Source organism: Hyalella azteca, unplaced genomic scaffold (assembly GCF_000764305.2).
Source record: "Hyalella azteca isolate HAZT.00-mixed unplaced genomic scaffold, Hazt_2.0.2 contig13203, whole genome shotgun sequence".
Classification (NCBI taxonomy): Eukaryota; Metazoa; Arthropoda; class Malacostraca; order Amphipoda; family Hyalellidae; genus Hyalella; species Hyalella azteca.
Window position 1 is genome coordinate 18,145 of NW_025943132.1, and position 63,140 is coordinate 81,284.

Here is a 63,140-nt window from a genome sequence, read left to right on the forward strand (position 1 = left end):
ATCTAAAGTCAATGATAATGGTTTAACTTACCAAATAACTGACCAAGGTAATGGTCAGGTACTAAGGGCCCATCACTCACAATTGCGACCATATAGGTTGCCCCCTAGGTACATTGCAGGTCACCCTGCATATGTTGAACTGCTTGGAAGTGATAGGATGATGCGTAGTGAGAATGAGCCAACTGCTGATAGTGGTGTGCTGAATGCATATAGCTCTTGCTTGAGCTCAACAGAGTCAGCCTCAGCTGATACCAGCACTTCCAATTTGGGATCCACTGATAAATTATCTCATAATGTTCCATTATCTGATGAAGTTGTTGAGCCACCCATGAATTTGCCTGCTGATTTTTGTGGGTCTTGGCAATCTGCGGTTGCATCGTCTTCATTTTCTGGGTTCAGTAATTTGTTGTCTGGGGCGAGTATTGGTTCTGTTAAGGATACTGATGATTGTTGCTCATTGAATCCATCTCATTTGTCAGCAGGATCAGTTCATTTGTCAGTTCAGCCAATGAGTTGTGGTTTATGTAGAGGGTGTCATTTTGAAGCAACACTAGAAGCACGCAGTGCTTATGACCAATTGTCAGGAATGCAGTTGGTAGGTGAAAGAGCAGATGCCGTGTCTGAGGGAACAAGTCAGCTGTCAAGAGGGACAATTGTGCCAGAATTGTATAGATCTGTGTTGGATTGGAGCAATGACGAGGATGATGATGATGAGGGTGGGAGTTGTGTTCTTTGCCGGCTGGAATCTGGTCAATCAATGGATAATGTTGGTGAGAATGCTGATAATCGAATTGAAGCTCTGTGCACCCCTCTGGTCAAAGCTGGTCATGTTGAGCCTTCTCAGCTTGTTCCTGTTGGTTCGGGTCGAAACGATGTGCAATTTGAAGATAGCCAATCACTATTTGAAGGTTTTACTCCTGAGCCAGTGCGGGCTAGGAGGATAGACCAACTGCATGAAATTAGGAATATGTGTATGTCCGAATTGTCACCTAACATTGTATAAACTCGATCGAGAGGGCATGTAGTTGATTTACCAAATGTACAGACATATACGCTAGAGAGAGCTACTAGCAGAAGGAGAAGGAAAAGCTCCTAAAATATTTGTTGTGTTGAGAAATTGTTAGTCATTTGTTACACTTATAAATGTGAAATTGAATTGACAGTAGGTTGTGGTAAAGTATCAAGCATTGCAGTGGAAAAGTTTGTGTATTCATGCACATATTTGCATTGATTGATAGTATATTCTTTTAAATAATTGTGAATGTAATGTTGAATTTGAAAAAGAATGCTTGTCACCTTCTGGCACTTCTCCATCCCCAAAGTAAAAGTATATTCAACAGTTAATTCTTCAACGGCATGGAGGCTTGAGCTGGTGGGGGGGCATGTTGCCGTGAGGCTTCTGATCCCTTGTCACTCAACCCTCATGCCTTTTATTGCATAGTAATTTTTGTCACCTATTTATTTTTACATGCATTCACCTTTGTCTTTAGATGTGTATAAGAGACAGGTATACGGATCATCAGCCACTTGTTCATTTGCATAACATGAAGATAATATGTTCTAGGTTGGCCAGGACAGTTGAGGAGCTGTCTGATTTTGTTTTTGACATTGTGTATGTGCCAGGCCACCTTAACTCTGCTGCTGATGCTTTGTCACGAATTGGTTCACCGTCTCCTCCTGTTGATACCCATGATTTGTGTGTGGTGCCTCAGGGACTGATGCTAGACAGTCAACCTGTGGCTGGNAAGGATTTTTAAATGTTAACAAATTGAGTCCTTGCTTTAGAGGGCCCTTCAAGATATCTAAAGTCAATGATAATGGTTTAACTTACCAAATAACTGACCAAGGTAATGGTCAGGTACTAAGGGCCCATCATTCACAATTGCGACCATATAGGTTGCCCCCTAGGTACATTGCAGGTCACCCTGCATATGTTGAACTGCTTGGAAGTGATAGGATGATGCGTGGTGAGAATGAGCCAACTGCTGATAGTGGTGTGCTGAACGCATACAGCTCTTGCTTGAGCTCAACAGAGTCAGACTCAGCTGATACCAGCACTTCCAATGTGGAATCCACTGGTAAATTGGCTCGTAATGTTTCATTGTCTGCTGAAGTTGTTGAGCCACCTGTGAATTTGCCTGCTGATTTTTGTGGGTCTTGGCAATCTGCGATTGCATCGTCTTCATTTTCTGGGTTTAGTAACTCATTGTCTGGGGTGAGTATCGGGTCTGTTAAGGATACTGATGATTGTTGCTCATTGAATCCATCTCATTTGTCAGCAGGATCAGTTCATTTGTCAGTGCAGCCAATAAGTTGTGGTTTGTGTAGAGGGTGTCATTTTGAAGCAACACTAGAAGCACGCAGTGCTTATGGCCAATTATCAGGAATGCAGTTGGTAGGTGAAGGGGCAGATGCTGTGTCTGAGGGAGCAAGTCAGCTGTCAAGAGGGACAATTGTGCCAGAATTGTATAGATCTGTGTTGGATTGGAGCAATGATGAGGATGATGATGATGATGAGGGTAGGAGCTGTGTTCTTTGCCGGCTTGAATCTGGTCAATCAGTGGATAATGTTGATGAGAATGCTGATAATCAAATTGAAGCTCCATGTGCCCCTCTGGCCAGAGCTGATCATGTCGAACCTTCTCAGCTTGTTCCTGCTGGTGCAGGCCCAAATGATGTACAATTTGAAGATAGCCAATCACTATTTGAAGGTTACTCCTGAGCCAGTGCGGGCTAGGAGGATAGACCAACTGCATGAAATTAGGAATATGTGTATGTCCGAATTGTCACCTAATATTGTACAAACTCGATCGAGAGGTCATGTAGTTGATTTACCAAATGTACAGACATATACACTAGAAAGAGCTCCTAGCAGAAGGAGAAGGAAAAGCTCTTGAAATATTTGTTGTGTTGAGAAATTATTAGTTGTTTGTTAAACTTATAAATGCAAATTCGAATTAACGGTAGGGTGTGGTAAAGTATCAAGTGTTACAATGAAGAAGTTTGTGTATTCATGTGCATATTTGCATTGATTGATAGTATATTATTTTTAAGTAATTGTGAATGTAATGTTAAATTTGAAAAAGAATGCTTGTCACCTTCTGGCACTACTCCATCCCCAAAGTAAAAGTATATGCAACAGTTAATTCTTCAACGGCATGGAGGCTTGAGCTGGTGGGGGGGCATGTTGCCGTGAGGCTTCTGATCCCTTGTCACTCAACCCTCATGCCTTTTATTGCATAGTAATTTTTGTCACCTATTTATTTTTACATGCATTCACCTTTGTCTTTCTGTTCCATTTGTTTCAGCTGCACTAAGTGGTAACAATATGCTAAAGTAAATTCCATTAAAGTAAATTCCATTATTATAAGTATCAATTCTCCAAGATTTAACTTCAACAAGGAGTATGCTGCCAGAACTGACAAGCTTTCCTGCGTCACTCTGAAGAGTGAGTATTAGTAGGGATGTATGCAATATTCTTTGGTTAATGCATTTTAAACCTGTCCCAGTAACTATTTAATTGCTAAATATGTCTTAAGCTGAATTACATATTATTCTCAACTAATTTTACTATGGATTCTCTAAAAATTAACTTAATGCTGCGGTTCCATAGTCACCTCAGTTTTGTTTTCAATTATTGATTTTTATTCTGCATTCATTTAGCATTTAATTGTTTACCATTTAATTGACCTTATGATTTTGAAGTTATGTTCATGAGTGTTATAATTCTTATTTAGTCTATTCTTTTGCTTCCCACACCTCCTAAGAGATTGAGGGAAGTATTGGTTTATGTTTGGCCTGGTTGGTGGTTAGCAGTGCACTTTTAGCTTGAGCTGCATCTGTCCACTTGCTTGGCAACTGTTTTATCTTAACAACTTTCTTACAGTAATAGGTGTGAGTAGGCTGATTGCTGACAAATGTTTTCATTTTTCCTTTCAGTTATTGTTCAGCAACTCCTTGCCTGCCCATGCTCCGTAACCTATATTTTAACTGAATTCTTCTGAGTTCATCTTTACTTCACATACCCTGCTCACCTCTTGCTCAGGGTACCTATCTCATTTCACACTGTCTTTACACCGGTTCTTGCAAGTAATGGGCGCTCATGCCCTTGCTTTAGTCTTTATTGTTAGCCTGAACTATTTTACCTCAGGGTCTTCTGCCCTTATTTTGTAATAAAAGCTTTGTAATGTAAAATCCCGTTTTAAATAATTACTTCAATTAGAGTTACTCTTTCATTCTCCAATTCATACTGGGTTGTTGCCAAAGAAACTCCAAAAGTAGGTGACGAGTTTGCCTCACCCGTGGCGGGAGACAGTACCCCGGCAACAGTAGAGCCACACACTTCAGCCCAGCAAAACTGTCGACTCTTGGTAGAGAACACGGACCAATATCTGCCATACTTAGCAGGAAACCCGCTATGGGCCCGTGACCCGCAATGGTCCATTTGCCCCATGTTACCCTAAGTGCTGAGACCCGAATGGAGAAACTAAACTTAGGGTGTTAGTGAAACTTTCTAGTTAGAGGATTAATATTCCTGTTCGCTTCCATCCATCAATATATCATTAATCAAGGTAAAATATAACGTTAACCACGGTTAACTATAATGTTAACCAAGGTAAAATATAACGTTAACCAAGGTAAAATATAACGATAACCAAGGTAAAATATAATGTTTACCAAGATAAAATATAATGTTAACCAAGATAAAATATAACGTTAACCAAGGTAAAATATAACATTAACCAAGGTAAAATATAACGTTAACCAAGGTAAAATATAATGTTAACTGAGGTAAAAAATAACTTTAGCCAAGATAAAATATAACGTTAACCAAGGTAAAATATAACGTTAACCAAGGTAAAATATAACTTTAAAAATGTAAAATATATCGCTAACCAAGGTAAAATATGACGTTAAACCCAACCAGGGTGAAATATTGCGTATAATAATATCAAATACGTTATATAATATCAAATATTATTTTGCTAATGTAGCTGAGAGAAATGAGCATCTTATAGCAAGCAAGAAAATCCAGATTCTCCAGCAATAATTGAAGTGGGAAGATTACTAATTTTCAATGTTTGGTGGAGACATGCTTCACAAGATGGGATTTCTGAGCGACGATGTACTCACAAACTCTGCACTTGTGTTTCTTTATTTTCAGATGCACCTCATCAACATGTCTCTCAAGATGAGAGCGATAACTTGCAGCGTAATCACACTGCGAACATTTGTGTTCCCTCAAATTCATGTGCAGTTCTAGTAGAGTTTTCTTGTTAAACCCGCGCTTGCACGTCTGGCACTTGTGAAATCGTAATTTTAAATGAATAGCATTAACGTGAGACTTAAGATCCCCTTTAGTGCTGCAAGTGTAGTCACATTGAGGACACTTGTGAGGCTTCAGCTTCAAGTGAACGCCGGCGATATGCGTAGCTAGTCCTGCTTTTGACCACACGGAACAGGAACAGTGCGGGCACGAGTGCGGTCTGTCTTTGAGGTGCACCCTGGAAATGTGAACTTTTAGATTGCCTTTCTGAGAAAAGTAGCCATCACACTCATCGCACTTGAATGGCTTTAGTTTCAAGTGAACGGCTTTCATATGGAGCGTAAGGCTACACTTCATGGCGGCAGCATAGGCACATTGATATTTGTAGCGCTTGAGTTTCTGATGGACAGCTGCAATGTGATCACAAAGATGTGTTTTATTTGTAGCAGCATAAGCACAGAGAGCGCATTTATGTCATTTGACATTGACTGACGACATTGAAATAACGTTGATTATTAGTTTAGAATGAAATTTGAAGCAACATCATTTTTTCAACATCGTTCATTTCGATGTTGTTTCATCGTTGAAATCGTGTTAAATTCTGATTTTAAAATCACATAAATATGTTTGCAATCTCATTATTGGATGTCAAAACGATTTAAACATCGAAACATCGAAATGTATGATGTTGAAAAAATGATGTTGCTTCAATTTTCATTCTAAACTAATATTCAATGTTATTTTAATGTCGCGAGTTTTGTTAAATCAACGTTGATTCAACCTGACATTGCCTGCTGGGATCCTTTATGCTCCGCCAGCCTAGTATAAAAGTTGGGAGATGTCATACCAGCATATGCAGATAAGCATAGTGCACAACTTTATTGATAAACTAGGGACGATTGCATAGGAACAAGGAGTGTATCTTTATACTTGAAAAAGAACTGATTTTAAAATTATTCACCAGCAATACATGAAGATTTACATTTGGGAGGTATTTAGAGAACCAACCTTTCACCTCCTTAGCCATAGGCTCAGAAGCGGGACCAAAGTAAGGAAATGAACAATAAACAGCATTCCTATGGTCAAGTTCGGGAACAACCTATGAATATTGCTTAGACAGAAATTCCTTAATTTGAATATCTACCAATTGCGTTGGACACTCATCAAGTAAAAACGTACTGCATAAAAATTGAAATTCAGAGTACATAGTGTGGAAAGTTGAGCAAATACAAAAGCCTTGGTTTATTAACGTTTGATTACCATTTAATTTGAAACAAAATGAACATAATTAAGCTAAAGAAGCTGGTGTTTAAACTGGTAAATGACAATTTTTGGTAAACAGAGGTCTGAAAATGGCCATTGGATTTGGTGACATTGCATTCAAGAAAAGATAAACAATTGTTTGATTAAAGCTCCGTGGTAAATTTGATGGATTTGTGCTGGAGAGTGGAGATCAAGATAATCAAATAAAAGGCCTACATGAGATGGATGCTTGAAAATTAAAAAATATAACTCAGTACTCACCGCCATGAGTGACAGAGAGCACATTTTCTCGTTGACGAAAATGCGAAGTCATGGACGGATAAACAGATGGACGGACGGATGGACATGGTGAGCACAATAGTGAATTTTTTCAATAAATGAGAAAATGCGCTAAAAAGTGTCATCAATATACCCTTTATAGAATATTGGCTTAAAATCAAGAGGACAATTATCCAGCCATGTAGCCTTGTGAAAACACGTTAAAATGTTTGCAAAAGTAGGGCCGAGAGGAAGACCCATGCCCAATTTTGACCCAACAGACCCAATCTGAACAGACTCAATCTGTTCTCAATTTCGAATGAGTACTATCATAGATTTGGTACTGCAGTTTTGCAAAGTAAATAGAAAAAAACACTCATTAGTCCTAAAAATTTTTTTTTCAATATTTCCATACATTATGCTTTTTGAGACTATAACATCATGTTTGATCTTATTTTATGCATAAATCAACTCATAAGTCCATAAAAAGTTTAAAAACTATTAGTCATTACTAAAAGCTTAAAGTCAAAGTCAACTAGTCAAGTGTGTGAAATGAGGGGAGAAAAGTGACTAGACTTTTGTTACCAGTTGATATTTTGGCTCCTTAGTAGACAAAAATATTAATATACTAACAAAAAAGGCTGGTAATGAAGAAAGAAGATCAAACCCTCTAGCCTCTAGGTAGGTATATTATCCGTGTAACCTACATTATTTTTAACAACAAAATGCACTCGGAGAAGTTTTTACTAGGGCTTTTTTAGGACAACACACGGGGTTTTCTTTGAGCATACCGTCAAATGGGGTAAAAAGGGACGGGCGGGGTAAATCGGGAAGCGAGTCCCACATTTCATAGAAATGTTGTAGCAGCTAAACTAATCAAAATATTGCAAAACTAAAAATAGTGGTGTAAACTTCAACATTTTTACTATCTATTATGTATAAAGCTAGTCAAAAAATCAAACATTTACTATCTCTAAGAAATCACTGAAAAAAAGTGTGTAAAGTGTGATTTTGGAAAAAAAACCTCTGCTAAGGTCTGGAGCAAAAAAAATATTTGCCATATTAAAAAATTTTACTTGCATAAAAGTTGCACCCAGGTGTCGGCTTGAAAAAGTAATTGACGGAATTTGCCTATCTCAATCCAAAAAAAAAAAAATGGCAGCCATTTCCGGCAATGGGGTAAAAGGGACATCCCCTGCGGTAATTAGGGACACCCTTAAAAACGCATTTACAGTAGAACCTCAGTTAGCAAAGGCTCCAGTTAACAAAAAAATTGATTAACAACAAAGGATTTTGACTACATTTACCTTGCTCAGCGAAAAAAATTTGCTTATCAAAAAATTAGTGCATCATCGGTCCTCACAAAATTGTACATAAAATGCTATATATAGAATTGTGCACTGGGCATCATAGAATGAAAAGTAATTGACCTAAACTATGATTTATTTCTCCAAAACATTTGATGGTTGTCACTAAAACATTATTTTCTGTTTCAGGTATGTTTTTTCACTATCTTTTTTATTGTAAATTCACTTAACCCAATTAAAATGGTGTGAAATTACAAGCTGTCCTGTAAGCTAACAGATACAGAAGAAATGATATAAGGCTGCTGATATGAAGCTTGCAGTGGACAAGGTCGTTGTAAATGCTCAATGGCATGTTCATGGATATGGTAATATCACATCAATAATACAGTAATTAATGAATATGGTAATATCACATCAATAATAAAGTAATTAATGAATATGGTAATATCATATCAATAAAGGAAAACCAAGTAAAAATCACAGAAAATGTCATTTATTTTAAATCTACATCATCTAGAATGAAAGAGGAGGACTTCAGAGTACTGTTAGTAATGGATGAGTACACTCTGCATGCTTCAAATGTCTTAAAATTAACTTTTATTGCAAGTGTCCCGTATTACTCCTTTCCCAGGGGTAAATCGGGACGGTTTTACTTTGCGTCTGGCACCTTACGAATGGGGGAATAGCATATGGAATTTTTTTGAAGATGCCATTTGATAGCCCTCGCAAAGAGCTATAAAATGAGCCTAAACTTGTTTTTAAAATGTTTCATGGTAAGAAGTTATTAACAAAAAATGATCAAAACCATCCTCTTTTATCCTGTTTGTGTTTGACTGTATGTGTTTTTTCCAATTTTGCATTATTTAGGTTCCTTGTCATTTGTCAAAAACTACTCAAAATACAAGCTGGTAAAATTTTCAGCAGAAATACTGGAAGATACCTTGAAGGCTTTAGCCTTTAGGTTTGAAACAAATTTCTAATTGCTATGTGCAAATCTTCAAAAAATATAAGGAAAATACTGATGAATATTTTTTTTCAATCTTGCACTAGATATGATTTTGAATTTTACGCGGCATGCAACTGATGCAAGTTGAAAGCGACGCTACATCAGTGATGATCAGTCATCATACATGTAAGTGATGTAGGTAACTGATATAAGTATTGAATACTGTTGGACATGACACAAGTAATTGCTAACATTTCATCACTATGAAGCCATATATGTCATCTTTAGAGTAGAATTACGATCGCGGACACCTCTTTATTTAAATGCTTTCAATACAATGGACGATACTTTCAATTGGTCCCAACATGTTCTGTGCTCAAAATATAGCAAGTGACTAATGATATTATGGATGTAATGAAAACATGTTCTTATCTCTCTCCTTCAGCATTATAGGAATGAACTGTGGATAAAATTGATCAAAGGGACTGCATGCTTCAGAAGAGGTTCTCAAGAAGAAGAGGTTCTCAAGCGCCTTATCGCTGTAAATCCAAACAAGTCATGTGGACCAGACGGTTTCCACCCCAGATTACTCAAAGAGTTAGCAACTGTCCTAGCCGGCCCTCTGACGTCACTTTTTCGAAAAACTTTGAACGAAGGAATGTTGCCGGCTGACTGGAAAGAAGCTCAAGTAAGCAGCTATCTCAATCAATCGTCAGTTATGGAAAGATCGGGTTCCAAAGGCCGGATCCCTTGTGAATCAAGTCACAAAAAGTTCAAGAATCGGCAACAGGCCATGGGCCTATGTCTTCAACGCCGACACTTCTATTCTATTTTATTCTATATGAGGGACAGAGAGGGACTCAGGACTGGGACTGCATGCGTCAGCTCTCTGGCAAACAAGGCAGTAATCATACAGCATGGCTTAGATTGGCTCGAAATACTATAGTTCCATAAAATTCCTACCTTAATCGATATGCTAGAGATCATTAACGTAGAAAGATCAAGTGTAATAATTAGTTGCAACTTGCAATAGCTTTTCTTCTTCTTTCTTTGCAGGGTGTCCACTTGGAGTGGACTTAAAGCCGCAGGTCTGCCAGATGGATGACCGTTGGGCCTGAGAGCTTATAGCTTGGGGTTTTCAGCTTCTTTGTATATAAAGTTAATTGCTGCCATTAAGTGACGTTGGCTGATGTAAGCTCAGTGCAGGATTGGGTAGAAGTTTACAGGGAACATATATTAGTAAATGAAATGAGTTACTGCTTATGTAATTTAGATAAGTAAGGGCTGCTAATATAACAGCCTTCATTAAACAAAAAAAAATAATAATAATAATAATAATAACAATAATAATAGAAATATATACATAATTATAATAATATTGAAAAAATACCTAGATGATCTACTTGCTAAATTAAAACATATATCAGCAGTGGCCATGCATTAACAATTCTATCATGCTTCCATATGTACAGCTCTGCAAGGCGCTCATCTAAAGCTTGCAATAGCACTCAGTAAATTCAGAGACCAAGAGGCAGCATCGAAAATGAGACTGACTAAAACCCGGACCCGGACCGGTCCGCCGGACCAGGTTCACATCGAGCGTGACGTCTCGGACAAATTCACGGCCGGGCTCCAGATTCAGTGTACATCGAATATCTCCCAAAGTGCTGAACGTAGCTCGATGAAACTTGGTACACGTATTCATTATGGCCTGACGGTGATGTCACGCTCGTGACAATTTTTTTAAATTTCGCCTTCATTCGTGAGTTATATGAGGAAACGTGCCGAAATTTGCAGTGTACAGAAAATTTCTCCTAAAGTACAGAACAGATTTGAATGAAATTTCGAATATAAATTTCTGAATACTGAACGGTGATGTTTAGCTCGTGAGAATTTTGTACAATTTGCTTTCGTTCGCGAGTATTTTTCTCTTTTCCCTCATTCGTGATTTAAACACGTCTCGGACGAATTTACGGCCGGACCCAGCAAAATTGTGCTTAAATTCGCAGTGTACACGAGATTTCTTCTAAAATACTGAACAGATTTGAACGAAACTTTGCATATAGAAACCTAACCTCCCAACGGTGATGTTCAGCTCGTGACAATTTTTTCGATTTTGCCTTCGTTTGCGAGTTTACGGCTTTACGTATGGCTCTTGGTCAATGCAAGTTCAAAAATCGGCCCAGAAATGCCGGTCGTTTCCCCGTATATCCGTACAACTCGCAAGCGAAGGCAAAATCGAAAAAATTGTCCCGAGCTAAACATCACCGTCAGGCCATAATGAATACGTGTACCTACCAAGTTTCATCGAGCTACGTTCAGCACTTTGGGAGATATTCGATGAACACTGAATCTGGACACTGGCCACAAGTCCGGCCGTAAATTTGTCCGAGACGTTCGAGCGTGGCGTTTATTTCTGGTTGCGCATGAACTAAAAACAGTAAATGACCGGACCGTTAAGGTTTAAGGAAGCATGCTCTTGGCTTTTGTGAAAAAAGTTTGAAGGCCCCTGGCCTAGACCCAGACTTACCATAGCGAGGGATGGGCGAACTAAATACGGCAAAGCAGCCTGCCAATATCCCGGCCATAATGAAAATTTCAGAAACCCTACACCAAAACAAAATTGAGAAACACGACACGTTAACAAGCGTCAACGTGCAGAAGTTGCAACACGCTTGAATGAATACTTGCTAAATAAAATTTTCTCTGAGTACTCAATATTCATTCGAAAGCATAATATTAACTTTAAAACTAAGAGGATTGACTTCTTCAAAACTGCTTGCACTATCTTTAAAAAAGTAAATTTTGAGTTCGAAGGCAATTAGAGACATAAACTATCATTTTTCTGGCAATATTGATCGAAAGAAAATATTTTAATAAATCTTAGTAATGCGGTGATCCAAGCCCCATCATTTTAAAGAGACCAGTTTGTACCGCAAGGAATCGTAAGACTAAACGGCGGAAGGCAGAATGAAGTCTGTTGTACAAAATGCAGCCTGCACATGTATATCATTTGTAGCAGGTGTTTTGGACAAAAAATCGAGTTGCCTGGCTAATGTTCATGTGCAACAAAGCTTCATCAGACTATTAAATTATCTTTAACTGGACTTACATGTGCGCTGCTATATTTTTTAGCGAATTTTCTCATTTATGGAAATGCACTATTGTGCTCGCCATGTCCGTCCGTCTGTCTGTCCGTCCGTCCGTGACTTCACGTTTTGGGAGCGCAGTCGTGCACCACCAATTTCGTGCACCAATAAGCCCTAAATCGAACGCCTTGGATCTCTCCGGACCTACACCAATCAGCCGTGCACCACTCGGATTTGTTCTCTTCCGGCCTTGACCACCACCTGCCGTGCACCACCAGGCCGCGTATCGAATATGACTTTCAGGCATCGTTATATTACGTAATTTTACGTTCACCGCATCTGAGGTTAGGTTTCAGATAGCATAGTTCTGTTCCAAAATTTATCGTCCTTCGACAAGTGGCCGTTCGATCGAGGGCTGTTTCGACCCACGGCCTAGATACGGACGGCTTGAAGTGTTGAAGGCTACGTTCCGGAAGGCAGGAATCATGATGGTCCATTACATCCAGGGCAGTGGTGGTCTTCGGCAGGCGACCCCACGTTTTCGTCGACGAGAAAATGCGCTCCCTGTCACTCACTGCAGTGAGTACCGAGTTATATTTTTTCCACGATTGGTCTACCGAGTTCAGCCAGTGTTAGATCGTTGGAGTAGTCAGAAGTGGTGCAGGATCAGAAAGCCACTATGAAATTATATAATTTGATACAAATTCATTAAGATGAATCAGAATCGTGAATCACTTTCATAACATTAGAACAAGGTCAAAAGTAAATACTTAAAATGAGGGAATAAACAGATGAGAAACGAGAAAATTACTACTAAGTAAAACAGAAGAGCAGACATGAAACAGAACATAACTACCCAAGAGAGAAAGTTAACCTAATGTGATAACTAGACGCGAGAAAAAAGTCTGATTAATTTTGTATCAACAGAAAAGGTACGAGAAGAGCACAACAAATAACAATTGAAGAAGAAGCGAGAGTGCTTAAAAAACTGTAGACTGATCACAAAATGGTGCTGCGGCTTCTAATCTTGTTCGAATGCATTCTGAATTCGATGGTAGTGCTCGATGGGATGCCCATGCATCGCTTCATCACTTTCCTGCAAAACGTGTAAAAAATATTCAGCGTTATTAAAGTGATCTGTTCGCAGCTGAAGCATAAACTTCTTCGCAGCAACGTCAATTTCCACATTAAATCTTGCCCATTTTGGAATAGGGTTTCTGAATAGCTAATGAAGTTTTCTACGACGTTAGTTTTGAAAAAAATACATATGTTTCATCTAATTAAAGCTATATAGAAATGGTAGCACCAACGCAAAATGAAGTATTTTTGAAAGGCTATTTCACAGGGAAGTAAGTATAGCGAAAATTCAGAATAATAATAGATGGTCAGTATAAAATATCGTTAGTATTTATAACACACCCAACTTTCAAAGTGACCTCAAACTTCTTGGTTGGTGCACACCACAGAGAAACTAGATCCTGCTTCATTCTGCGAGTGATGATGGCACCTGTAATGTTGTTGTTGACGCACTCTTCCTCATCCTCACCAACCATCATCATGATCTGTGATGAAAATCACCACTAAACAATTTTAATGTTCCTATATCCCCTTTTACAAAGAGGTATTAAAAACCGACTTCACGGTTCTATAGTGAGATGCGATACATAATTCGCACAATAAAACAAGGTTCAATATGATTAAAAGTTTTTCTGTTTATAGGAGCCTAATCATGAAAAGCTTGCTGGAATCGATAACGCTTAAAATCGGCATTCTCTTGGTCGTGGACCAAGTGGGACCAAGTGGAACTAAACGCACTTTACTATAGCATTACAATGAGCATGCGACAATAGCTGCATATGCTCACCAGTTCCAGCCAGTAATTATCAAGATGAGTGAATCGTTGGTGCCAAGAAGTTTTGAGCGTCCACCTGCCACCACCGGCATTGCCAGAGCCGTCCCAGTACGGCAAGATGCCATTCTTGAACAGCAAATAGGCAAAGCCAATCTTGAGCTTGCTGGCATTCTTTATATGGTTGAACAAACTGAAATGTAACAGTCATCAGATCAATATCATAAATATTGAATACAAATATAATGGGGAAGGTGCGAAAATTTGGCAACCATACCATCCTATCAAAGGTATTGTAAGTTCGTACTAGAACAACTAGAATAGTGCAGAGGAGATGGATATTACAGATGACAACTGAATCAAAATATAGTATGTATAGGCCATTTATAATTAAATCTTGTAAAAAAATATTAATTGTAACTGAAATCATTTCAATCAGTTTTCAATCAACAAACTTATAATTGCTCGTTTTAGTAAAAAGTTCCCAGCTATATACACTTAAAAAAATTTAGGAAAGGATCCACCAGTTATATTAGAAGGCAATTTTCATTCCACGCAAGTTCTTGGCTCAAGTCCAATCTACAGCAGCAAAAACTTAATGCAAGTGTTCATTCTTTTTTTTTAGTTATTAGCAGGAGCAACTACACAAAAGCCTAAAAAATTATATCACTACCGGTACTCATTGCAGTGATAGACATAGAGAGCATTTTCTTATGTCCGTTCGTCCATCACGGACGGACGGACGGACATGACAAGCACAATAGCGCCTTTTTTCCATAAATGAGAAAATGCGCTAAACATACTGTCTATATCCGGAGATGAATCTAAATATGATTACCAATTAGCACCAAACCCGGGACTCTTATTAAGTCAGGAAGGGAAACAAAAATACAAGTGCCACTAATATTTGATCAAATTGAACATTATACTTACGCCCAAAAGTCTTCAACTGTATTGAACGATGCAACCACAGCTAGGCACTCCTCGTAGTTCAACTTTCCACTCTTGTCATTGATGAAATAAAACAAGGTCCAGGTGCTGTTCAGAGGATGCTTCAGGACAGGCTCAGGATCCTGTGCAGAGAAAACATTCTTAAATAATTAATTTTTTTATGCCATTCCCTTTTCATAGGTTTTATTTGTTGTTGAAAGTTATTGGTGGTGCTTGGTAACCTGTTATATACATGAACTGTAACTGCTCAGCACTCAAGATGAGGACTTCAGTCCCAATCAGAATTAGATCCGCATCAGCTTCTGAATTTTTTAAGGGGTGACGTCATTAGTCATGCTAACGTTCACTCTGCCCTGTCATTGGTATCTTTCATAGCCCAAAGTTCAAAGCAGTATTGATTTTCACTGTATTTATTCTACCCATTTATTGCATCAACCAAGAACTCAAGTGAAGACTAGTATGTGACTACAACAGATTGAGAAAATGCTGTGCAACAAAATGAACATTGGAAAGGTTCTGGAACCATCTTGAATTTAGATAATGTATGTACATTGATAATTGATCTAATGTCAAACATGGGCATCTTCTGAATTCTGTGATTATTGTCCATGAATTTAAATGTGACCAGCACAGCTGATAGCTTCACCCCCGATCTCTGCCGCGTCTGCGTCGTGGGGGTACCCTGGCCTGCGCGTCGCCCGGATGCCCGGCACACTCGCGAGTCAGGCCAAACGGCAGAGGCCCCCCCCGCCCGGATCGCTACCGGACGGAGGCTCCTTCATTTTTCGACCAAGGGTTGGGAAACCTCGGCCTCTCCTTCCCCCACCCACATCTTTGGCCGCCTATCTTTCCTGAGGCACCCTATGCCCTTCTCTCCTCTCACCTTTTCTTCCTACTCGTCCTTCTCCTCCTGACCCAGGGTATCCATCCCAACCCTGGCCCGTACCCCTGCTCAGTCTGCTCCCGCCCAGTTAAGCGGCGTGGATATTCGTTCAAGTGCTCCAGGTGCAATGCCTGGACCCACAAACGGTGCTCCGGCCTTCGCTCCTATCACCTCTACTCCGCAGACTGGATCTGCCCTACGTGCAGACGGTCTGACCCCATCCCAGCCAGACCCCCCTCCCCCTTGCCCCCCCACCCTCCCTCCTTGCTGGCCCCCTCCCACCTTTGCGTCCTCCAGTTTAACTGCAACAGGATCCAATCCAGTGCAGTTGAACTGGCTGCTTACCTCGCCAAGAGCGACGTGGCGATTGCTTGTCTCCAAGAGACCAAGCTATCTGCTGCATTCCGCCTCCCCTCCTTCCCCGGATACGCGCTGGAGCGCAGGGACCGCCCCGAAGGTCACGGTGGCGGTCTCCTCATCCTGATAGCCCCCTCCCACCTTTGCGTTCTCCAGTTTAACTGCCGCGGGATCCAATCCAGTGCAGTCGAACTGGCTACTTACCACGCCAAGAACGACGTGGCGGTTGCTTGTCTCCAAGAGACCAAGCTATCTACTGCATCCCGCCCCCCCTCCTTCCCCGGATACGCGCTGGAGCGCAGGGACCGCCCCAGAGGTCACGGCAGCGGTCTCCTCATCTTGATCCGCCATGATGTCCCCTACACCGGACAAGACATCTCCCCCCTCCTACGCGGCGACACCCCCATGGAGGCTATGACAATCTCCACTCCTCTTAATAGCTCACCTCTCAGTATCATCAACGTATACATCCCACCGGCCTCCTCCTGACCCCCGGGATACCTCCCGGAGCTCGCAGACATTATCTCCATCCCGGGAGACTGCCTGGTAATGGGCGATTTTAACGCCCACCATCCCTCTTGGTTCTCCCACACGGAAGAACAGAGAGCCGCAGAGCGAGGAAACGCAGTCGACGACCTCGTCGCTGGTTCCCCCCTCGCCTACCTCAATGAGGACTCCCATACGCGCCTCCCCTCCCATGGCCCGCCCTCCTCTCCGGACCTCGCCATCATCAGCGGTCACCTACTCCTCAGCACCTCCTAGACTCCTCAAGTCGCCCTCAACTCGGACCACCTGCCCATCCTGATCCATCTCCCTTCCTCTGCTGATTCCTCGACCCCGGGCCGCCCGCTCCTATGTCAACTTTAAAAAAGCCGACTGGCCCGCCTACACGGCAGCCATCGAAGCGGCGCTCGAGACGGTCCCTCCCCCACCTCGTGTGACGGAGAGTCGACCTTAAGGGAAGTCCTGACGACCGCTGCCAGACATCATATACCTGCTGGATTCAGGAAGGACTTCTTCCCATCGGTCAACCCTAGCACCCGGTTGCTCATAGAGCAACGAGATGACATTTAGGCGAGCAACCCAACCGACCCCCGGTTCCCAGATCTTAACCTGGAAATCGGCATCTCCATACAAGCCCACGTCAGGAACACCTGGCAAACACATCTTGCCTCTTGCAGTAGGCGTACCAACCAATCCAAACATTGGAATCTTCTCCGCTCCCTAGCCGGAAAGCGGAACCGCCCTCCCCCAAGCAGCCAATCCAATTTGGTCGGTTTTCCCTCTCCTCCCAACGCAAGATCTCCTCCGCCCTCTGCGAGCTTTTCACTTCGGTCGCTCCTCACTCTCAGAGCCCCTCCACCCGCCGCCTCATACGTCGTATCCGAGCCCAACATCCCCTCAACAGGGACTTCTCCCCTTTCACCCCGACATGGTGAAGCTTGCCATCGCAGCCGCCAATAACTCTTTCGCACCCATATCTTCAACATCTCCGTCTCCACAGCCTCTATCCCATCCATTTGGAAAAATTCTATAATTATTCCAATTCTCAAACCGGGCAAACCCGGAAACCAGGGCTCCTTATACCGCCCTATCTCCCTCTGCCCTGCACCCAAGATCCTTGAGCGCCTGGTGCTCCCATACATCTTGGGATCTCTCACCACCGTCCCCTCGCAACATGGTTTCAAGCCGGGATATTCCACTGTCACCGCTCGCGCACCAGATCGCGACGGGTTTGAACTCCCGGCGCCCTCCAGCCCGCACAATCGCCGCTGCAGTCGACCTCTCGAAGGCCTTCCACAGCGTCGACCACCCTCTCCTTCTGAGCATGATCGCGGCCTAGGACCTACATCATAACCTGGTCCGTTGGCTATGCTGCTACCTTAGAGGCAGGCTGGCATCCTGCCTCTACCTCAAAACACAGTCGCCTTTTAGAGCTGTTCACTTCGGAGTGCCCCAGGGCTCGGTCATCTCGCCGGCCCTCTTTAGCCACTTCATCTCCGACATCCCAGTTCCGACCCCCAACATTGCCTCATATGCGGACGATCTTACCATCTTCGTGTCGTCCCCGAGGCTCGACGCTGCTGAGGCTGAGCTCGCTGTGCTCCTTCGGAACGTCTCGCATTGGTCGGCGGCCAAGAAACTGGGCGTTGCCCCTGGCAAATCCTCGGTCACGCTCTTCACCCCAGACACCCACCAATCTCGATTCCACCCTGCTGCCACTATCTGCAACGGCGTCATCCCCCCGGACAAAACCCCTAAAATCCTGGGCGTCACCTGGGATACGCACTTCACATTCTCCCCTAATGCAAGAGCCATCGCCACGAAAGCGACGGGTTCTCTCCGCATATTAAAAGCCCTTGCTGGCACCAACTGGGGCTTCTCCAAGGAGGACATAGTTGCCACCTACCGTGCCATCACGCGCCCAATCCTCAACTACGCGGCCCCCACTGGTACCCTGTTGCTTCACGTACAGCAGTTGCCAGCCTGCAGATAATACAAAACACTGAATTGAGACTAGCCACCGGCTGTCTCAAAATGGCCCCGATCTACCATCTTCACCAGGAGACCGTCGTCCTCCCATTAGCCGCGCGTCTGGATCTGGCTTGTGCCCAGTCCCTCGCCAGCGCCCTCCAGTCCTCCCATACCTCATTCCGCATCGTTTCTGCCCCCCCCCGGGGGACCACCCCATGAAAACCTCCATCCAGTCGTGGTTCGGTCACCTGGTCACACCACTCTTGGATAATGGCATTATGCCTGCAGGTGCCTACGGAAAGGCCAAGCGGTCCCTTCGCAGGGAGATCGCCTCCCGCGTTGCGGCGACTGACGCCATAAATGCCATACTCGCCGCCCCGCCACCGCCGATTGCATCAGTGGAGGCCTCACTCCCTCGCCCTTACCGCTCGGGGCTATCCCAGCTCCGCTCGGGATACTGCAGCTCCCTGGCGTCCTATTCCGCCAGAATCGGATGCTCCCCTAGCTCCGCTGGCCCGGAGTGCGGGGACCCTCTCCAGTCCGTTCAGCACCTCTTCGCCTGCCGCGCCTTCCCCACGTCTCTCAGCGTCTCCTCACTGTGGGACAGCCCCGTGGAGGCAGCGGCTTTCCTGGCCACCCTCCCTGCCTTCGCCCATCTCCCCCAGTTTGACCTTTAGGGCGTCCAAACTGTGATGGTGAACGGTCGAGACCTTGCTCTCAAGGTATGACCAGATCCCAAAATCCAGAGGATTCAGATCGGGTGACGATGGGGACCATTCATCTTTGGTAATGAAGTGGGGAACATTCTCGGACAGCCACTCCTGAATCGATTTGGCCCCATGGGATGGTGCAGAGTCCTGCTGGAATGACCAGGGACGTTTTTTGAAGTGCTTTCGTGCCCAGGGCAACAATGCACCAACAAGGATGGCACCTCGATGGTTATTCTGATTCAATTTCACCCCTTTGTCAACAAAAAAAGAGGGGACTCCTTGAGGACTCTGTTACGGCTGCCCAGACCAGCACTAAGGTCGGGCATTGCTTCCTAGTCACCACACGGGATCCTCCGTCCCCATTCATCGATCAAATTCGATCATTTTGGGAGTTGAAGCGGTGTTCAACATTGAATATCTTCTCATCACTGAGAACAAGGTTTGGAAGCGTGTCGTCATGAATGCGGGAATGAAGAAGCTTGGATCTTTGGAGGCGTTTGTCAACAACTTAAGCAGACAGTTGGTGTTTTTTGACACCATAAAGATGATAAATAATGATAAAGATTAATGAGAAGGTGTAAACAAATGACAAATATCGAGGACAATTATGAACAATTGATTTTGAAAAAAATGTAACGCTAAATATGATGACCCTGTACATTCTCTGAATATAAGATTTTAATATCTAGATCTAATATCTTAATATCTAGATACTAAGACATCAACATTTCTATGAACTATGGAATTTCATGGATTGCAACCCATGCCAATTTGCGATAGAAAAAACCCACCCATTGATAAATTATCTGTGTATCACTAGGCCTCTAACTTGTTCTGTAGTCATTCAGAACCTGCTATAATTCAATGAAATAAAAAGGTTACCACCAGATAACTTTACGCTATTAGGGGTACTCCCAACCCACGAGTTCTTAAGGCACGGTAAGGCCAATATAGTATCGGATTTTGTCACTCTGGTAACTAGCTTAACAACCTAACAGCAGGGAAAATCAAACACAAGACCAATCAATCAGATGAACTTTAAAACCTTGTGGCAAAGCTTTATTTACAGTTGAATGGTAAATTATTATTATTATTCCACGAAGAGATTGTCGTGGCGTCTCGTTCAGATCGAACTTCGAGGGCACGTTACAAGTGGCTAAAAAAGACGCGAGAGGATAAAAACAGATGACGTCTATGCTAAAACAGAGGACATGTGCCACGACTGATGACGTCTATGCTAGAACAAACAACACCTGAGCGCGATAGTACGGTAGGAAAGTTATTTATTGTTCTTTTCCATACTTCGGCCAGGCGTCCGAAGCTATGTCAAGAGAATTAAAAGTCTTGTTCAATAGATACTTCCCAAATGTCAATCTTCATATTGTGCTGGTAAACAATTTCACAATCGGTTCTTTCTTCAGATATAAAGATATGCTCCCTGTTCATATGCGATCGTCCCTGGTTTATCAATATTGTTGTGCACGATGTGCATCTGCGTACGTCGGGATGACGTCACGTAATCTTTATTCCAGGGTCTCTGAGCATAAGGGCAGGAGTTGTAGAACCGGACAGTTGCTATCGCGCCCACCTCATTCGGCTGTGCGCGCTCACGCCGAGCAGTGTGATGTCCCTATTTCTGACAGTGACTTTAGGGTGTTAGCTTCCACCTCCGGGACTTATGATTTGCGCATTTTAGAATCACTGTACATCTTTAAACTTAGGCCCAGTTTGAATTCAGCTGTTAGCTCCTATCCCCTTGAAATTGTTAATAGATAGTTTTTTTCGTCTATTACTTGTGAATTTAGGTTTTTAATTTCGTTCTGTGCTTTCAATGTATTAATTTGTGAGTTCTGATTTGTGATTCTAGATTCTACGAACTGACGATGGAGCTGGTCTCCGAAACGTTTTCTATAAAGATATGAATTTTTGTGGACTTTTCTTTGCTTTTAAATTCTTAACAAACAACACCTATGATAAATCAGTAATATCCATGACAGATTAGGTGACGGCTAGGCCTAAGATTCAAAGGCTCTACGGAAAAGTTGTTTTTAGGCGTCGACGAAACAACGGCAGCGAAGAAGCAGATGTCACCGATGCTGGCAGAACATTCCATATTCTGGCCGCAGCGACCGGGAACGCTCTGTCACCGACGGTGGGCAGACGTGAGGACGGGACGACGAGGTCAGCCTTCGACGAGGAACGCAGTCGCCTTCTAGAAGGCAGATTCGACACGCGCCGTAGGCCTTCAGCGAGATAAGGTGGTGCTAAACCATGGAGGCAGCGGAACGTCAGAACAGCGACTTTAAACCGGATGCGCAGCCAGTGAAGGTCACGCAAAATCGGTGTCACGTGGTCGAATTTCCGCCGGACACAAACGAGTCGCGCGGCAGCGCTCATTACGAATTGCAGTTTGTTAAGTGCCGTGATGGGAAGTCCGTAGAGTGTGGCATTGCCATAGTTCAGTCTGGTCAGCACAAGCGCCAGCATGAGGGCCTCGAGAGACAGCGACTGACGCTACGAATTCACCGCAGGATGCCAAAACAAGCAGCGATTACTTTGCCAATGTGGTTGTTCATAGATAGTTCTGAGTCCAGCTGAATGCCGAGGCTGCGCACAGAGGATGCAGGTGCGACGAACTCGTCGCCCACGCGCGCAAGGCTGGCTTGAAGCTGATGTTGGCGCCGAGCGGTCGCGAACCAAATTCAATTTTCGATGCATTGAGCTGGAGCCGGTTGGAACGCATCCAGTCTGAAACGGCGTCCATGCAGGCAGGCATCCGGTCTTGCAGCGCTGCAGCGTCCGTCTGCGCACAGTAGCCATAGATTTGGGTGTCGTCGGCAAACATGTGCGGATTCAAGCTGTGTGAATCAATTATGTGTAACACGTCAGCAGTATATAGCAGGAAAAGGATTGGGCCGAGGACCGACCCCTGTGTGCGATGGTGTAGAAGAGGAGAGCCCGCGACGAACACATTGGAGTCTATTGTTGAGGCAAGACTCGAACCACCGCAGCACCGTACCGCGCAGGCCATACGATACGTCTACCTGACGCAACAAGGTGGCGTGGTCGACCGTGTCAAATGCAGCGGAAAGATCGAGTAAAGCCAGTGCCCCAATGTTGCCGCGGTCGACCGCCTGCAGAATATCCGAAAGAACCTTCAGCATGGCAGTCTCCGTCGAGTGGTGACGACAGTATGTGCAGATTGGAGGCGAGGCATGAGACCTGACTTATGAAGATAGTTATTTAGCTGCCGGGCCACAACGCGCTCGAGAAGTTTCGATAAATCGACAGGTTGGAGATGGGTCGATACGAATTCGGGTCTGAGGCGTCGAGGTCCGGCTTTTTGAGAAGCAGCGTGATGTAAGCGGATTTGAAGTTCTCAGGGACAACGCCCTCAGCGAGGGAGCGGTTGAACAGTTCAACCATAAAAGGTGCTAGGCTGGCAACATTCTCCCTAAGTAGATGCGACGGCAACAGGTCGCTGGCGCACTGCTTGTTAGGCAGCGCGCGCACCGCAGTGGTGACCTCATCCGCTCTGACGCAGGTGAACTCGCGTAGCACACAGTTGTAGGGGCACGGCGTAAAGGTTGCCGCGGGAGCATCGGCCGACGACGCGAGCACAGCTGAAATTTTGTTTTCAAAGAACGCATGGAAACCTTCCACGGTCACGTCGCCCGAGGCATCCGCACGACCCCTCCCCATGAGCCTATCCAACGAACGCCACAGCGCCCGAGGATCGCCGCGCTGTGCGTCAACTCTTAGACGCCAGAATGACTCCCTCTTGGATCTAAGAAGGTTGACATGGGCGCGCCGCGCACCCCGCCAGTTGAACGTCGCTTCAGCCCCAGCAGCAGGATCGTTACGTCTGCTCGCGCGATGGACAGCCCGCTGGAGCAGCCGAACATCACGCTTCGAGGCGCGACATTCGTCTTCAAACCACGGGTCGGAGGCTCGCTGGGGGACACGAACAGTTCGTGCAGGAATGAGGTCATCGAGCAAAGATGTCAATTCGATGTCGTAGAGTTTTGCAAGATCATCCACCGACAGCTCCGACCATGAGTCCGGCCGACCAAGTCGGGACGACTGAAGTCTCCTGCTCAAAACATCGCAGTCGAGATCGCGCCACGGGCGACAGGAGACGGCTCTGTACGTCAACGCCGGGCGAACACATGGCAACGTCCACTGGAGTAGTCGGTGGTCAGATATTGCGATTTCGATGATGTCAACGGGCAGAAACTGAATGTCGGTACGCGTGATGACAACATCCAGCAACCCGCTAAGGTCATTGGTTGGTAAGGTAACGTGACATACCATGCCGAAGGCAGACAGCAGATCGTTCAGCTGACGCGCCCATTGGTCGTTGGCACGATCCAGTCGAACTTTAAAATCACCAGTGATAAAAACGTGATCGGTGAAGGTCACAAGTCTAGTTTATGTATACATGTCTAGTTTAGGTATACATGATGATGAGGGTTTAGTTAGGTTAATGGATGGTACATACACCAGGTTGAAAATGGATAAAACACAACAAATAAAGTAATTGCAAGAACCCCAATAATATATTGGCAACTGTTATGCCTGGCACCTTACAAATGGTGAGTAGGTATGTCACTACCGTACCATCTGGGGATAGGCACGGCAGGTGGGGGAGTAACCAGCTGCAACCACATCAGTAAAATATTATAAAAGGGAACAGTGAAAAGCCGTACAACAAAAGCTCACAAAATTTTTCATATGTTCTTGAGACTTCCAGGATCCTTGGCCAGTCCTTAAGGGAGGGACTCCTCTCTCCATGGTCTCCCATCAGTCCTCATGATTGAAGTAAAGGGTAAGGGAACTTGGTCACCAGTTCACAGCTACTGTAACCTGTGAATCACTACCATTGCACTGAGACTAAACACTTACTTAGACTGAACACTTTTCAAGATAACAATAGCAATTGGTAGCACTTGGTAAAGAGGTAACTTTTCAGCACCATTGAGAGCTATCACAAAGATCACTTACAATTCCAGCCTCAGGTCAATCGTGTTGGGTTAACAGGAAACCACAGAGAACCACATTACAAGAAGTATATAAGAAGAAGAACCACAAGGTCCTCAAGCATCACAGTTAAATCAGTGGGTGGCACAAGACATCAAAGCAGTTGGGAATGCATACCAAGATCACTTAGTGATGCCACAATCAAGGGAACAGTTAATGCACAGTCTATATATACATGTAATTACAGATTATCTGCAACAATAAGAGACACAAGGCATTAGGGAGAAATGCACGAGGGAATGAATGGCAACACAAAAACACCAAGCAAAGGCCATTCCCTCACCATGTCATTATTCATTTAAAGAGTTTTACAATTTTGTTTCAATTCTTGGGTAGGTAATTATCATAATTATATTTTTATTAATATTATGGCAATTTTTGTCATCATTGCTAAATTTGTAAACTTTACAAATTTTTTTTATTCATTTTATTTTATGTTAATGGGAGCATCTGGGTCAAAAGATCAATAAATTTAGCATTTCTCTTTTCTATGCTCATTTTGTAGCTGCTGATAAGGCAGATATAATGCAGCAAACCACATATATGCGCGGCTTTTGTATTAATTCAAGATGTTAAGTCAGCACATAATTTTTTAATTGCCTAATGTAGCTCTTTAGTTGCAAACAAGTAGCAACACAAAGAATGACAACTTTTGAGTATTGACAAGAGAAGATGCCTCAAAGTTTGGGGCATATTTAAAGGTCCATTTCTTCAAAAGATATAGGGATAAAAAGCTAAACAATTTTTTAACAGACATGCATCATACTGCATTCCCTTGCTACTCATCACCAAATAACTACATAATATATACTTATCAGAACCTGGCTGGGATTCTAGAGGGGTATTAAATAAACCAGAACATGGAGCATATTGGACACAACCAATCACAGTCTGGAAAGGATGACATGACAGTCTCACAACCAATCACAGTCTGGAGAGGATGACATCACAGTCCCACAACCAATCACAGTCTTGAGAAGATGACATCACAGTCCCAACAATCAATCACAGCCTGAAGAGGATGACATCACAGTCCCAACAACCAATCAGTCTGGAGTGAATGACATCACAACCAATCCCTGTCTAGGGAGATGGACATGCATCTGCTTAAAAATGACAAGCTATCTTTTTGCAGTATTGTAGAACTCCAGCCTGGTCAGAACTATAATTTGTAGGGAAATGATGATAAGCAAATGCTTTTCATGATAAGCAGATTTTTGCTAAGCAAATGATGTCAACAAAGCTGTTATGATTACATTAGAAGGAAGTAGCTCAATTTTGCTTACAGAATGAAAGACTGGTAACTTTGCATTTCCATTAAAGACTGGCAACTTAAGTGCTGTAACAAGGTTATCAGCATTGACAATACTTACATACACTACTAATCAAAGGACTCAAAAAATAAGTGTCTAAAATGTCCCTGCTTTGCCACTATGCATTGTTACTAATGGTCAGCAGCTCTTTCCCTTTTTATATTCTTTTGAAAAATCTGTGAGGACAATCTACTTCAGAAAGTTGCAAATAGATATACTGAGCTTCTGGAATTCATTTCTAATAAAGTTGGTGAGGGTGGCCATTGCTTCTTCTATCAGAGGTTTTACTGAGACTGCATTGGTAGTACAATTACTTGATATAGGGCAACAGTTGACTTGGTCACTTGGCTGTAAGTATTCTCAGAAGATGGTGCAATATTTAAGCAGGGTGAACTGCCTTGGTAAGAGCCGTGTGATCTATGTATTTCTCCTTCAGTAGTGTTTATCTGATGAGTGCTATTGTTTGGCACTATTTGCTGTTTGTGCGGTTTTACAGATGACTAGCTACTTTGGTAGTTCCCCTCCTGTCCTTTCTGTTTTTCTCCTTCCCTGATCCTCCTGCTCAATCTGGACGCCCCATAAGACCATTATTATGAGCGACTTCAATGCTCACAATGGCCAGTGCAGTTCTGCACCACTCAGGATGATCACGCATCTGCCTGAGGTGCAGCCTTAATCAACTCAATAGACTCCAGTCAGTTTGTCCTCCTCAATCAAGACACTCCCACAAGGAGCCCTATCATAAACCAACTTCCAACCTCATCTGGCCCAAGACGCTGTCTGGACCCCACTGGCTCACCTCAACTCTGACCACCTTCCCATCTCTATCTCCCTGGACTCTCTGAACAACCGTCCTACCTACACCTACATCAACTTCCATCTAGAGCAGATTGTGACGGTTATGCCACTGACACAGAGGCCACTTTTAGTGTTGCTGCTCCCCCTACTTCTTGCTCCCAGGGAGAGATCCTCTTTAGGAGGATTCTCACCTTGGTAGCCCATCAACATATCCCTTGCAGATGTAGAAGGGATTTCATTCCCAACCTTCCACCCTCAGCCATCCCTCTTATCCATGAGCCTGATAGGGACCGTGCCTTGAACCCCATACATCCAAGGATTCCAAGCCTTCCAGTCCTCATTGACAATTAAACCCTCAACAAAAGATTTCCACCTTGGGTGGAAAGCATTTTATAAGTGAACTTCCATTCATAGAATTCCACACTGGTGGAAGACTTGGTGCTGGTTACTGGTAGCCTGGTACCTAGAGTCTTTCGTTGGTGTTGCTGGAACTATGTCCTCTTCATCTTCTGGGTCTGGCATGTCAGAATTCTGACATGGTGATGGTAATTTGGCCTAGTGGCAATGCAAAGAGACTTTGTCACTTTTGTAGATACATCCTTGAGTTCATTTTTGGGTCCTATAGGCTATAACTTAATAATAAGTAGACCAGTGATGAGTGAAGTACGGTATTATGGATACCACTAACCACATAGACATACCAGTATTATCATACATGGAAAAATAGTTAAAATCTTGAGTAGATGAGGAAATTAAAATTGCACTGATTATAGAAAAATGTCTGTCAGTATGTTAAAATTGGGATATTTTCAATATACTGAATATACAGAAGAGCTTTTACTAAGTACTTTACAGTTTACACACTACACACCTGACACTACACACAGTACACAGAAATAGGTATATTCAAATTGACAGGGCCACAGGGGTTTCTGAATTCTGACAGAAAAATAATCATTCAATTATGATATATGATAATAAGATTGCATAATAAATTAGTAAAGTTAATGGAAAATGCAGTACAACTTACACGTTCAACAAACAAATGTCTGTTGATCAGTGCAAATGATAACAAACCTAAACTAGAATATACCTAACAACTTTGATTTGAGCTGGCTTGCATTGCACGATTGCAGGTGGCAGAGGGCCTGAAGCCAACTCTTACCTTGTGTAGATGATATCATCATCATGATAGGCTGATAGCTGCTAGTACTAGCTACTAATCTACTACCTCTTCCCGTAAGTTAGGCTAAGCGATTAGTAGTTCTTTACTCGTTTACTACATGAACACCGCTGACAGCCCGACTCTCTGAATGATCGAGTGCTTACCACATTACTTTTAGTTTTACGGTATTCTTCTTCTTTTCGGGATGCCCACGCACGCAGGGTAGACTTAAAGCCACAGGACAAACTCAAGGATGACTGTTGGGTTCTACGGTATTAGGTACCTTTTCAAAATAATACCTACACCTTCGCTCCGCGTCCAGACCTTCTACTTCTAAAAAAATACTACTACTCTACTCTAAAAGACCTTCTACTTTCCACCTTCGTAATAGAATAGAATAGAAGTGTCGGCGTTGAAGACATAGGCCCATGGCCTGTTGCCGATTCTTGAACTTTTCGTGACTTGATTCACAAGGGATCCGGCCTTTGGAACCCGATCTTTCCATAACTGACGATTGATTGAGATAGCTGCTGGACTTATTGCCTGCTCCGTAATTTGCTAGGCATTAACTTGCCTTTCAAGCCCGGAACTATCCTTGTTGCGCGTCTTTGAACACTCTCTACTAAATTTTTGTCCTTTTCAAATTTCGGTGACCACACGACGTTTCCAAACTCCAGGTTCGGGCGCACGACAGGACTGGTTGTGATGCCGATTACTGAATCAGTTGCTAAATTAAAAAATATGAAATAACTTTATTCCAACGAGCATCGACTGTCACGTTCATTAAAGAAACCTAATAACGAAAACTAACAGAGATGAAAGTAACAGCACCTTTTTCTCCATATTACTAATAGCAGCATCATTTGTTGTGGAAACGGCTTCGTCCAGTTCAGTAGTTAGTACAACAGTTTCACTCATTTTTAAATTATGTAAATTAAGCAAAATGTTTTCTGCAGCAGACGTTTGAACATTCTTTTAACTTGCGTACGCAGTGACTGACGTTAATCATGTTTTATCTTATCTTTAAGCACCAGCCTTCTGTTCAAAACAGGGTGTGATATTTATTACAGCTTGTCAATGAAGCCAGCTTTGGACAGGTACGTTACCAGTTTTTCCCTCTGACAACTTGTCTCTTAGCTAAGAGTTCTTATTAAGTTACAGTAAAAGAATGCTGATGTTACAGTCATATCGGATACCACCCAACTTCCGAGACGAAAACGAGAAAAGTGTTCTCCCTTACAATGAAAAGTAGTTGAAGAGTAGTTTTTCAATATTAAAAAATGGTTTCAGTTATTATATGAGCAAATAATGAGCTTACGGAAGATAAATGATGTCGGCGCTGAAGAATATGTCTGATGTAACCAAAATATGATATGCTGTAGCCACTGGGCGAGATGGCCCTGTGGTTACAGTTCAGAGCAGTACCAAGATTGGAGCAGAGAGGCACGGGTTCGATCCCAGCTCTGTGCGCCAGTTTCTGGTCAGAATCGGCGAGGAGGCCGGGCGGTTAAGCACAGCAGAATTGTAGCAGTGAGTTGCGAGTTTAAGACCGCAAAATGCTGTGAATGTTCTGCGATGTTAAGAATCGGCGACAGGCCTACGGCCTAATAAACGCAGAAACCGCTATTATTAATATTATTATATGACTTGTCGCCGAATCTTATACTTTTCGTAACTTGTTCACAGGAGATCTGAATAGATTTCCTTTAACCGGATGTTCGAAAGTGACGCTAGTTTGAAATAGCTACTAGACTTCCACCGGGTTCGATATGGTGCTAGGCGTTTCAAGTCTGAACATGGATTTTTTCCATAGCTTTATCTAGTCTGTTCTTGAACGCGTTCATACTCGGAGCGCTAACGATGTAATAGGGGAGGCTGTTCCACACATGGTTGAATTATGAATTCAACCATGGTTCCACATGTCGGTGACTCGAGGCATCAAGTGTTGTCGCGTGGATGAGCTGCACCGCGGTTTTTTAGGTTTATAGCCGTGCCCCCCGGTGTTGGTTCGTGTTTCAAATTCTGGTAAATGACATAGCTATATAATGACAGGTGACAAGGACGGACAAGTGACAAGGAGGGACAGGTGACATGGAGGAACAGGTGACAAGGAGGGACCGGTGACAAGAAGGGACAGAGAAGGGAAATGTAAGGAATCGTACCTACATAATAACTTAATGTAAGGAATCCTACCTACATAATAACCTAATGTAATGAATCCTACCTACATAATAACTTAATGTAAGGAATCCTACCTACACAATAACTTAATGTAATGAATCCTACCTACATAATAACCTAATGTAAGGAATCCTACCTACATAATAACTTAATGTAAGGAATCCTACCTACATAATAACTTAATGTAAGGAACCCTACCTACATAATAACTTAACCCCACAACTGAGACCTGCAGTCAGACACCGCGAGCTCAGCGGTGGGGCGCTCAGGAACAATCCCCCTAGGAGCGCGAAATCCCACAGGACTTCTGACGAGCACAGACACGCGTCAGTCTTCCCTAATGGGGAAGTTAACTAAAAAATGAGGGGAGGCGACTTTAAATGTGGTGCTTAGATTCAACTTAGAAATAATATTGCCTGGTAAACAAAACACTTATGGGCAAAAATGCTTTCTAATGAATATAGTTAATCATCACATTCAATGGAAAATAAATAACAAGGGGTCTTGCAGTGAATTAATTATACATAATAAAAAATAACTGACTATGGATCGAGCAGTCAAGCCTCAGAAGGATCGAAGCAGCTTACTAACACAGAGGGTACAGCCAGTTATTTGTGCCCTCAACACAGTGAACAAAAACATACAGGAACACCTGAAGGAAAATACAATCCAAACTAATTTAATACATTCTTTCTAAACAAATAATTTGGAGTGTTATCAATAGCAGATAAATGACCAATAACCTGACATTAACTGGTTATCCGCTGAGCGCTGCATTAAGTAACTTAACTTAATGCACTTAACTTAGGCTAGTGAAACCCCACAGCTTATTTCCTGTCGTTTTTCTTAACAAATATAAACAAACGAGGTAAGATTTATCACTAACAATCATGGTAAGCTTAACGAACTCTCTTCTCGTAGGAAACTCGGCGCCTTTAAATCCCTACAAATTGAATTCTATTTCGCTGTGGATGAATCAAAGTATTTAATTTTTTTACAATGAACAATCAAAAGAAATGTCTTCCAGCAAAATTAATACATGGGAAGCTAATTTATTTTCAATGGGTGACATGCCTCTCAACATAGCATTTCTCAGTGTTTGGATGCCACAAGATTTTTATTATTACTAGAGGAATGTTCAAACATTTTCAATGTGCTTCACAAAATTGCAGTACTGCTTATTTGCTATTTTAAGAGAATTTTGTTCCGATTTATATTGTTGAAAATTACTATCATTAAGTTTAAAATACTTCATCCTCAGTTTTGCATGCTCTATGACTTGCTCAAAACGCATACTTTTTATACTCGTATCGTAATATCTTAGAGCATCCCTGATATTTATGTTAACATCTTGTAATTGATCCATTAGATGTAACATTTCTTTATTATATACCTGATCATAGTTTACTAGAGGTATGATGTCCAATTTCCAAGATTGATACTTGTTACTATAGCGTAAATTTGCTAAGTATGTAGTATCAACCAATGATGAACTATTACAGCCAACAGCCAAATAATGTTGAGGCTCTTCCTTTTGTTCTGCTAGGTATAACCTTATTCGCTCAATTAGCTCATCTGTGGCAGAAATAGGAGTTGAATCTTGCTCTTTTTTCTTTGAATTACTTAAAAATACTTCTATACTTTTGTTGGTAGATACAGAAAGTATTTTCTCAATACTATTTTTAGAATAGTTGATCGTTTGGTCATCATTTGGCGTAACTCCATCTTCTAGTTCAACATCATCGAATTTTCTTTTCTTAGTCGCTTTCTCCTCCGCTGAAGCACCACAATTGTGCACCTCCAGAGAAGTAGAGGCCGAGCAGGCAGTCTGGGGGGCTGCTAGACATGGCGTGAAGACGTCTGCTGTTGCTGGGAGTTCTTGGTTGCCTGGAGGAGCCTGGGGGACGGAGGGAGATGCCCCAGCCTCGACAGGCTCTGTGCTGAGAGGATCCAAGCCCAGGGCTGTAATTTGGAAGGCTCTGGCATCGGCAACTGTAGCACTGTTCTGCTCAGATGAAGAAAATGTTACGCATTTAAAATGTTATGTGTTTAAATGGTATGTGTTAAAGATGTTATGTGTTTTAATGGTACGTGTTTAAAATGTTGTGTTTTAATGGTACGTGTTTAAAAATGTCATGTGTTTAAAATGTTACTTTTTTTATGTGTTTACAAAAAAAGGGAGAATTTGTCGGGAAAACTTGGTCAAATAACAGAAGAATATTTGAAAAGATACTAAATAATGAAAATGACAAGAATATGCTTGCAAAAAAGAAAAACATTCTACATTTTTCACACACAATTGCTGAAAATAACTGAAAAGCATTCCAGAGCCATTAAGAATTAATTCTTTCTCTAATAATTAAATAATTTCCAAAAAAATTCTTTACTAAGAGCCTAGTAATTTGAAATATGTTAGAAAGAAACCCTGAATTATATTATCATCATGTATCTATTTAAATACACAAGCAAACACAACGCCAATGGATAAAGAAACTAAAAATTTAAAAGCAAAGAATAGTCCACAAAATTTTTAGTCAACTTGCGATTTAAGCAAATAAGTGACATTAATACTTGGATAAAGAAATATATATATTTTCGCAGGAAAATAAAATCATCTGAAATTGTTTAATAAAAAATTTGAATGAATAATATAACTACACTGTAAATTTAATAAATTTAAAAATCCAATCATCTTCATATTTAAGGAAAGGTTCTAAAATTTTGAGAAGAAAATTTTTTTAAAGAGTAATTAATACACAATCACTGCCAAGGAAGCATGTTTCTTTACCTTCCTTCATGAAAATTTTCAAAGCTTTGCTGAACTAAATACATTTAGTGCTATATGCACTTGCCACAGAGCAAAAATACTGTAAAACTATCATCAACCAACGTCATGTGGTTATTACTGGGATTTAGAAAATTAATGAAAATTAATGGGTATCATAGAATAATAATAAAGGCTATATATAAAATAAATTACTAACCACTTCTTCCAAGAAGAAAGGTTCCTCTTTCTCCACTTCAATGAAGACAGCTGAGAGTTCCGAGTCACAGTTTGATTGCTGCTCATCACGAGGCTCAATCTTCACAGCTTCTGCAAGTGCCACAACTTGAGTACTGATTCAATTAGAGGAGAAAAAAACACCAACACTGCTGTTATGCAAGATATTGTTCAACAAACTAATGGCCAAAATACTCTGTAGACGCTTCATGAACATTTTTATCAAAATTGAGAATGCTGAACAGCAATTCGAATTCTCCTGTCAACTTACAAGGATTTTGTTTAACAAATTAATTTGACTTAACAAGAAAAGTTTTATTTTCTTTTATTAGTACTGAAACCAAAACATTGAAGACAAATCTTTAATTATTTGTACAACAGGTGATGCAAAAACAATGATGCTGCTCATCAACCTTATGTTAAAAATTAGGTGGAAAACATTTTTATACCCAAGACCCTCGTATATACTTGCGTAGATATTCTAATTTATGACACTAAACCAGATTCTTGAAGGATAAATAGGTAATTAAACTTGAAATAAGATTTTCATGGCAACCAGACTTAACTGCACTTTGTCTGATGCTGTAATACTTGTAAAATAAGCAGGAACCAATTACCTGAAATATAACTTGGCATGGAATGCTGCTTCTGCCTGCCGTCCCCAGCTGTATGATGCTTGTGACCAGCGCCTGCCTTGACTGCAGGAGCATTCTTCTGCAATGTGGGTACCTCCTCTATCTCTGATGGAGTTTTTGAGTGCTCTCGCATGTTTCTGGAAGGTATAATGCAAGTTTGTCTGTATTAAATTGAATCAACATTCATTAATTAAACATTAATTTAACTAAATTGAATCAACATTCATTAAACTAAATACCTAAAATATTTAATTTTATCTTACTGGGTAAAGTTAATAATGCTCTAATTCACCAAGTTCAAATGTAAACAATTTATAATGAAATTCTATGCATATTACTGAACACTGAGCTGTGCTGCAGGGGCAACTATACCAAATTTTTGATGACACTAACTTCTGGCGATCCTCACGTCTGGCACTGACAAAAGCATTGGCGATCTTCTCCACGGCTGCTGCTATAACTGTGAGTGAAGCTGCCATGCTTCCCGTGTTATTTAGTATTTCCCTCTGCACACTCAACATATCATGAGCCATGGTATGATCATTGCTGTCAATGCTGCGCCGCTTCCTTCCACGAGCTGAAAATGACTCCGTGGTAATAACAGGCTTGGTAGGGGTGGAAGTCACTGGTTCCTTAGGGTATAATGTCCGTAGCTTTTTCTGGTTCCAAGCTTGAGGCACTGTAGGTGTGACCTCCGTCTCAAGTGAAAATGAATCACAAGACTTGACCTTAGGATTAGCTGCGACATTGTTGCTTGAGGGACCTGCATCAGGGCTGTGAATAACTTCGGCCAGTGCCACAGCCCCAGGTAACACTTGGAAATTTCCTTCCAAATTCATAATTTCAAGGCATAGTTCATTGTCATCTCTGGGGTGTTCTTCTCCAACTGGAAAAGCAAATCAAGCCATATTAAGATCTGCTGAAAATTAAAATCTATTCTTATGCAAAAACATTTCTCCATCTTAACATTCATGTATAGAATCTGCTGTCAAATTCAAACGGATAATCAATGAGCTCATAGTTCTTAGATAAATAGTTACAGGTATGTTCCATGTTATCATTAAATATGATAAACAAATGAATAACTTTGAAATTATACAATTGTTTAGCAATTAATTTCATATGAACTTAAAATAAAACACTATTTCATTAATTAATTATTTATAGATAAATTAATATAATCAGATAGAAAGTTATATACATTGATCATCTATTAATAATCTGCTTTATTTACCACAAGAATTTATTAATTAATTATGAGTAAATAAATTTGTTATGATTAATAAATATTTGAAATGAATCTGCATTTAGGTCAGTGACTGGCAGAATGAACAAATGATTGGCAAAAGTAATAAATTATTGGTTTCCTATGGGCCATGCACTAATATCTTCATAATAATTGAATTAGGAAGATGCAATAGTACTGCACTCACCTGAAACATCAGCTTCATTTTCAGGAAGTTCTGATCCAAACATGGCAGTTCGTGACAGAAGAGGTAGCATGGCCTTTTCAACATGGGAATATTTAACCTTCACAGGGGGCCCTCCACCTACAATTATAAGATTAGAAGAAACATGTCAGAAGCCAAAATAAGAAACCATTAAATTCATTTCTCTCAACTAACATGTAATTCCAAGTGTTTAAGTAGGGAACGTGTATCAATGACATGTCTATTAGAGTAAAAAGTTTCTCTATTTTTATGTGGATTTCTTGTTGAACTTAACTACTAAGTAGAGACCAATCTGAAATATCAGGGAGATTTTTATAGAATTCATTGGTGGAAAAATATTATTAGGTGGTTTTTGTAAGTCATTGGAGAATATGCAGTGTAGTATTTTATTTTAATGAGGGAAACTAGGGAAGAAGCTATAAGCACAGGTGAAATTATATATGGCTTAGGCAGTTTTGGCTCATTCTAGGATAACATCAATTTTGGGTAGGTATCAAGTACAATGTTAATGTTAGTTGCCAGATCAAGTACCATAGTAATGTTTTTGCATTGAAATGCCAAAGAGATGCAGAATGTAGAATCTTTTCAACTAATTTAAGTGATTGAATTGGGCCGTGCTTTCAATCAAATCATCTTTTATCAGAAAAGGGGACTTTTCAATTAACTTGATGAATTAAGAAATGAAATTGAAGCCCTGCAATTACACTCTAGTATTTTGACAATCCAAAAAATGATAAAATTCATTAAAATTATCCATAGATATTTGAAAGTAAAAAATTGGCAATGGCAATGAGCATTAAATCATCCAAATAATTCACTTACCAGTCAATCCACTGTATTGGTTTTCAGTTGTCGCCTTCTTCTTTACTTGTGTTCTCAAATCATAAAATTTTTTGCGCACTTCCGCCACATCTCTCTTCACCGTTGAGACACAATTTACACTATCAATGACAGCTTGCCACTGCAACAGCTTTGCTTTTGCAGTTATAGTTTTGTCAAACTTTCCTAGGAGTATATTTTTTCTTTTGGAAACTGCAGTTATTAGAGCCATTACTTCTTCATCACTGAAATTTGGACGTCTTCTCTTCAGATGCTCCATTGCTACTGCTGGGTGTTCCATCAAACAAGTCAAACTATTCCTTAAATTCTACACAGGTTACAGCTTTTAATTCAAATTTTATTCCTTTTTTATAGCAAATTGACACAGATTTTAGGGGTTGGCTTTCACGTTTAAATTAATGACCGTTTTAGCTCCAGCTATGTTATGTTATCACTGTTTAACCTGCAGGATAACTGCTCAAGATTATTCAGATAATGAACAATAAGTGTAGAATTTAAGTGACATAAGATTCATTGAATATATATAATGAACTGTGAATTGAAAAAAATAAGTGTTAATGTTAAGAAACTTAATAAAAACATTGAAAAACTTCATTAAATTTTAAGGAATACTTTTAAAAATGACACTTATAACAAGCATCAATCACACATAGGTTGCCACTCAGCACAGCAGCTACTGCTCATAACTATCTACTCATTAATATCACCCATATAATATAGTTAATTATAATGAATAATGGTCAGAATCACAAACAGTATTATTTAATTGATTATTATAGGTGGCTAATAAACTGTCAAAGGGGCAGGCAGGGTAAATTGGGACAGTTGTAGAATTTGTAGAAATGTTGTAGCAGCTAAACTAATCAAAATATTGCAAAACTAAAAATAGTGGCACAAATTTCAACATTTTTACTATCTATTATGTAAAAAACTAGTCAAGAAATCAAACATTTACCTACTATCTCTAAAAAATTGCTGAAAAAAAGTGTGAAAAGTGCAATTTTGGAGAAGTACCTCTGCTAAGGTCTGGAGCAAAAAAAATATTTGCCATATTGAAAAATTTTACTTACATAAAAGTTGCACCCAGGTGTCAGCTTGAAAATGTAATTGATGGAATTTGCCTATCTCATTCCAAAAAAAATGGCAGCCATTTCCGCAGGACGGGGTAAAAAGGGATACCCCCTGGGGTAATTAGGGACACCCTTAAAAATGCATTTACAGTACAGCAATCCCTTGATTAGCACGGTTTTGAATACCGCGGTTTTGATTAACGCGGAAAAAAAAATTGCGACCTACCCTTAATCTACGCGGTGCCAGTTTTGATTAGCGCGACTTTTTTTTCACAATGCATCATTTTCCCGCCTCTAGCCAGAGGTGTTACGTAAATTCGTCACACAGAAAATAAAAGCTTCTACCGAGAGTAATTAAATGTTTGGAGTCTAGCCGCAAGTGTGACGGTAGCGTCACATGTTATGAACTCGTTCGAACGTCGTTCGATGGAGTAGGCGCGTCGCTACTGCCAGTACAACACAACGACTGCGCGTGATTTGAAAAGTAATTCAGATTGTTTTTTCACTTTCGAAACATAATTCAGTGCGTAAAGGGATAGTTACTCGTTAGCCTTCAACTGGTCAAGATCGCTGCCATATCTACTGCTCACTTTTATCAAACTACATAACTTTCCTTTCCTTTGCTATTTTTGAGGATTCATTATAATTATTCCCATATATTCTTAAGTTTGATTAGCGCGGTTTTGCTTAACACGGTAAAACTCGGGGATTTGTTAACCGCGTTAATCAAGGGATTGCTGTAGAACCTCAGTTAGCAAAGGTTCCAGTTAACAAAAAAATTTATTAACAACAAAGAATTTTGATTAATTTACCTTGCTCAGCAAAAAATTCACTTATCAAATAATTAGTGCATCATCGGTCGTCACAAAATTGTACATAGAATGCTACATATAGAATTGTGCACCCGGCATCATAGAATGAAAAGTAATTGACCTAAACTATGATTTATTTCTCCAAAATATATGATGGTTGTCACTAAAACATTATTTTCTGTTTCAGGTATGTTTTTCATGATCTTTTTTATTATAGTGAAATCACTTGACTTGATTAAAATTGTGCAAAATTACAAACCATCCTGTAAGCTTACAAATACAGAAGAAATGCTACATGGCTGCTGATATGAAGCTTGCAGTGGACAAGGTCGTTGTCAATGCTCAATGGCATGTCCATGGATACAGTAATATCACATTAATAATATGGGAATTAATGAATATGGTAATATAATATCAATAAAGGAAAAACAAGTAAAAATCACAGAAAATGTCATTTATTTTACATCTACATCATCTACAATGAAAGAGGAGGACTTCAGAGTACTGTTAGTAATGGATGAGTACACTCTGCATGCTTCAAACATTTTAAATTAATTTTTATTGCAAGTGTCCCGGATTACCCCATTCCCAGGGGTAAATCGGGACGGTTTTAATTTGCCTCTGGCACCTCACAAATAGCATATGAAATTTTTTGAAAATGCCATTGGATAGCCCTCGCAAAGATAATGAGTTTAGGCTCATAAAATGAGCCTAAACTTGTTTCTGAAATGTTTCATGGTAAGAAATTACTAACAAAAAATGCTCAAAACCATCCCTTTTTTCCCCTTTTGAGGGTACACTTTGCAAAATTTTCAAAATTAAGTTTTATTTAAAGTGTCCTGGATTACCCCATTCCCCAGGAGTAATTTGGTATGCTTTCATTTGGCATCTGGCACCTCACAAATAGCATATGAAAATTTTTGAAGATGCTATACAATAGCCCTCATAAAGAGCTTCAAAATGAGCCTAAACTTAATTAAGAAATGTTTCCTAGTAAGAAGTTAGCAACAAAAAATGCTCAAAACAGTCCCTTATTACCCCGTTTTATGGTACTTTTTCAATCATGGTACAAAGTTTTGGCTCAGTTTTGTTAAATAATTAGACTGTTTTGCATGCCAGCAACATAACTCAAATGCTGCGGGCTCTACCAAAGTCAGTGGAATTAACAGTAAAAAAAATATAACTCAGTACTCACTGCAGTGAGTGACAGAGAGCGCATTTTCTCGTCGACGAAAACTTGGGGTCACGGACAGACAGACAGACGGACATGGCGAGCACAATAGTGCATTTTTTCCATAAATGAGAAAATGCGCTAAAAAGAATTGCCTGTTTGTTATAAGAATTGTTAATGTGCAAATCATCTGGAAAATTGTACCAAAGTTCACATTTATTTATCGTAAACAAAAAAATTTCTTCCAATTAATGTACTCTCAGAATGAATAAACAATTAGACAGAAAAGACTCTTTCAACAGTTGTTGCTTTATAGCGCATTTTCTCATTTATGGAAAAAATGCACTATTGTGCTTGCCATGTCCGTCTGTCCGTCCGTCTGTCTGTGACCTCAAATTTTTGTCAACGAGAAAATGCGCTCTCTGTCACTCACTGCAGTGAGTACTGAGTTATGTTTTTTTTTTTATTTGACAAGCAATTCCCAAATTTGAATAATTCATGAGATTAATAAACTTCTTAGTCATGAGAAATTATCTGTTGCTGTGGTCACAACTCACAAGTCACAACACACAGACGTAGTTCGATACTGATACAGGCTGGACAGCATGTCTCTCATGGGCTCCTGCTGAAGATTACACTTTGAGAGTTCATTAAGTAAAAATTATTAATAAAAATAATAAATTAACAATAAATTAGGTAATAAGCGCTCCAAGTTGCAGCACTCAGTTTTCAAGTGATGTTTATCTCAAAATTAAAATTTATTTAGCAAGTATTTCTTGCATGAGAGATACTTAGAAGTTTTTCAATGTTAACAACATTAAAATTCATACAGAAATGTATTTTTTAGGCTAAAATTTAGGCTCCAAAGGACCAAGTTGAAACTGCACTTTGTCCAGGTTGTGGTGCCACTCTGGATGCATTCTTAATTACCATCTACTTATGGGATTTTGTAGCACACCAGTGCCAAATTGAAGTGCGCTGACCGCACTGCGCAGCAGCATCATGGCTCAGCTGACAGCTTGCAGCTTGACAGCTGAGCAGGTGCGAGTGACAATGTCTGATGGTGGTGGGGCTGCAGTGCCCACCATCAGATATTGCTAAGTGCCTAGCCAATTCACCTAGCCAAATTATACCATAAAGCCAAAAAATAGACTGTTCCATGTAGAAAAATGTAAGAAAAACTTGTTTTACTTGCTAAAATACGTTACTTGTAAGTTGCGGTACAGCCGTTATTAATATGTTTTGAAGGCATGACTGCCATCCCTACCTACCAGTCTTATCAACTTGACTAACCAAGAAAAGACACGGTCACTTGCTTCACTTTAAAATTTGAACCCATTGCTTCATATGTCACTTTAAGCTAGGTTCAAAATCTAAATTGAAAAATTAGCAATGCACTTACAGTTCATATACAACACTCAAGTGTGACTGCATGGAGAGATTGGGATGCTAGCAATCATGTTTGTTTACATTAGAGTAGATGATCAAACTTGTTTTGAATGTCTATATTTTCCATCAACATTCTTTTGCCACATATGTGTAACAATGCATAGTGCATACCAGTACTATTGTATGGTTTTGGTTTCATTTATTATGTTATGATTATTTTTGGCATGATGCAGATATTATATATCAAACTTTTATGCAATGAGCTTGGCAGTGTAAATATCTAGGCTACTAGGTCTAGTCTCAAAGGGGCTGACAATATTTTATTGTTAATATCATGGAAGTTGTATGATAGTAACTGAGAATCATGTGCATATCACTTTTAAATTACCGCATCAATACCTACAACAAATATATACATACAGAACAAATTTACGATTAATGTTTTCATAATCTTTGTAAAACGTTTTGACTTCATATTTCTCCAAAATTAAAACTGATTTTAACCAAATAACAAGAAAGCTATTTATTATCAATATGGTCCTGCTGCTTGCAGGCATTTTCAGATTTTTTTTTGTCTGCTATGTTCTTACATACCAATGCTAAGCACTTTGCACATAATGCTTTGTATGCACAACCTGTTTGTTATGTCTTGAACACACAGCTCGTGAAGGTTTTTGTCCTGAATATATTGAGGTCATAATCAAATATCCATGAAATTTGCTTTGAGAAGGAATATAAATATTTTGAACTTATTATTTCCTACATTGTTGTTTTACTAAATTAATTTAAAACCTGAATTATTGATAGCCATTATATGACCAAATGCAAATAAAACACTTGCTTGTAGTTCATGACTTGAATAAGTGTTTTGATATTTTTTGCTTCAATTGTTGAAAAATCAATTGTTAAAGCCACTACATCCCTGAGGGAAAATCTAATAAAAATACAAATTAAAAAATAAATTTTAAATAAATTAAATATAACTGAATTAGAACAGACCTATCTATCAATTGTCTGCCATGCTGCAGTGTAAAACACAGAGCCAAACCAAAATTAAACATTTCTTGATTAAGATAAGCAGTCATCACGCTAGAATGACAAAAAATGAACTTCAAAATATTTGTTTGAAAATAATTTCAGTATAGGCTGCCAAATGCAAATAGTAATGCTCAAGCTCATGTCATCTATAGAAATCTATTGTGTAGTGGTAGTCAGTCATGCACTTGAGCAGCTTTTGCTTTTTGGATTTAATTTAATTAAATTCTCACTCCAGGCCTTTTCTTTTCAAATTCAAAATTCTCAAACCAGCAAGAGCTGCAAGGCTAGCTGCCAACATGATGCTGGTCTGCCACTTTTGTTCATTTAGTACAGGCATGGAATATATCTACTTGGCGAGCCGTGACTGAATTTCTTGAGCTGTGGTTTTATTGATTTGCCAGCCATGGTTCCATTACTTTGTGCTGTTATTCCATTTCTTCAAGCAGTGAATTCCATATTATGGCCATGAAAAGCCATTTATGAGCCACAAACTTGTTTTCAAAGTCCATGCATTGGGCATGCACATGTTATCTCAATTCTCTGATTATACCCTAAAAACAGTCGAACAGCAAAACTGACATGTCTTTATTTAATTGGCAATTGAACAATTGATAATGCAGTCTGACCGCTCTGATGTGACATGACTGCAGCTATGCCATGATCAAGGAGATGTTTTGGGATTTGGGTTGACATGTTATTAGGCTCTGCAAGATATTTTGGCAATTGGCAGGACTCAGGAGTGCCTACAGCCTACTGCCTGGAGTGTTGAACTGAAGTAATGCAGATTGTGCTATAGTTGGAGAAGTTGAAATTTTATGAAGGAACATGTTTGTGAAGTGCCACTGTGCAGAGAGTGGATGAATATTGCAAGATCTTTGGCGACGCTTCAGTAGCAAAATTTACGCCTTCAGAAGATCTTGCAGACACATTTAGATTGAAATTCTTGCATTTAATATATTTGTTAGTCTTCGGCCAACTATTTAGAAAAAAGCAAGGTTTCTGGTATGTTGGTTGGATCAGAATGCAATGAAGCTTGTCAGGAAATCAGTTGCGATGAGTTCCCGCAAAAAAATGTAAACATCAAGATTACGATTACGTAGTTGCGGTCACATTAGAGCGGTCAGACTGCATTATCACATGATTAGTTGACACTTGCTGTACAATCAGACTGTTTTTAGGGTAAAATTAGTTATTTGGCATTTTGGAGATTGGGGTAACACGTGCATGCAACCTTGTAAATAAGTTCGTGGCTTGTAAATAGTTTTTCATTACTCAGCGTAAATGGCTTTTCATTAAAAATTACCCGGCGACGCATCTTAAAATTACCTGGCAACGCTTAGGGCTTAAAAACCCATATATTGGCAACGCTGCATCCACCCTCTGCACCCTGGGTGAAGTGAAGCACCCATTTTTTTAATCAAACAAATATACATAACATTAGAGCAGCAAGATTTCACACTTACTGAAACTGAAATTATATGATATTAAAGCCGTGATATTTTGGAAAAAAAAGTTTTCCATTCCTTTCAATAGTGTTTAATAGTGGCTATTAAATTTTGAACACTAGCCTATTTGAAATTGTTGAATACCTGGGTCAGGAAGATGTGCCAGGTGCGCGGGAATTTATATTGTCATTTTAACGACCTGCGCGGTGCGCCGTACTATGCCGGTAAAATAAATGCGCCGTGCGCCGACAGCGCCGTACTTTTAGAAAGCTAAAATAGCTTAAATATGGACGCGCGGCAATGCATATTACGTAATCACACTGACCGTACACACAAACGTGTATCCGTCACTATCCACACTGTGTTGTGGTTGGATACAGTAAATTTGCAGTAAGTCAGAAAATACCAGAAAAATACCAGATTTAGGCATATACATGTATACCAGATCTAAAATATTCATACCAGACACCTTTTGAACATACCAGATTTGTGAAATCTGGTATAGAAATATACCATCTGGCAATGCTGGTTCAGCGTTACTTGAAATCATCTACAGACAATGTTGTCATTCCATTCAGATGAAAACTGTGTCTAAATCAGAACTGTGTCAGACGGCTCCGCGGCCCGCGCCGAGTGCTGCGCGGAATCGATGACCATAATTTGCACAAACGCCTGCACGGAAAAAAATATAATTAGATTGATTTATGCGAGAAATTTCCATGTTTATATACATCTTCCTGAGTGTGGGTTGAATAGTGTTCAATAGCTCCTGATTTTAGTGATTTAGTGCACAGCTATCTTTTGTTTGGATTTTGGAAAGGTGGGGGAGGGGAGGGCAAGGGGGCGTGCACTGTGCCACTGTGCAGAGAATGAACAAAGATTTCAAGACTTACGGCGACGCATTATCGGCAAAATTTTTGCCTTCAGAAGATCTTGCCGACACATTTAGATTGAAATTCTTGTATTTAATATATTTCTCAGTCTTCAGCCAACTATTTAGAAAAAAAGTAAGGTTTCCGGTACGTTGGATGGATTACGATGCAGCGAAGCTTCTCCGGAAATCAGTTGCGATGAGTTCCTGCAAAAAATGTAAACAACATTTTTTCGATTGCGTAGTTTCGGTCGCATTAGAGCGGTCAGACTGCTTTATTACTTGTTCAGTTGACACTTGCTGTACAACCAGACTGTTTTTAGGGTAAAATTAGTTATTTGGGGTAACACGTGCATGCAACCTTGTAATAAGTTCGTGGCTTGTGAATAGTTCGTCATTACTCAGCGTAAATGGCTTTTCATTAAAAATTACCCGGCGACGCATCTTTAAAATGGCCGGCAACGCTTTGGGCTTAAAAATCCATATATTGCCGACGCTGCATCCACCCTCTGCATAGTGGGCACTGTGTTGTGCAGCAGTCCATAAAGAAGCATTGATCAGTTCAAAATGTCAAACTTCAAACAGTCAAAGCCCATGTTTTTTATATTACCTATTAATTTCACTATGACTGTTAGAAAGTGAAAGATTTTCCGTTGCACATCATCTTTGTTATTACCTCCTCTCAGAAGTTCACACAGAGAAAATTGTACATTTATACCTTTTACATTAGTTTGCAGCTCTTGTCTGGACTGCAGTTGCACTCTGTTGCAGCGCCAGCAGGCAGCAGCTAGTATGGAATATATCTACTTGGCGAGCCGTGACTGAATTTTTCGAGCCGTGGTTTTATGGATTTGCCAGAGCTCGTAGAAATGGAATCACGGCTGGCAAATCCATAAAACCACGGCTCGAAAAATTCAGTCGCGGCTCGCCAAGTAGATATATTCCATACTAGGTAGTGCTCGCAGCTCACTGCTCATTCAAATTTCAATGGCATACACAATTCCACACTCCACAGTGCGGACATTCACAGTTCAACACTCGCTCATGTTGAACTTGAATCTGTGCAAGTGACTTCTAAAGTTCTAAGTTCTAACGCCGGCATCTTCAATTCTGAGTCGGGCAGCAGCACATTCTAGCCTGCGAGACTTCAGACAGAACAACGGTCGCAGACTGGGTTCGGCCCTGGAGGCTGGAACACAATTTTTTTATAGTTGGGGTTAAGACTTGTGGCGACAAAAATAAAACAAATGCGCCCACCAGCCTGTTCTCTGTCAGAACTGGAACATGATGCCGTTATTGCCGCTGGCTGAAGTGGCGAACGAATGATCAATAGATTGAATGACGCGTCTGCACGGATCCGGAAATTAAGCAGAGAGTAAAAGAACGGTTTTGATAATTGGGTTTTGATTATCATATATTGAAAAATTACATGGATAAACTTTATGGTTGAACTATATAATACATAGTTGAAGTATAAACTATTTCAACCATGGAAAAATAAAATACTGAAATTACGCATATCTCCTCTCTGCGTTCTACAATTTTTTTAAATTGGTAAATTGAAATTTTTAACATGAGGCTATACTCGTTTTCACAGGATTAAACTTATTATAGCCTCATCTTGGATTGAACGTTCGATTCTTATGACTACCTAAGCATCTGATACGTAGAGTAAGGCGTGCTGAAATAAGTTAAATTCCTGATAAATAAGTTAAATTCCCTGAAATAAGTTAAAGTCCTATGAGGAAAGATTAAAGATTATGAAGCTTCCAAGCCTCCATTATCGACGTCTGCGTGGGGACCTCATTGAAGTATACAAATATACTCACGGGTTCCAAAGGCCGGATCCCTTGTGAATCAAGTCACGAAAAGTTCAAGAATTGGCAACAGGCCATGGGCCTATGTCTTCAACGCCGACACTTCTATTCTAATTACTTTTCAATGTAAATCACCAGTCAGCACTCGTCAATAAAACAGCGCTCGCTAATAGTGCCCACAGCAAAACGATCGCGTACGTCTAACATAACGTAACAAAACATAATGATGTCGGCGCTGAAGAATAGGCCTGATGTGGCCTGTCACCGATTCTTGTACTTTTCGCGACTTGTTCACAGGAAATCTAAAAACAGGTCCTTTGACCGGATCTTTTCAAGACTTACGATAGTTTGGAATAGCTACTAGGCTTCCGCCAGGTTTGATATGGTGCTAGGCATTTCAAGTCTGAACATATATTTTTCCATAGCTTTATCTAGTCTGTTCTTGAACGCGTTCATTCATGGAGCGTCAACGATGTAACCAGGGAGGCTGTTCCAACTGTCGGTAACATGAAGCGAGAAGAAATGTTGTCGCGTGGATGAGTTGCAACGAAGTTATTCTAGTTTATAGCTGTGGTCAGAAAGACTACGCTACAAATGAAATTTACTAACAAGTTCAACGCTTATCCCTCTGCCATCGTATGACACTTTCCTGGAACATAAAATTATACAGTACGTAAACTATTGAGTGTAGCAACCTGAGGACGTTTATACGCAACAGAGAACATTTTAAAGTTGTCGTACGTGGCGGCAACCATCAGTACAAGTCATTTTGCGCTCACTAGAACGTATTTTTTTTTTAAGTAGGCTTGTGACAATATTACTCCGGTTACTCATGTCAGGCGGTAGAGGGTTATACCTCAGAAAATATTCACCCTCAGAGTGTGGAGTGATGAAATAAGGAGAATCATTCACTTTCTAAATGTAAAACACCACTCCGACTCTCTGAGTTGAATAATTCCTAAGTTATAAGCGTTGAACCTACTAAACCCACTTCTTTATCAACAGGGTAACAACAACCTGGAATAGTCTGCCCCAGAGTGTCGTCCACGTCCCATCAGTCGCCTCCTTCAAGAACAGGCTGGATAATCCCTGGAAGTTCCTCCCCTCTCTATGACCCATCCTGCTACCACTAGTGACTTGGTGCCACCACGCACACATGCAAGTGCCACGTCGCTAGCAGCACAACGAGCGACGAACATGGCCCAGGAGCGCCTCAAACGTCGGTTCAGTTCAAGTTCAAGTAAACCGCACGCGGTCGTTTTGCTTCAAGCCCTGTTGGCGAGTGCTAAATGTTATTGTCGAGTTCAGAGTGGTGTAAATATAGCTATCCACGTTAATAATTTAATGTAATTAGTTAATATAATTATAAGCTCAGTCAACATGAAGAATTATAGAGGCAAAAATTAAATGTATTTATAAAAAATAATAAAAAATTGCGTCTCGACTTGGGGGGTAAAAAATTTTATTTTAACAAAGTTTTTAATACAATATACCAACTTTCCACAAGACTAAAATGTTTTGGATGGCAAATTGGTGCTGTACATGGTGGCGTAAATCTCACATATAAATAATTTCGTGGGCTGGTTTCCGAAGCAGGCTTGATGCGCGGCTCACTAGTCATTTACTGGCCTTGCTGAAGGACATTGGGCGTTACATTTGGGGCCAAATGGTGCTCAAAATAGGTGGTGTGACGCTGCGGTCCCAAATATATTTAATTTAAAATCATCTTCAATCATCTACAAGTAGGGTAAATAGCACAAAAATTGGGCTCGATTAACTCGGACATACACCTTTTACATCCCTCCACTACTAATCACGTCTACAATTCTGACATTACCCTCCTGTCTCTCCCATCACTTCCCTCCACTACTCTTCTGACATTGCCCTCCTGTCTCTCAACCGCCAAACGCTCTCCAAACATCAATTCATTTAAATCCTAAATAGCGCTCACCTCATATGAACAAGGGAAGGCAGAAATGTACATGATGTCTTGCTAATATGGTTCGTTCAGTTGACGATTCATTAAACGTGGATTAAAATAATAAATAGAAAGTTTGGCGTCTCGATTAGTAAGTAAGTAAGTAGTATAATGGCTTACTACCGGTAGCGTTTCAGCTATTAAGCTATTTCGTACGGGAAGTCAAAATATAACAACGCCAGTGAGGCGGAAGGTCTTAATTAGTCAGTCTCAAATTATTCATCACCCACAAGGGGCGGAAGGCCTCAGATGTCCAGCCCGCTGAAGCTGGCTCGAAAGAAGCAGCGTTAGCATCTCAAAGAGACGAAGTGACAAGGAGGGACAGGTGAAAAGCAACAGAAACTAAGACACTCGAACAAGAGGTCGCTTACACGGGACGTCGGCCGCCCGCACGAGAGAGACAAAGAAGGGAAATGTAAGGAATCCTACCTACATAATAACTAGACACCACAAATGAGTCCATCAGTCAGACACCGCGAGCTCAGCGGTGGGGGGCTCTGGAACAATCCCCCTAGGAGCGCGAGATCCCATAGGACTTCTGACGAGCACAGACACGCGTCAGAAGGCCCCCTGAGGGGGTGTCTCGATTAGAAATATAAAGAATATCACCAGGTATTTTATCATTTCAATCAACTGCCGATGAAAAATGAAGTACAAGGTTGAGTTCGTTTGGTGTTTGGCATGTCGACACGCGTGGAAAGAGCAATAAATGGATTAGATTACGTTTGAATAGTAAGCCCCCTCCACACGTTCAAACTCATCGTTAGTCAAGTTTGACTGACCGTGACCGTTAGTCAAGCAAGACTGACCGTGTGGACGGTCAGACGTCTTGCACGACAGTTTCGAGGTTAGATAAACCTGGAAAAAAGTATGGGCGAGACCTTTAAGTACATACAGGCAAGGCTGGCGACAAGAAATCACAAGACAGCGATCGCCCACGAAAAAGTAGCTCTCTATTTTTTGCAGCTTTTTCGTCATTAAATTACGGCCACAGTATGTTCATCAGTAAAAGATAAGAGTTGAACAGGAAAGAATTTATTATGAAAAATTTCTAACAAATTACCCACAAAATAGCAACTTCTTGTCCTCATTACTGCACCGACATTCGGGCATGGGGATTTCACAATAGGATTCTGATCACTAAAATTTGAAATCCTATAAAAATATATATTACAATCGAAAACAATACTGTAATAGGTGATAGGATGAGAATATATAGAAAAGATATTAGCATGACACGATTATCACGTTGAAGGCGTTGCTTAACTTGCTAACCCACATTCCATTGTATGTATGTAAACAACAAACCTGTGTGACAATAATAGGTGCACATGGCGGTATATAAAAACAGCTGCCAAAACGTCTCAAAAACTGCTCGGAAAATCTCAAAGATCTTATCATCTCATAATTAAGTTTCGCTGATAGTATCAAGTCATGCCCGAAAAATATCGTGAGAAATATATTTATGAACCTGGCGCGGCATTGAAGTTGACTGGATGATATGACTTTGATGCTTAGGACGATCAATTCCCATGACTATGTAACAATCAGTTCTAAACTTATGAAGGCATTAAGGTACGTATGGCATTGGCCAGTCTATTGCCGGAGGGAAGAAGTCGCGCAAGGAATGCCTTATTTGCTGTACTTGTAGAAGCCTTCGCCACTCTTAATGCCGTACTTGCCCTCCTTGTAGAGCTTCTCCAGCAGGGGGATCTTGGCGAACAGGGGGTTGTCGGGGAACGCCTCCGCCCAGCCTGTAGGGCAAATGGGGGTGAGATACACAGCGAGGGTAAATGGGAACCCCACAAGGGATCTTGACAAGCAGGGTGGTTTCAGAGAACGCCTCTGCTCACCCTGGGCATAAATGGGGATGAGGTGAGATAGTGAGCGAGCTCAGTGAAACTCGCTCTTCCCTGACACTTCTCAAACCGTAAGAAAAAATTAACTTGTATGCCATGGTTTGGTATTAGAAATGCACAAGATGATGATTTTTATTCAATAAAGTCGACAAATCGGTGCTGGTTATCCATGAGAATGCTTCTATTGGGCAACCACAAAACGACATACTTAAAATAAAATACTTAAAAAAACTTTTTTTAAAAAACCATGTTTTTCTTGTGGACTAAAAAGTAGAAAATAAATTATGGCTCGCCCCAAAAAACGTGTGTCGGGCAGATTTATGATTAAAGCGAAAAGCACACAGAGACAGAGAACCCGAGAGCTGGGTGCGAGAGACAGAGAACCCGGGAGCTGGGTGCGAGAGACAGAGAACCCGGGAGCTGGGTGCGAGAGACAGAGAACCCGGGAGCTGGGTGCGAGAGACAGAGAACCCGAGAGCTGGGTGCGAGAGACAGAGAACCCGGGAGCTGGGTGCGAGAGACAGAGAACCCGAGAGCTGGGTGCAAGAGACAGAGAACCCGAGAGCTGGGTGCAAGAGACAGAGAACCCAAGAGCTGGGTGCGAGAGACAGAGAACCCGAGAGCTGGGTGCAAGAGACAGAGAACCCGGGCGCTGTTTGCGTGAGACAGAGACCCCGGGAGCTGGGTGCAAGAGACTGAGTCTCTCACCACTGCACCACCACAACTCGAGGTGGGGCATAACCTACCCTGCCTGATGAAGTAGGACGTGTCAAGCCCTACGTAGTCGGCAAGCTCCAGAGGCCCCATGGGGTAGCCAGCCCCCAGCTTCATGGCCGTGTCAATGTCCTTGGCAGAGGCGTCGCCCCGCTCCAGCATACGAACAGCCTCCCCCACGTACGGAATCTGGGGAGAAAACATGGACACTAGTATGCAGAGTGGAAATAACATGTACACTAGTGAGTGGAAATAACATGAACACTGGTACGAAGTGTGGAAATAACATGTACACTAGTAAGTGGAAATAACATGTACACTGGTATGCAGTGTGGAAATAACATGTACACTAGTACGCAGTGTGGAAATAACATGTACACTAGTACACAGTGTGGAAATAACATCTACACTAGTATGCAGTGTGGAAATAACATGTACACTAGTACATAGTGTGGAAATAACATGTACACTAGTACACAGTGTGGAAATAACATCTACACTAGTATGCAGTGTGGAAATAACATGTACACTAGTACGCAGTGTAGAGAATTTATCAGGTTGAATACAGGCAATCCACAGATACCTCAAATTTGCCAGATACCTTACGTCAATATGCACCCACGAAGAATATAAGAATGCATTTAACATAACAGAAACTTTTCTACCAGAGAACTGTGTACAAGTCAAAAGGTAGCAGCTAAACCTTATATTCCATACAACTCTGTAGATCAAACACAATTGACACATACGGTACACCACACATCAAGCACACTACACAGGGCAGGGTGGCGCTGTAGTTACAGTTCCAGAGTACTAAGATTGGAGCAGAGAGATGTGGGTTCGATCCCAGCTCTGTGCGCCAGTTTCTATTTGTAAGCGGCAAGGAAACCGGGCGGTTAAGTGCAGCAGAATTGTAGCAGTGCATTGCGAGTTTCAGACCGCAAAATACTGTGAATGTTCTGCTATGCTAGGAATGGGCGACAGGCTTATGGCCTACTAAACACTGAAACTGCTATTATTATTACTATATTACACACCAGGAGCCTGTTGACGATGAAGCCTGGCGTGTCCTTGCACTGCACCGTCACCTTGCCGATGCTGGCGCCCCAGGCCTGCACCTGCTGGTACGTCTCCTCCGACGTCTCCGGCAGCCTGATGATCTGCAACACAAGCATGGGATAGAATAGAATGGAAGTGTCGGCACTGAAGAAATAGGCCCATGGCCTTTTGCCGATTCTTGTACTTTTCGTGACTTGATTCACAAAGGATCCGGCCTTTGGAACCCGATCTTTCTATAACTGACGATTGATTGAGATAGCTGCTGGACTAATTGCCTGGTCCATAATTTGCTAGGCATTTTAAGACTGAACATATGCTCCTGCATAGCTTCGTCTAGTCTGTTCTTGAAGGCGTTCATACTCAGAGCGTCAACGATGCTATCAGGGAGGCTGTTCCACATGTCGGTGACTCGAAGCGAGAAGAAATGTTGTCGCATGGATGTGTTCCTGTCTCTTATACACATCTAGATGTGTATAAGAGACAGATGTTGCATTGTTTTTTGTTGCATTGAGATTTAATTTCTTTTGATAGTATTTTTGAATACTATGCGTCTCTATACATAATTTAAATCACTTTTCCTGTTAAGTTTGTGTACTTACATACATTAAAATACGATTTTTCAAGTGTACGAATATTTATTTCCCCCCACTGTATATCCATGAAGAACATATGAATGCATTTAATATAAGAGAAAAATTTCTACCAGAGAACTGTGTACAAGACACAAGGTAGCAGCTAAACCTTGTACTATACAACTATCTCAGACAACACCACCACAGAACATCGGCCCTACAGCTCTGGAGCGAGCTCCTGTCGGTGGTGTCGTACTTGCGCGAGGTCTCTTATAAAAATGAGTCTGGGGAACCACAACAACTATACAACTCGGTACATGAAACACAACTGACACATGCACCACACATCATATACCACACATCATACACCACACATCATCCACGACACATCATACACCACACGTCATACACCACACATCATACACCACACATCACACACCACACATCACACACCACACATCACACACCACACTTCACACACCACACATCACACACCACACATCACACACCACACACCACACACCTGTCTCTTATACACATCTAGATGTGTATAAGAGACAGCTAGTACGCAGTGTGGAAATAACATGTACACTAGTACGCAGTGTGGAAATAAACTGTACACTAGTACGCAGTGTGGAAATAACATGTACACTAGTACGCAGCATGGAAATAACATGTACACTAGTACGCAGTGTGGAAATAAACTGTTCACTAGTACGCAGTGTGGAAATAAACTGTACACTAGTACGCAGTGTGGAAATAACATGTACACTAGTACGCAGCATGGAAATAACATGTACACTAGTACGCAGTGTGGAAATAAACTGTTCACTAGTACGCAGTGTGGAAATAAACTGTACACTAGTACGCAGTGTGGAAATAACATGTACACTAGTACGCAGCATGGAAATAACATGTACACTAGTACGCAGTGTGGAAATAAACTGTTCACTAGTACGCAGTGTGGAAATAAACTGTACACTAGTACGCAGTGTGGAAATAACATGTACACTAGTACGCAGCATGGAAATAACATGTACACTAGTACGCAGTGTGGAAATAAACTGTTCACTAGTACGCAGTGTGGAAATAAACTGTACACTAGTACGCAGTGTGGAAATAACATGTACACTAGTACGCAGCATGGAAATAACATGTACACTAGTACGCAGTGTGGAAATAAACTGTTCACTAGTACGCAGTGTGGAAATAAACTGTACACTAGTACGCAGTGTGGAAATAACATGTACACTAGTACGCAGCATGGAAATAACATGTACACTAGTACGCAGTGTGGAAATAAACTGTTCACTAGTACGCAGTGTGGAAATAAACTGTACACTAGTACGCAGTGTGGAAATAACATGTACACTAGTACGCAGCATGGAAATAACATGTACACTAGTACGCAGTGTGGAAATAAACTGTTCACTAGTACGCNTGGAGCCAGCTGCGGGAGAACAGTTAGCTTAGTAACAGAGGACGGCTTGAGATAAGAAAAGCGAGGAGGTGTTGGAGGCAAATATTGTGTGTGGTGGAGCCAGCTGCGGGAGTACAGTTTCCTTAGTAACAGGCTTGAGATAAGAAAGAAAATTACATTACATAAGTGGTCTGACAATCTGGAGGTTGGGGTTATAATAGACCACATCACTAAAGGCAATTTTCTGTTATTTTTATAATTATTCCAGCACTACTTGGATTTAAGTCCAATTTATGTGTCAAGTCACAATAAAATACAGTTCTGACAGAGCTCATCAAGAACTACTCTCTACCATGTGAGTTCCATGATCACTCAAGCTTTGCCCATTCCATGAATAATCCAATAATAAAGTAACTCAATGGACACTTAATCCAAAGTTTCAATGTCATTTGTTTTAGTGAAATGTAATGCTCAAAAATTTTGACGCCAATATTCTATCATCATTGAACTAGATTACTAGACTATGGAAGGTATAGAACTCAATGCTCTTACAAAGATGATAGACACAATATTTCATTCCCAGTAAGCCCAATAGAACCTTATCCAGCTTGGCAAAGAGCTCCTGCTTGATTTTGATGTTCTCCACAATAGCTTCAAGTACAAGGTCGCTCTCTGCCACAGCGGCCGCTGAGTCCGTGGAGCAGTGCAGCAGCGCCAGTGTCTTGTCGACAAACTCTGAGATCTTGCCAGCATCTCCCTGAGATGTTGTTCAGAGTTAAGAACAATACATAGTTAAGAACAATACATAGTTAAGAACAATACGCAGCAGCGCCAGTGTCTTGTCAACAAACTCTGAGATCTTGCCAGCATCTCCCTGTGATGTTGTTCAGAGTTAATAACAATACTTTACCCTGAACTGTAAAGAGCCCAGAAAATTGTTACAAAGATTATAACTTCATGCTGCACTAATAAGTAATATAGTCACTAACACTTTAGACTCACTTTCAATTACTTTGTAATTTAATAACAGTAATGGACTAATTGTTTCTCACATCCACGTCAACAAGGTGCACAGGTTTCCTTGAAGGCAAAAAATATTTATTATTGAAAAATTTTCTCATTCTTGAGCAAAATCTTCATTTAAGAACAACTTCTGGCAAACTACACTAATGGCATTAAGGATGTTGCCAGAAGGCATTATTGCTTTTTCTCCACTCAACCCATCTGTGTCATTAACCAATTTTCATACTCAATGCATCCTTTTGTTTCATATCGTTTCAGAACAGAGGTAATAATTAAATTCCATCCAAGCCAAGTTTAATTCAGTAACTAAAATGCTGCCAAGACAGTTGAATGCATCAAGTTAATTCTGCAATACTGTTGGGTGAGTGAAGCTCTTCCTGATAATGTATATATATGTATGTCTTCCTTAATGCTGCATTTTCCACATCTTTTTAACCGTTGCATTATTTATCTGCATTAATTGAGCACAACCCTACCATAGTCTAGTTAACTCTGTTTCAAGTGTTCATAGACATAATGGTGATGCGGTCCTTGTTTTACCTATATAACTTCACTTGCATTATTGTGTCAAATCTACTTCCAATGTTGTTTGCTTTGTGTTTAATTCAAATGCCAGCTGGGGGAGAACAGAGGGAGGCTTCAAATGCCAGCTGGGGGAGAACAGAGGGAGGCTTCAAATGCCAGCTGGGGAGAACAGAGGGAGGCTTCAAATGAGAAAGAAAATTAAGTGGTCTGACAATCCGGAGGTTCAAGTTATACCTACTGAATGACAAAACCAAAGGCAATTTATGGTTAATTATTTTTAAAAATTCTTCCAGCACTACTTATTACAAGTTCAATTTATATGTCAAGTAACAAAAAATACAGTTCTACCAGGGCTCATCAAGAACTATCCTCTACTTTGTGAGTTGCATAACCACTCTAGCTTTCCCTATTTCATGAATAATCCATTAATAAGGTAACTCAATGGACTCCTAATCCAAAGTTTTAACGTCATTTTTCTTAGTGAAATGTCGGTAACACTAAACAATTTTGATGTCAGTATTCTATTTTCATCAATCATTGAACTAGACTGTAGTAGGTATAGAACTCAATGCTATTATAAAGATGATAGACACACTATTTCATTCCCATAGAACCTTATCCAGCTTGGCAAAGAGCTCCTGCTTGAGTTTGATGTTCTCCACAATAGCTTCAAGTACAAGGTCGCTCTCTGCCACAGCAGCCGCTGAGTCTGTGGAGCAGTGCAGCAGCGCCAGTGTCTTGTCAACAAACTCTGATGTCTTGCCAGCATCTCCCTGGGATGTTGTTCAGAGTTAAGAACAATACATTGCCCTGGACTTTAAAGAGCCCTGAAAATTGTTACAAAGATAATAACTTTATAATAATGCACTAATAAGTAATCTAGTCACTAACAATTTATATTCAGTTTCATATTCTTTGTAATTTAATACATTTAATATCACAACATTCATCGAAGACAAGAAAGTATTCCTTATTGAGAATTTTCTTATTGTTAAGATAAACCTGCATTAAAGAACTACTTCTGGCAAACTACTCACTATGGAAACTAGTCACTCTCCATAGGGACTATGGTTACTATGGAGACTAATTCAGAAATTAATCAAATTATTACATGTGAATTTAAAATGCAAAGAATACAAAATGAGTTAGGAAAATTTTTTACAGAAGAATAATTAATTCCACCACATTAACTAAAGTGTGAAGCAACTGGAACATTAACTATATTACACAGGCACCTGCAGAAAAATTCCTAAAGAAACTTTGCAACTCACTGAAGATATGAGAACCTTGACACATTCTCTGCATCTAAGCCACAAATCTATAAGCTTAATAACAAATATCTTTTTGAAAACCATCTTAATACACAAATAAATAAACATTAAAAATAATGTTGATTGTCACCTCAAATTTCTTCTTGGCTACTCGCTGCAGTGACTGCTTGATGCGTTGCTGGGCAGCCTGCACTGCAGCAGCATCCACGTCAACAAGGTGCACCTTCTGCCCAGCCTGGGCTGCCACCTGAATAAGTTACTATTTATTGAAGTATATCAGCCTAAACAGCAAGTATCTGTACATAACAGGTCTCCTTGTGTCAAGCTTTACATTATTGTTCAGCTTATAACATAACATAACATAACATAATGATGTCGGCGCTGAAATGTAGGCCTGATGTGGCCTGTCGCCGATTCTTTTCCTTTTCGTGCCTTGTTCATAGATCTAAACTCGTATCATTTGATCGGATCTTTTCATGACTGGCGATAGTTTGAATAATCTCTAACCAATTCAACCCCCACTGCTGCAGTATTGTATATATTCATTGAAGTACCTATCAGCGCAAACAGCAAGTATCTGCACATAACAGGTCTGCAGTCTGCTTGTGCTAAGTTTTACATTATTGTTCAGCTTATAATCTCTATATGTTGCAATCATTTTATAATGTAATGCAGCCACAGGATTCATTATTATGACAAGGTTCAAAGGCAGTTTACTCCAGAAATTCTTTGAACTTATATCAGTAGAACACAAGAGATTTCAAAAGATTCACTATCATTTTTCATCACAGTGTAGATAGGATATTATAAATAATAATAATTGAAAGCCCACCTGTGCAACTCCAGCACCCATGAGTCCGCTCCCTATCACTGTGACTGTGCTGATTTTGGCAGCAGCAGCTGATGACATGGCACAAGCAGAGGCCACAGAACACAAAGCCATGATTGTCTTGAGGAAGTTTGGCTACCAAGAAATACAACTCATGACTGTAAGACACAGAGAATTAAAAATATATATGAAACATACGTATATATATATGCAAGTTTGATTGAAGACCAGAGCATGCTTTTTACTAACAATCTTCTTGTTCGTTTTCGTCACAAATTACCATTCCTAGATATATTAGTGCGAATTGAAGATAATTCCTTTGTCACTAATGTTTACCGAAAACCTACTGATGTCGGGAAAGTGCTTAACGAAAAAAGTGAATGCCCGCAGCGCTATAAAACCAACACAGTGCGCGCTCTCATACAAAGAGCATTCAAGACCTGCACATCCGAGAGTGATTTGAAAACAGAACTCAGATCGTGTAAACAAATTCTAGTGAATAATGGATTTTCAAATAGAACAGTTGACACTGAAATATCAAATTACCAATCGAGAGAAAACTGAACCAACAATGAAGCAATATCTAATGGAACCCCCACAACGGTCTTCTACCAAAACCAGATGAACAGAGGCTACAAAGTGGATGAACGAGTCATCCAATCAATTATTCATGATAATGTCAAGAGCACAACGGATAACGAAAATATAAAACTTCTGATCTACTACAAAAATAAGAAAATAAAAAAACCTTGTAATGAATAATAATCCCTGTAAAAAAACTGGTGTGCTTCATGAAACTAATGTGGTTTATAAATTCTCATGTAATAAAGAAGGTTGTAGACTTCTTCCAAACATGAACTACATTGGACTTACAAGTACGACTTTGAGCCAAAACTATTAAAATGTCATTCGGAAACCTGCTTTTCGATCTCCCGACGCCAGCAAGAAATTTGGTTTGACTCATTGAAAAAACGAACAAGAAGATTGTTAATAAAAAGCATGCTCTGGTCTTCAATCAAACTTGCATAAGAGAAAAGCTTCTGCCTAACTACACCAATATATATATATATATATACCATATAGAAAATACCACTCTACACAAGCAAAACTTCTAAACTAAAATCTTTCTGATTCCATCACCTTGAAACAGAAGTGGAAATATACACTTCATCAAAATCTAGCATGTCCTAAGTTTCAAGTTTCCAAATTTTGAGCGACCTTGGAAGTGCACAGCTACAAGTTCAAACTTAGCAATTTTAATTCAATTGAATTTTGAAATATTGTTATTATATAAATAAGTGCTACATCAGAAAATGATAGCACCAAACATTCAACAAAAAATTCCTCTATGTTATGTTGTCATAAAATTTGGCACCAACAATCTGTTGAGGACCTCTAAAATCTATTAATAATTTGCTTGATGCTACAAACCAAGACTGAAAAACTCAAACAATTTACTAAAATACTGTATCATGGTTGCTGCAAAGTAAAAAATTTCACTTTTAGTTTTACTAAAATTTTTGGGATCCAATTATTTACTTTTGTTTACATCTAAATTTCAAATCTCTATCACACATTTGTACAATAATCTGATTTGAGAAAAAATTCCAACTTGGCTCAGAACCTCAGATTAGGCAAAATTACTTATGACTGCAGGTAAAAACAATCATTGCACAGGTGATTTTCTGAAATTTAGAGTAAAAATTGGCTGATTTTTCATTGAAGAAATTGGGAAAAGGCAGCAAGGTCATAGATATATAGAAAAAAGTGAAATTGTCAAGATTCATGGGCTTCCTGTCTGATTTGCAATTTATGGGTGGCTTTGGAGCTTGGGCCCACGGCCTTGGCTGCCAGCCTTTGGCCTAATTTACCAGTTATGAGAAAACTCATGCTAACTGCTAACTGTGCTAAGACCTCAGGAAATTGATTTTCTTAATATTTACTGGAATGGCCAATTATCATGCATTTTGATTGGAACATTTAACCCTTTACGCCCTGAATTTCTGGGACAAAAATCGTAAAATTCACTTTTTTGGTTTTAAGTCTCACTTCGAAGCTGACATTCTGACCTATCCAATGGTACCAAAATCATCTCTGTACGTTAATTTATGCCTTGACGACAGTTCGTGAAAGTGTTAGGGGTGGGGGAGTTCTTTCACATTTAATATATATTTAATATATATATTTAATATATAATATGGGATGGTAATGTTTAGTCTTGCATCCATGTCACCTTGAATGCCTATTTCAAGGCGCTCGGGACTTTGTCGCGCTCTACTGAACATTCACACTTATTGTAACTGCAAACCTATTTCCTCCCAGAGTTTTTAAGCTACAGCAATGAGTAATAAACCGTTCGATTTGCAAATAAAAGATCTAGAGATTGGAAGAAGCTTTTTTTTCAATTTCGTTAAAGTTTTGAAAATATTTTGAAAAAAGGGGAGGGGAAATTTGAAAGGGTGACTATGTTGTATGCAGAAAGTCTGAGTTGTAGCTTAGAAGCCCATTGCATAACTACACCTTGTGATAGGTTTAGGGTTTTTTATTTATTCATGGTATAGATGCTACATGCTTGTTAGAGATTTCGGTCCTGTCTTACCCCATCTGACTATACACATGTAAAAAATAAATCTAAGACTTTTTTTATTCTTATGAATTTTTCGAAAAATGACAGAAAACGTGAAATTGTTGGAAAAGGTAGCTAGTCCCTGGTGTGACAAATTCGTCACGCCAGGGCGTAAAGGGTTAAAAGTATCTATAATACTTTAATAGTCACAAATCATAGCCACAGCACACATGAGGATGAGGCAGAGGCTGAATGCAAAATAAGAATATAAACAAATTTCAGAAGAAAATTTTCTAAGAATAATCAAATCAATAAAATTCCAATAAAGTTCTTCTTGAAGCCTCCAAGCCCCAAGTGCCAACTCACTCCCAAGGCTGCAATAAGAACTTTTTTAAAGTTTTCAATTTTTTATGAAGTACCGTACCGTATTCAGTCTACAATAATTGTCAATTACTTGACATCTGTCATATCCTAAATAAGTTTAGTTTTATCATCAGTTAACATTGACAATTTGACACATGACAGTGGTTACATGAGCCTGCTTGTAACTTTCAACACTAGTCAGCAGCTAGTCGAGGACCTGCACCTGGGCACCAGCCAGCCCACAGGAAAATAAATGTGGTTTACTTTTTCTTCTTCTTTGCAGGCTGTGTACTTGGAGTGGACTTGAAGCTGCAGGTTTGCCAGATGGAGGACCATTGGGCCTGAGGGCTGAGAGCTTATAGCTTGTGGCTTTCAGCTTCTTTGTATATGAAATTCATTGCTGCCGTCTTGTGAGATTGGCTGACGTAAGCTCAGTACAGGATTGGGTAGGAGTTTACAGGGAACATATATTAGTAAATGAAAAGAGTTACTGCTTATGTAGTTTAGATAAGTAAGGGCTGCTAATGTAACAACCTTGATTAAAAAAAAACCTAGAGGCTACTCAGGCTAGATGACCTACTTGGCACTTGCAAAATCAAAACATTTATCAGCAGTTGCCATGCATTACAATTCTATCATGCTTGCATTGGTATATACAGCATTATAAGGCGCTCATATAAAGATCACTTAGCCTGCCTGTCTTTAAAATAAATACATTGAAAAATTGAGAGATTTACTGTGATACATCATCACTAAAGTTACCTTCCACCAAGAGATTACAAGATTAAGTTGATATTTCTCAAGATACATAGTAGCTCCTGTTTTGGTAGTTATTCTTCTTCTTTTCGGGATGTCCACGCAGGGTAGACTTAAAGCCACAGGACAACCGCAAGGATGACCGTTGGGCCTGAGAATTGAAAGATTTTTCTTTGCACATCATCATCGTTATTACCTCCCCCCAAAAGTTCACACAAAGAAAATTGTACATTCAAACATCTTAAATTAGTTTTCAGCTCCTGTCTGGGCTGCGCATGTTGCTGGCAATGCAGCAGGTAGTGCTCAATAGTATCCACAGTGTTGCACGTAGCACACTGATCAGAGTCGCTCATGTTAAATCTGTGCAAGTGACTTCTGACGCCGGCATGACCAATCCTGAGTCGAGCAGCAGCACACTCGAGTCTGCAAGACTTCAGGCTGAGCCAGGGTCGCAGTCTGGGTTCGTTCATGATGTTGCTCAAAAAAGTTCCCTTCCGCAAGTGAGCAACAGAAGCCTTCCATGTTCTTGTCCAGTGCTCTTGTAGTTTGCCTTTTAGGACAGTGAGGGACTCTTCTAAGCTTAATGTACTTAAGACTGATTGGGCATTGAGATGGCCCATGTTGGCTGCGCTGTCTGTCACTTCATTACCCTTTACACCACAGTGCCCTTGCACCCATTGTAGTACTGTGGAGGCTTGTCTTTGGTGAATTAACTCTTGAATTTTGAAAACATTCTCCCTGTATGAGGGGCTGCTGATGTTGTGGATGGCTTGCAAGGCAGACCAGGAATCTGATAACAGCCAGAGCTGGGCAGCGCTACTTTGAAATGTAGCGCCGCTACCGCTACCGCTACATGCTCTAAATGTAGCGGGCGCTACCGCTACCGCTACATCCACTAGATTGTAACGGGCGCTACCGCTACAGTAAAATGTAGCGCCCTACATTAGCCGCTACAATGGCCAAAATTATTAGAAATCTCTCAATATTTATTGTTCTGCTATTGGATTTACTCATTAACATTCAATGATAATAAAACATTTTTAAATCATATCAATGCAACTTTATTGCAATTAACCTAACCAAACTAGTATGGGTTAGATACAGTAAATAAAAGTTAGTTAGTAAATACAGTAAATTTTTATGTTTTACCTTCCCTACATGGATGTGAACTTTTATCTACCAATCTAAAAAATTATCCACATATACATATAAAAATCAGTCTTTTTTGTGTATATATATGTGGATTATTTTTGAGATTGGTAGATTAAAGTAGACATCCATGTAGGGAAGGTGAAACATAAAAATAACTGTGTAAAAATAACTGTAAGCAAACTGAAAGATGAAAAAAACCTGTAAGTGGTAACTGGTAATAACTTAACAGGTAACAACTAAAATGTTGACACTCGTAACAGGCTGAGGTTGACAACATAACACCGAAATCTTTCGTACAGTTTTATTCTGTAATTTATATTATGTATGTACCATGCTGGTTTTTAAATAACATTTACAGCCATCCCTTGATTAACGCGGTTAATAAATCCCCGAGTTTTACCGTGTTAAGCAAAACCGCGCTAATCAAACTTAAGAATATATGGGAATAATTATAATGAATCCTCAAAAATAGCAAAGGAAAGGAAAATTAAGTAGTTTGATAAAAGTGAGCAGTAGATATGGCAGCAATCTTGACCAGTTGAAGGCTAACGAGTAACTAGCCCTTTACGCACTGAATTATGTTTCGAAACTGAAAAAACAATCTGAATTACTTTTCAGATCAAGCGCAGTCTTTGTGTTAAACTGGCAGTAGCGACGCGCCGACTCCATCGAACATCGTTTGAACGAGTTCACAACATGTGACGCTACCATCACACTCACGGCTAGACTCCAAACATGTAATTACTCTCGGTAGAAGCTTTTATTTTCTGTGTGACGAATTCGTCACACCAGGGCTTAAAGGGCTTGAGCACCGGCATGGCGCACTTACCAGCGAACGTTGCCGAACTCGATCATTCGAGTTATGAACAAGACAAGGCGCGGTTAAACTGACTCTGTAGTCAGCACGAGTGCCTACGGAACGGGACCTTATTTAAAGAATTATTGGCTGAAATTCATAAAGTAACAACATCTGGCGAATTTTTCCAAAAGTCATAACAAAAGTAACAACATAAGATCTAATAAGCAAAAAGTAACACTTTTGTTACGAACGTAACACCTCTGGCTAGAGGCGGGAAAATGATGCGTTGTGAAAAAAAAATCGCGCTAATCAAAACTGGCACCGCGTAGATTAAGGGTAGGTTGCAACTTTTTTTTCCGCATTAATCAAAACCGCGGTATTCAAAACCGTGCTAATCAAGGGATTGCTGTAATACTATTAAGGGGACCGGCTACCCTGAAAATAGAAAATTTTGGCTTTACCGTTTTCTTGGCTCATTTTGTAGCTGCTGAAAAGGCACGTCTAACGCAGTTTACCGCATGTCTGTGCGTGCTGTAATTTTTGCGTAAGACAATTTTAAAAATATATATATGAACATTTTTTAACAATATGTACATTCAAAGATTTATTTGAATCAAATCTGTATATACAGATCATTACTCCTGTCTCTTATACACATCTAGATGTGTATAAGAGACAGCAATGGTCTTCTTCTTCTTCTCTTAATTGGTGTTTTAAAGGAACTTTGAAAACGCATCCAATGGTCTTCTTCTTCTTTTAATTGGTGTTTTAAAAGAGCTTTCAAAACGCATCCAATGGTCTTCTTCTTATTTTAATTGGTGTTTCAAAGGAGCTTTGAAAACGCATCCAATGGTCTTCTTCTT

The 63,140-nt window shown here is 40.4% G+C and overlaps 3 protein-coding genes across 5 annotated transcripts; all 3 read right to left on the reverse strand.

Annotated features, from left to right (window-relative positions):
- Positions 1-12,861: 12,861 nt before the first annotated feature.
- Positions 12,862-28,600, reverse strand: LOC108667108 (eukaryotic translation initiation factor 4E). 3 transcript variants are annotated; one of them, XM_047883540.1, is made up of 5 exons: positions 28,502-28,600; positions 14,912-15,051; positions 13,994-14,171; positions 13,554-13,691; positions 12,862-13,225 (listed from the first exon to the last, which is right to left on the reverse strand). In XM_047883540.1, the coding sequence occupies exons 1-5, from the start codon at positions 28,586-28,588 to the stop codon at positions 13,151-13,153; spliced, it is 618 nt and encodes a 205-aa protein (XP_047739496.1). In that variant the 5' UTR covers positions 28,589-28,600; the 3' UTR covers positions 12,862-13,150. The 3 variants fall into 3 exon arrangements, with proteins under 3 accessions (XP_047739496.1, XP_047739495.1, XP_018009581.1); XM_047883539.1 differs by having other exon boundaries at positions 13,549-13,691; positions 28,502-28,599; XM_018154092.2 differs by lacking the exon at positions 28,502-28,600 and adding an exon at positions 24,077-24,454 and having other exon boundaries at positions 13,549-13,691.
- Positions 28,601-30,355: 1,755 nt separating this feature from the next.
- LOC108667106 lies at positions 30,356-36,310 on the reverse strand. Its single transcript, XM_018154089.2, has 6 exons — positions 35,761-36,310; positions 34,921-35,037; positions 33,881-34,373; positions 33,470-33,624; positions 32,836-32,945; positions 30,356-31,856 (listed from the first exon to the last, which is right to left on the reverse strand). The coding sequence occupies exons 1-6, from the start codon at positions 36,056-36,058 to the stop codon at positions 30,990-30,992; spliced, it is 2,040 nt and encodes a 679-aa protein (XP_018009578.1). The 5' UTR covers positions 36,059-36,310; the 3' UTR covers positions 30,356-30,989.
- A 12,078-nt stretch (positions 36,311-48,388) lies between these two features.
- LOC108667107 (hydroxyacyl-coenzyme A dehydrogenase, mitochondrial-like) lies at positions 48,389-56,837 on the reverse strand. The gene is made up of 8 exons (XM_047883541.1): positions 56,645-56,837; positions 55,943-56,059; positions 55,144-55,314; positions 53,592-53,750; positions 53,058-53,117; positions 50,980-51,162; positions 49,975-50,131; positions 48,389-49,123 (listed from the first exon to the last, which is right to left on the reverse strand). Exons 1-8 carry the CDS (start codon positions 56,753-56,755, stop codon positions 49,002-49,004), a joined length of 1,080 nt encoding a protein of 359 aa, XP_047739497.1. The 5' UTR covers positions 56,756-56,837; the 3' UTR covers positions 48,389-49,001.
- Positions 56,838-63,140: the final 6,303 nt, after the last annotated feature.

Bases quoted from the DNA above. Each gene is read 5' to 3' on its own strand.
- LOC108667108 (XM_047883539.1), bottom strand. From the start codon at position 28,588: ATGAGTGAAACTGTTGTACTAACTACTGAACTGGACGAAGCCGTTTCC. The intron at 14,172-14,911 runs GTAAGTATAATG...GTTACATTTCAG, and splicing joins ACAGTTGAAGACTTTTGGGC to TTTGTTCAACCATATAAAGA. The intron at 13,692-13,993 runs GTGAGCATATGC...TTTTCATCACAG, and splicing joins ATAATTACTGGCTGGAACTG to ATCATGATGATGGTTGGTGA.
- LOC108667106 (XM_018154089.2), bottom strand. From the start codon at position 36,058: ATGGAACACCCAGCAGTAGCAATGGAGCATCTGAAGAGAAGACGTCCA. The intron at 35,038-35,760 runs GTAAGTGAATTA...TTATAATTGTAG, and splicing joins CCAATACAGTGGATTGACTG to GTGGAGGGCCCCCTGTGAAG. The intron at 32,946-33,469 runs GTAATTGGTTCC...TGGCACTTGCAG, and splicing joins CATGCCAAGTTATATTTCAG to AAGCTGTGAAGATTGAGCCT.
- LOC108667107 (XM_047883541.1), bottom strand. From the start codon at position 56,755: ATGGCTTTGTGTTCTGTGGCCTCTGCTTGTGCCATGTCATCAGCTGCT. The intron at 56,060-56,644 runs GTGGGCTTTCAA...TAACTTATTCAG, and splicing joins TGGGTGCTGGAGTTGCACAG to GTGGCAGCCCAGGCTGGGCA. The intron at 49,124-49,974 runs GTAGGTTATGCC...TTTGCCCTACAG, and splicing joins GTCCTACTTCATCAGGCAGG to GCTGGGCGGAGGCGTTCCCC.